Source organism: Melanotaenia boesemani, chromosome 2 (assembly GCF_017639745.1).
Source record: "Melanotaenia boesemani isolate fMelBoe1 chromosome 2, fMelBoe1.pri, whole genome shotgun sequence".
Classification (NCBI taxonomy): Eukaryota; Metazoa; Chordata; class Actinopteri; order Atheriniformes; family Melanotaeniidae; genus Melanotaenia; species Melanotaenia boesemani.
In genome coordinates this window covers 10,796,599-10,868,687 of record NC_055683.1, presented here as the reverse complement: position 1 = coordinate 10,868,687, position 72,089 = coordinate 10,796,599, and the positions used below count along the sequence as shown (strand labels likewise).

The following is a 72,089-nucleotide window of genomic DNA, read 5'->3' as shown; positions in this document are numbered from 1 at the left end:
GCTCTGACACCGGTCGTACAGGGACCGGACAGCTCGTACAAGCGAGTCCGACACTCCATACTCCCGGAGTACCCCCCACAGGAGTCCCCGGGGAACATGGTTGAATGCCTTCTCCAAATCCACAAAACTCATGTAGATTGGTTGGGCAAACTCCCATGCCCCCTCAAAGACCCCAAAGAGGGTGTAGAGCTGGTCCACTGTTCCACGACCGGGATGAAAACCACACTGCTCCTCCTCAATCCGAGGTTCGACTATTCGAAGGACCCTCCTCTCAAGCACCCCTGAATAGGCCTTACCAGGGAGGCTGAGGAGTGTGATCCCCCTATAGTTGGAGCACACCCTCCGGTCCCCCTTTTTAAAGAGGGGGACCACCACCCCAGTCTGCCAGTTCAGGGGGACTGTCCCCGATGTCCATGCGATGCTGCAGAGGCGTGTCAACCAAGACAGCCCTACAGCATCCAGAGATTTAAGGAACTCTGGGCGGACCTCATCCACCCCGGGGCCTTGCCACCAAGGAGTTTTTTAACCACCTCAGCAACCTCAGCCCCAGATAGGCAAGCCAGCACCAGCTACCCCAGACTCTGCTTCCTCATCAGAAGACGTGTTGGTGGGATTGAGGAGGTCTTCGAAGTATTCCCTCCACCGCCTCACAACGTCCCAAGTCGAGGTCAGCAGCCCCCCATTCCCACTGTACACAGTGTTGACGGAGCACTGCTTTCACCTCCTGAGCCGCCGGATGGTGGACCAGAATCTCCTCGAAGCCATCCGGAAGTCATTCTCCATGGCCTCTCCAAACTCCTCCCATGCCCGAGCTTTTGCCTTAGCGACCGCCGAAGCTGCGATCCGCTTAGCTCGCTAATACCCATCAGCTGCCTCTGGAGTCCCACAGGCCAAAAAGACCCGATAGGACTCCTCCTTCAGCTTGACGGCATCCCTTACTGCCGTGTCCACCAACGAGTTCGGTGGTTACCGCTACGACAGGCACCGATGACCTTACGGCCACAGCTGCGGCTGGCCGCCTCGACAATAGAGGCACAGAACACAGCCCATTCGGACTCAATGTCCCCCGTCTCACCTGGGACATGCTTGAAGCTCAGCCGGAGATGGGAGTTGACACTTTTTCTGACAGGGGACTCTGCCAGACGTTCCGAGCAGACCCTCACAACACGCTTGGGTCTGCCAGGCCTGACCGGCATCCTCCCCCACCATCTGAGCCAACTCACCACCTGGTGGGGATCAGTTGACAGCTCCACCCCTCTCTTCACCCGAGTGTCCAGGACATGCGGCCGCAAGTCAGGCGACACGACTACAAAGTCGATCATCGAACTGCGGCCTAGAGTGTCCTGGTGGCCACATGTGGACACTCTTATGTCTGAACAAAGTGTTCGTTATGGACAATCCATGACGAGCACAGAAGTCCAACAACAAAACACCACTCAGATTTAGATTAGGGGGGCCGTTCCTCCCAATCACGCCCCTCCAGGTCTCGCTGACATTGCCCACTTGAGCATTGAAGTCCCCCAGCAGAACGAGGGAGTCCCCGGAAGGAGTGCTCTCCAACACCCCCCCCCCCAAGGACTCCAAAAAGGGTGGGTACTCTGAATTGCTATTTGGTGCATAACCACAAACAACAGTCAGGACCTGTCCCCCCACCCCAAGGCGGAGGGAGGCTACCCTTTCGTCCACCGGGGTAAACCCCAACGTACAGGCGCCAAGTTCGGGGGCAATGAGCATGCCCACACCTGCTCGGCGCCTCTCACCGGGAGCAACTCCAGAATGAAAGAGGGTCCAGCCCCTCTCGAGGGCAGTGGTTCCAGAGCCCAAGCCATGCGTCAAGGTGAGTCCAACTATGTCTAGCCGGAACCGCTCAACCTCGCACACCAGCTCAGGCTCCTTCCCCGCCAGAGAGGTGACATTGCAAGTCCCTAGAGCTAGCTTTTGCAGCCGAGGATCAGACTGCCAGGTTCCCTGCCTCTGGCAGCTGTCCAGCTCACAATGCACCCGACCCCTATGGCCTCTGCTGCAGGTGGTGAGCCCATGGGAGGGGAGGCCCATGTCTCCCTTTCGGGCTGAGCCCGACCGGGCCCCATGGGCAAAGGCCCGGCCACCATGCACTCGCCTCCAGGCCTGGCTCCAGAGGGGGGCCTCGGTGACCCACGTCCGGGCAAGGTAAACCTTGGTCCTTGTTTGAGCCATATGTCAGGTTATTTATTTTTCCCATAAAATGTGTGTGTGCACATGCGTGGTGACATCACTGGTGATTGTGGGTGTGTTATCGTCATTAATGGGTACGCTCACCTGTGTCTGGTTTGGGCCCGGAGCATGGGGGCACGATGAGCTTAGGGAGATATTTTCTATTAACTGTCATATAAATGAACCGTTTGATATATCCTTGCACAACTTGAAGCTCATCAGTTGAAGTAAGTGCTTGTTTCTTACTATTGTAACATGGATAAAGAAAAATAAAACATCATGGCAAGTGCACTGGTTTAGCGTGACGCGTCTTTGATTCACATCCTCTTGTCTTATCCTGCCGCGGTGATTGGGTTCAAATTTAAGCTGGTGTGCTGCAATATTTTCTCAATAGAAAGTAATTATTTGTCAACAGAAAATAATTTTGTCAAGAGAAAAATGTCAACTACTAACTTATCCGTCAACGGAGATTATTCTGTTATTTTGTTAACAAAAAGCATCTTGTTAACAGAAGACATTAGCCTACTTGTTGAAGCTCAGATTTATTGGTATTATCGGTACAACCCTGGATGTTTGAGTTTGCTTTTAAAGTTGTGAGAGGTAGACGTGAACGTGCATTGAAGTCTCGTAAAGCCCATTCATTCACAATTTGCTGCTGTTTGTTTGTTGTCGTAGCCGTTGCTATAACACAACACACACACAGTGTGTTTGAGAACATTTATGGTTGTTTTTTAATTAAGGATGTATTTGTTTCCCCTGTTAGGCTCAGCGGTATTTTCACATAAGTTGATTGTACTGGTTTGTTTATTTTGGGATTATTTTTTGAGTGTTTTTGTTTGTGTGCCAAGCGGCTGAAGCGTTGCGCTTGGGAATGTTGCCATAGTTCTGGTTCTAAGACGGTCAGTCTGGTTCGAGGCTATCAGTATTTGTGTACATAAATACCCACCGCTAGTACACACAGAAGACTAGGGTTGAGTTTAGTATAGTCCCGGAGAATAGGTAGAGGGGAATTAAACAAAAATAACGCACTGTATATGTGGAAACATAAGTGATAAATAAATAGATAAATAAATAAAGTCTGTGTATAGTCGCAGCTATTTTTGTGGTTACTGGATATTTTGTGAATGAAAAGTACAGTTAAATTAAATACTTGGGAAGAGAGAAACAAAACTTACAGCTAAAGCTTTTGAAAATAAAGTTGAAAGGTTCCAAGGAAAACGTCAAGCAAAGGTAAAAAGGATCAAAAGGTGCAATAAGAGAAATTACAGATCTTATGCAAAGTGCTGATAATGTTGGAAAAATACAGTCATGTCTTGAAAATATATCAAGCCTGTATCATGAGGCAGATCATCTTCATGCTATGGAAGTTCCTATGCTTCCTCTTGAAGAACAAGAAAAGTAAAATACGTGGTTTGATAGTGTTAAATAACATAAAATAGCTTTTGTGGCTGAAACAAAGACATGGTTGTTGGAGGTGACAAAAGAACCTGTTGCAGTGGGTGCTGTTGGTTCATCATGTCAAAGATCCAATATTTCCAATGATAAAGAGGAATGATGTTGAGTAATATTGAAAATGTAATAGATGACATTAGACCAGATGACAGCGTTTTGTAATGTGTGTAGTAGAACAAAGAGACGTAGTACAGTGGTAAGCAAGTCCACTTCCTCCACAACATCATCAGCTCGATTAAAGACTGACAGCCGCTCTTTAGGCTCATCAGAGACTGCTGAAAGAAAAGCATGTTTTAGAGGAGCAGCAGGAGTTGCTGCGGAGAAAGAAGGAGGAGCTAGATTTAGACATGGAACTGGCTGCTTCTATGGCTAAAGTGAGTGTGTTAAAGGCGTATGAAGGTTCTTGTGTGTCATGTTTCTGCAGACGGGATGAACAGCTAACTGAAAAGAAGAAAGAGAACACAGTTGAATGCTAATGCTTCAACATTTTGTGCCTGAGTTTAACACACAACCATTGGCTGCAGAGGCTGTAGATGATGTCCTTTCTCTCAGTTATGCTGCTGTGAAACCAAAGATAAATAATAATGTTGGGCTTCCCGCTGCTGTGACTGGGGCCGGTCTACCTATAACATCAAATGGTGCTTTACATCAAACAGCTACACATAGTTCTCCTGACTCATCTGTATCTGCATTAGAGAGCAACACAGATCAACGTTTCCTCACAGTTCTGGAAAAGCAGAATGAAATAACATCTTTATTGGTTGAACAGCAGTCTCTTTTTCTTTTACCTAAACGAGATCTACAGGTTTTTGATGGTGATCCACTGCAATACCAAACATTCATAAGAGCTTTTGAACATAACATCTTTTTTGGAGATGTCCAAGATGAACCTGGAATGAGGAGAAAAGAACTGAAAATGGTAAAGTCTCAAATTGGTTCAAAAAATAGAAGCAGTAGTTTTGCCACAACTGTAACATCTGTTCAGAAGAGAGTGGAACCTGTAAATAAAGGAGAGAAGAACTCGTTAGTTTGTTTTGTGGAGATGGTCATTCTTTGGATATTTGCCTTCTTTTGGATAAAAGGACACAAGAAGAGAAGATGTCTTTTTTGAAGGAGAATGGGACGTGTTTTGGTTGTCTGTGTACAGGAGTAAAGATTACAGAAAATGTCTGACGCATGTTCTCCATCTCTGCGTGGGTTTTCTCCAGCCAGTGTTGTTTTTGGCAGGCAGTCTTAGAAAAACATGAGCGTGACCTCTCTCAGCTTCCGTAGGATTATTCTGTATTTTATTTCTCTTGATAGAAACCACAGACTTACAGATATACATGTGTTTATACGTAGAATGTGACTCAGCAACAATAAAGCGTGGCATAAGGAGAGTGTGTTGGACTGGTGCTGTATACCTCATCTCTTCTGACTGGACCATCTGTGGAGGCTGCACATATATAAATCAGTGTCTAATACTCATCTCTGAGGTCACAGGTTGGTCCTTCCGAACTGAAATTATTTTACCAACACCTCTTTTACCAGTTAAACACATGTAAAATGAAACAGTCAACAAACAGTAAGAACACTATGAAACAGGTAAAACACTGTGGAGTTACACCTGATTTTCTCTACAGGGGTTCTTTGAGTCGACGTTCAACATGAGTGCTGATTCAGTCTTTTCATGTCTTACATTTTCTCTGTAACTTTCTCTCCAGACTGAGTGCGTGTGGTCTCTCAGAGACAAGCTATGGACCTCTGTCCTCAGTCCTCAGCTCCCAGTCCTCCAGTCTGACAGAACTGGACCTGAGTAACAACGACCTGCAGGACTCAGGACTGAAGAAGCTGTGTGGTGGACTGAAGAGTCCAGACTGCAAACTGGAAACTCTCAGGTCAGGATTCATCAAACTAAAAGTTTACAAGAGTTTTTATTCATGAGTAACAAACTTGTGGAAGCTGTTGTATGAATGCTGTATGAATATCATATGTTTGTGTGTCTCTGATTTAGGTCTCTTACACCACAACTTTTTTCTTCAAAGTCCATGTGTGTACAGGTTGCTGCTAAACTAGTAGAACATGCAACAGTGCACATGACAGTTAAAGCTAAACCCATCTTCAGTCTCGTTTTTATTTCCATTTTTATGTTTTAAAATAAAGAAAAACATTCAACTTGTATAAAAAGAGAATAGACAGACTTTCTTCTAAGGGATGTAGATATTTGTGGGAAATGATGTAAAGTAAAAAGAAAAAAGTCCATAGTTTCCAACCTAATGACAAGAATATTTTAGCCACGTATTTAGAGGCATTGTGGAAGGTCCAGAGAGCCACTTGCAGCTCCAGAGTCGCAGGTTGGACACCCCTGATGTCGTGTTAGTAAACCAAAATTTACTGCATTTTCTTTTTATCAAATCAAAATGTATTTATTTGGTAGGGACAAGTATGTTTCATGAGTCATGTCACACACGACAGCATTTTAGCCAAGGCTAATTCTCAATGCCCGTCCCTAGTTAGGCTTTTACACAAAACACAGACAACAGTGACTATACACACTACAATACAAAACAATAAAACATCACAAATACAACATGGGGCGTTCACCCCTCAATAAAAGACTATAAAAAAATAAAACAATGTCTTCAGTTATCAGCACATACAACAATCCCACCCATTTAACACCCACACAGGAAATTACAGTATTTAAAAATTAGTACAGTCCTGGTTTGTCTTTAGCCAGTTCTTAAGCCTGGAAGTAAATCTTTTAGCGTCAGGTTTGGTCTTAATGTCAGATGGTAGTGAGTTCCAGAGCTTAGAGCTCTTAACAGAGAACGCTGTCTGTCCAAAGCTAGTCCTGCAGTACGGGATTTTACAGTTGTGATTTGTGGCACTTCTGGTGAATCTGTTGCTGTTTTGTCTCTCAATAAATGTACTTAAGGTGCGAAACAATTAATACATTTGTGAATTAATTTAATGAAAGAATTATTGCTAAAGCTATCAAAGCTCATTAGATTATATTATTATACAATGATGATGGTGGATTGGATTTTTGTCCATAATTTTTAGTGGGCTGCACGGTGGTATGGAGGTTAGCACCACAGCCTCACAGCAAGAAGGTTGCCGGTTCGAACCTTGAGGACGGTGGCCTTTCTGTGTGGAGTTTGCATGTTCTCCCCGTGTATGCATGGGTTCTCTCCGGGTTTTCCGGCTTCCTCCCACCGTCCAAAGACATGTATGATAGGTTAATTGGTTATTCTAAATTCTCCCTAGGAGAGAGTGTGCGTGTGAATGGTTGTTTGTCTATCTGTGTTGGCCCTGCGACAGACTGGTGACCTGTCCATGGTGTACCCTGCCTCTCACCTGTTAAAATGCTGGGATAGGCTCCAGCTCACCCATGACCTGTAATGGAATAAGCAGTCAAGATAATGAATGAATGGTTTTCAGTGCTCGATTGTATAGCGAGCTTATACGTTTGGTTGCAGTAGGAGCGGCTGGTGCCCATGCTAACACGCATGTACAGCAGGGCAGCCTGGTTTGGTATGTAGTTTTTGATTAGTTTAAAACCCTTTAGATTACTTTGTATTGTTTTGAGATTTTCTTTATATGCTTATCGAATTTACGTTGCGGATCAAGGACCAATCCAAGATATTTAAATTTCGTTACAGTATTTATTATTTCATTTTTTAGGTAAATTAAAATGTTTCTTTTAAATCTAGTTTCTTAATAGACAAATATATAGACACTGTTTTTGAAAGATTTAGAGCTAACTGATTTTGGATGAGCAACTGCTGGATGTCAGACATACAGATGGACAGTTTGTCTGCCGCCTGCTCAGGTGACTTAGCGGGAGCATAAAGAACTGCATCGTCTGCACAGAGCTGACAGCTGGCACCTGAGCAGTGCAGAGGTAAGTTATTTATAAAAAAAACTAAACAGCAGAGGGCTGAGCATCGAGCCTTGTGGAATACCCATTTTTATGTGTGAAAGTGTAGATTTGCCCTGATCTACTTTAACACACTGTGCTCTAGACTGAAGATAAGGTGTAAACCAGATTACTGCCTCGGCTGAGAAACTAAAACCTGACATTTTAAATAAAAGCAAAGTATGGTGGCCATTGCGGGTATACGTCCACGGCAGCATGTGCCCCTCACGCTCTCCCGTCATGAACATGGCACCGTGTCTCCTTTCCTCCTAATAAAACCCTCACCTGCACCGTGGAAGAACACGGATATCTAGGCAGACTTATGGAAGTGTCTGCTGACTAACACCCATACATCCACCTAACAGAGACTCCGCCCTGTTACGGGAAAATGTCTGAGCTTAACTTCGTTCGTATCAGATAGAACTGAGCCAACAGGAAATCCTCACTTTCCTCATCGACTTAACACTCAGGATAATGAACCAGTTGACATAAACCTCTGTAGGAAAAATATGTGTAAGTTTGCACAGATTAATGTGCACCTCAAGTGACGTACATACACCATGTAGGATAACGGACCAGCTTGATCTTTTGCGTTGGTTTGGAAACATTTTAGTAAGACAGACTATTGATAACAATAAATGTGTCATTTTTTTTAACACATAAAAATATAGTATATATATATATATATATATATATATATATATATATATATATATATATATATATATATATATATATATATATAGTAACTTTCCAGATCTGTTCCATTTTGATATTAAGTAATCAATGCAATAACCGTCATGTAGGCTGAGGATCAAGCCCCTTCATTGTACTTCTTTCTGCGACCTTCATATGCCATAGGAGGGCGCAACCTTGGAAGATTAGGTCCTTTTTGTATTTGGGACATCATTTAGCTGTTTTGTGTCATTAAAACATGAATGGTCTGGATGAATACTCAATTCCTACTTGGCTGTAGGGTGTCCATAATTGACACCTATAAAAGAAGTTCCGGTCAAATAGCTGTCACAGGGCGCTTAGCCCTGATATACCAGCTGTAGGTCCCAGAGGGAGTACTCTATAGGAAAGAACATGCAACAGATACCCCACCAATAAATGTTTATTATAGTTCTTTATAAAAACAAGGTAAAAGAGAAATAAAACAAATGTAGAAGCCAGGCCTCAGCCAAGTCCAAGTAATGGGGTGGCCCTCCACTGGCAGCTCATATACATGACCGGGTCCCTCTGATCCTGTACCAAGGGGGGAGGGAAGGAATCCGTGAGTCGAATGAGTAATATTTTAACCGATCTTCTATCGTATGGCAGAGAGGCCACCAGAGGGAAATAGAAAGGAGCACTTAGCTGAGAGGAGGGGGGTCGTCGGATTCTCCCCCTCCACGGCTCCACCTGCGCGTCTCTCTCAGTCTCTCCGCTGCTCCTCCACTCTGGGGACGCCAAAAGTTGGAGCACCTGTGTAGGGGACAGGCTGTGACTCAGCAGGCCGGCGGCAGGAATTACTCTGCAGGTTTCACTGTCTGGTCAAAGTAGGGCTACTGCTGTCACACAACAATTCACTTCAAGCCCAACAAAGAAGGAAAACATCTAGTCCATGCAAAGCGGAGCCCACGCAAACAAAATAAACACTTAGCTCAGAGGAGGGAGGTTGCCGCACATTCCTCCCTCCACAATTCCCACAGCGCGTCCTGTCGCACAGGCAATTCTCCGGCGTCTGTGCCCACGGCCGTCCCGTCACTCAGTCAGTCCTCACTGTCCACACTCTTGACCCCGCCAGACGTCTCCAATGCGTCCTCGACCTGGTACACGACTCCCCCTGGACCATCGGACCTGCTCCTTCCCACACACCGCTCGCGTCTGAAGCCCTGCCACACTCTTTTCTCTCTGCTCATCACACACAGCTGTGACTAATTATCTCTAATGGCAGGGCTGCAGACACACACACTCACACAAGCAATCTTGTCACCCCTGGGACATAGCCTTATTGTTGTAAATTATTGATTAAACGCTAGTTGGTAACCGTGGCAACAGAAACTTGCCGGGGTGCAGACACGCCAGATCACGTCTGTGATGGCGCATCGCTGTGAAAGCAGCTTGCAGGCTTATTGGGCTCCGTCAGTCCAGGACAGACGAGAATGGAGCAACATTCTGTCATCCCGCAACGTCCCAACCAGCAGTGGTCAGGGTCCACAAACGTTAAATCTCCGTCCTTCAAACACCACTATGGACATGCCAGAATCTTTATGAAATGTCACAATCAACGGCAACGTTGCATTTAATTTTAAATAGGTCGTCGCCTGTCTTTCTGTCTTAATGACCTTGCTTTCTAAGACAGAAAGATAGCAAGCCTGCAAGCTGCTTTCACAACAATGCGCCGTCACAGACGTGATCTGGCGTGTCTGTAGCCTGGCGAGTTACTATTAAAATGTTTACAAACCAATGCAAAAGATCAAGCTGGTCCGTTATAGCCTACATGGTGTATGTACGTCACTTGATGTGCAGATTAATCTGTGTAAACTTACACATATTTTTCTTGTATTAGGAGTTACCACTAATGTGAAAAGTCTGCAACCAGCCCACAGTGGCAAACCACTGAGACTGTTGAGGAAACGGTAACTACCGCTACAGAAACGGCAAGTGCCATTGTAGCAAGAGTGGCTGGCCTGGATCTTGGCGTCTCTCTCTCTCTCCCCGACCACACCCTCCCCTCGCCCTCCCTCTGCTTGTAGCCCTTAAGAACAACTGCACAAAACTGACGTTACTCCATCTGCGATCAACTAGTTTTACCTCACGTCAGGTCCCGGATGTATGGCACAAAAGTTTGAATTTCAGATCAGAATTTGAATGGAGAGAACTGAAACTGAACTATGAAAATGAATTAGGGAATGAATTTTTTCAAATATAAAAGTTTCAAATTTACCAATATACACATTCAAAAAACAAAGATTCAATATCAAATATGGTCATTTGGATTCAGTTTTTAAAGCAATTATTCAAACAGGCATATTCAGATTCAAATTGAATGATTCAAATTCAATTATAAAGAATTCAGATTCACTCCCCAGTGGCACAAAGTTTATCCCATAAATCTGGTCTATCACCCACCTAATGGACAATACAGGTGAACTATTAAATGATCCAGATTCCTGTAATTAACTGAAATTTCACTGCACAATTCAAGAGTATAATAAAGTTAAAAGCAGTTCCCATTACTGTGAGAAGAATGATCCAACAAACCAGGGTGCGTTCTGATATTCCAGTAGAACTGAAGCAGCTCTGGATCAGCGGCGACACTTGAACAGTTTGCACTTCAATAACATGTAATGGGGCGGCGCGGTTTCCACAACTAATCACACAGTCAGGAACCACGCCTCCCCCTCTCTGTTAAGTTCTTACTACGAATACCACAGGCCAGAGACGTGTCAAATAAAACAATACGGCTTTATTAAACAATACACTAATAACTAAAGATTAAAACAATCCAATGAAGCGGTAGCACTGTGGAAAAGAAAAGGAATCTACTGTCAGGGCTAACCCAGCCAGCGGCAGCTCCAACCCGCAACAGAAGGAAAGAGGGGTCCACGTTCTAAATCACCCGTGTAAACACTCACACTCACACTGCACTGCACGAAAAGAAACGTGGACCACCACCAGGGATGGGGCAGCCGCTGCAGGACCTGACAAAAGAAAAGGGGGAGGAACAATTAAAACACAAAAACCACAGTGCTACACTTTAACAAAACAAAAACACTCAAAACACAATTAAAGAATGCACAAAGATTAAAACTCAAAAAACCCATGCAACATAATTAGACACCAACATAGCATAAACACACAAAATAAACACGACTATTAAGATGGCCCGAGTCTGGTCCGCTGGTGAGTCCAGGTCCCGCAACCAGGCAGCGTCACGCCAGGTCGCAACGCTGTCTGTCCGCTCCACACCGGAGACAATCCGAGCAGGAAGACAGCCAGACGGATGGATGAAAACCCGGCAGAGCCAGAACAGCAGCAGCGCTCCCTCAGAGAGTGACGGCGGCGCACAGCCCAAGCCTGCCGCCTCTAAAAGGGAGCAGCAGAAATTACCCGGGAACTCCAACCCATCCATTGAGTTTGCAACAGCTGATACATACCGCTAAGTTGACACACACAGGAACCGAGACAAGCGTCAACGCCTCAGATCCCACGATTCGGCTGTCCAGTGATCTACAACGTGTACAAGAGTCAGCTGGCGGCCAAACGAGCAGGCAAGCAGAAAATTAAATGACCTACCGGAGCAGACATCCAGCCGAGCACACCGCATTCAGCAGAGCAGTCAGCTCTCCACACCCCAGCAGCCACTCACGCTGTGTGGAAGCCCGACCCTCCGTAAACAGCGTGCCACGACTACAGCTCCGCCACGCCAGCCACAACCACCACGGGAGATTGAAGGAAAAGAAGGCCGGCAGAGCAAACACATCCGCTGTTAAAAAGGCCTGTAACGCCGCCCACTAATCACGGTGGTAACCCAGGTTGTTGTAGCCAGACTGGCACTGCCACATAGAGGCCAGGAGGAAAACACCCTCCTGCCACAAACAGATTCATTGGAAACGGCTTAACAGCCACTATTACCCTTTCCACTTAAAAAGAAAGGACATTCTTAAGGACGATGATACAGAAACATCAGGAAAAGAAGGAAAAGATATTTGTCTCATCCACTTCTACCTACAACTAAAGAAGTGTCTTTTAAAATCCTAAATGGAATATTCCCATCACACAACTTCCTACATGAGAAATTTAACTTGGAGAACAACTCATGTGGATTCTGTGAGACAGAAATGGAAACAACAGAACTTATTTTTCTACTGCAAACAAGCGTATGAATCTCGGACGTCTTTCAAAGTGGCTTCACTCAGAAAATATCCCAGCGCCCCTCTGAATATGTGCTGAGTCACTGCTGGAACATTAAAGGAGAAGAACTTGGAATTTCTTGGGAATAACTTGATCTGCTGGCCAAACATTTTATTCATAGATGTAAATCTGCCAGAACTAAACCCACTTTAATGGTTGGAAGAATGAAGTGAAAATCTTCTCAGAATGTCTTTGTAGAAAATGAAAAGAAGCCAAAGACTTCTTTCCTGGATGGACTTGTTCATGTTACTAGACTGAGACCCACCTGCTGTTTGTTCTTAATCCCCTTTCTGTTCTCCTTTATGTTATTCCTCTGAGTTCAAGAGCCGCCTTAACACATAGAACACGGATAACATGGATATAGTGGCTTTTCCCACATGTTTGTAGACATGTTGTAAAGCAATAAAGCTTTATTAAAAGCAGCTTGTTTTCTGGTTCCAGACAGTAAAGCATGTTGGAAAGAAGGTGAGAACGATGTTCTGTGCAGAACAACTCATGAAATGAACATAGAAGGAAGAACATCGTTACTTAGTTTGAACCAAAGAAAAAAATGATGCACTTTTGTCAATCTTTATATTTTAGGAGGAAAATTCCACATTCATAAAAGTACATTTCACAATCCAACAGCAGCATTTAAGCTGTTTCTGATTGAAGCTGATTTTTACTTTAAGTCTCTAAAACTGATTTCTAATCAGAAATGCAGATCAATAATTAATATTCATTCACAGCTTTTCAGCCAATAAACTCTCACAAATACTATTATTATATATAGAATATTATGAAGTCTGTCACGCCAGTTTTTCTTTCATTTCTATTTCTACTTCTTTACTTTCTATACTTTATGTTATTTTCTACTTTATTTTTCCTCTTCATTCAGTTTCTTTCTTCATGTGCATCTTGTACAAACTGGACTGGATTTACTTTCACTGTCTGTTTATTGTTTGTCAGGTTTGAATAAAGCATAAAAACAATGAAGACACAAAGCCAATAATGTGAGACAGGTCCAGTTTCTCTGAACATCTGATGACGTTCAGCTTTAGTTTCACAGCAGTTCTCTCAGAGTTTCTGTCATACGTGTTGTTTTCTGCAGCCTGTCAGGATGTCTGATCACAGAGGAAGGCTGTGCTTCTCTGGTCTCAGCTCTGACCTCCAACCCCTCCCATCTGAGAGAGCTGGACCTGAGATACAACCATCCAGGAGACTCAGGAGTGAAGCTGCTGATGGCTGCACTGAAGGATCCACACAGACTCAGGTATGGAGAGGCTGCTGCAGCCACACAATGTCTGATAGAGGAGGAAGATCTGCAGACATTTTCTCTGTCCTTCACTCAGTCCTGCTTCATGCTGGATATGAGTGTTATATGAACCATCACACATGTAGGAGCCTTTTTCCTTTGCTCACAGCAGATATGTGAGTAGGAGAGTCTCCAAGGAGAACATCTGCAGGAACAACAGTGATAACTGTCTGTTACTCAGAGTTTCTTCAGTCTGGAAACATCTCTGCAGGTTAAAGGGACATTCTGTCATAGAAACATCTTTTCTGTCCTCTGACCCTGGATCAGACACAGAGATGCTCCAGGAAATGTTAGCTTAGCTTAGCTTAGCACAGATATTTATAAAAGCGTGTGAACAGTCATGTTCTTGTAAAGTTCTCTTTAGAAATCAGTCCATGTGGAAATGTGCACGTGTTGATCAGACCTGTATTCCTACCTCTGTATAGACACATTTAAACACATGATGGATGAAAAGCTTCCCATGAATGATGATGCTCAGTGATTCTCCCACTTACTGGAGGCTCCTGATGCTGAATCACAGCAACAGACCCACAACATGAATTTAGATGAGACACATATAGAGCAGGAAGTATTCTGGTCCCTGAAGACTCGTTCCCTCTAGATTCTTTCATTCATGTCGTCTTCTGTTGGTGCCGGTGCTCCGTGCAACGTCACACATGAGTGTTATTGCAGTTTTTATCAGTTTCCTTCAATTAGCTGCACACAGCTGATCACAATGATGGAGACAGTCAGTGGAGCCCCTCCCCCTGATCTGATCTGAAAAGAGGAGTTAGACAGGAAAACACAAGTTCTTTACTTCTTCATGCTCCTGAAGTCTGGCTTAGTGTTTGATGATCTGGACTCATAATGAGGACATGAATGAAAATGACTGAGAGAGTCACTGGATTTCTGTCCAGACTTTGTCACTTTACACTCAATATTCACTGAGCAGTCACATGACTTAAATGTAGGTTGTTTTACCAGAAAATGCAGCGTCATGCTAAAGATTTCAGACCTGCCGGTGGACTGGATTCCTTTGGGACTGGATCAGGAGTCTTCCTGTATCAGTGCTGCTGATCAGTGGTGTAAATAGATGATAAGGACCTACTGGAGCCACTAGGAGGCGGAGTAGAGCCCTACTGTCCCGTAGGAATGGACTGATAACCACTGATAATGCTGCTTCAGTCATGTGATAACGGCTGGATCGGGTGCTGGAGGAGGCGATGGAGATGGCAGTGTGTCTGTGTTGTGATGAAGATGATGATGTTACATCAGGTTTCCTGGTTAACGTGAAAGGACTCAGTATGTTCACAGCTGATGTTGAGGAAAGATGAGACAGACTTTCCCGAATCCTGTCACATCCTGTATTTCAGCAGCTGCAGCTCCATGTCTGACCACCAGAGGCAGTCTAACCTCTCCTCTTCACTCAGGACTTTAGAGCTTTGATGATCCCATGCTGCTGATTCAGTAATTACTAATTCAATCATCCATCAGATGATCAATCAGCTTCAATAACAGTGTAGATGTTGGAGTCAGTAGAAGCTGGTGATGTGGCTGCACTTCAAACTGGAAATGAATCAGCAGACTGGATCAGATGTGGAAGAAGTGTGGTGAGTTGATGCTGCTGATCCCTCTGATTTGTTCCTGCTTTAGAAAGAAATGTGTTTGTGTCCACACAGCAGCAGGATCTGCAGGAATAATGTGAGGGAACAAATCCTCAGTGTGATGATGAAGCAGCTGTTAGTGGTCAGTAGGAAACAAGCCGTCACAGCTCCAAACACACACATCATGGCCTCAAACAGAGTCTCTGACAGTCATTTAGCTTCATGTGCAGGAAAAGAACCACTTTAACATTTCCCAGCTGAGTCACAACAAAGAATCTGAGCCAATCTGCTCTGCAGAGGAGATTATTGTCAGAAGCTGATCAATAAGACTTCAGGGCAGAGAGAAGATGCAGCTCTTGGTTAGATCAGGAGTTTCTGCAGAGTTCTTCATCTGTGAAGAGATGAAAAGGAGAAGATGGTTGAAAGAAGAAACTGGGACTTCCACAAAGCAGTTTTCTTGGTGTGGGTGTGGACCAATCAGCTTCCTGATTCTGCTCCTTCTAGTCTGGAGATGCTCCAATCAGGTGGACGTGTCCAGATGTTGGACTGTTCCTTTGTCAGTGTAGAACAAAGTGTGTATGAGAGCCATGTAATGTCCATGTTAGCATGCTCTGACCCCCTCCTCCTTTCAGGGTGGAGCCTGCTGGAGAACCATGGTTGAGACCAGGAGGTCTGAGGAAGTGTAAGTGTGTTTTTCATTGGATTCATCACATTCAACCATCTTCACGCTGTCCCATCACTCATTCATCAGTCAGCATCAAAGTGTCAATAGATCAATAACTGCAGCTGGATTGTGTTTGTTCTCTCCATCAGATTCCTGTCCACTCACCATCCACATGAACACAGTGAGCAGAAACCTCAAACTGTCTGACAACAACAAGAAGGCGACATTTGTGGAGGAGCTTCAGTCATATCCTGATCATCCAGACAGATTTAACTGGTGGCCTCAGCTGCTGTGTGAAAATGTTCTGACTGGTCGCTGCTACTGGGAGGTCGAGTGGAGCGGAAACGTTTATATATCAGTAAGTTACAGAGAAATCAGAAGGAGAGGAGACATCGGAGACTGTTTGTTTGGATTAAATGATCAGTCCTGTAGTCTGAGATGCTCTGAGGATGAAGGTTACTCTGTCTGGCACAATTACATAAAAACACCCATCTCCTCCTCCTCCTCCTCCTCTGTCTCTAACAGAGTAGCAGTGTATGTGGACTGTCCTGCTGGCTCTCTGTCCTTCTACAGAGTCTCCTCTGACTCACTGATACACCTCCACACCTTCATCACCACATTCACTCATCCTCTCTATGCTGGATTTGGGGTCTGGCCCAGTTCTGGTTCCTGGGTGTGTGTGTGTTGAGTGTAAAGAGTGTGATGGTAGCAGAGAAACTCTGACTGGTGAACAGATAGTTCAGTCTGTACATGTCTGTCTCTTTCACTCAGAAACATCTTTTCAGATTCATGGATTCAATCAGTTTGTGTGTGAAACTCTTCTAAATGATTCCTTGGAAACTTCTTCCTCTTCCAGTCTTTTAAAGATGGAAGCTGTGCTTCTTCCAGGATCCACATGTTGTTTCCAGTCAAAGCTTCACACTGAATATCAGGATGTTGTGTTCACTTCATGTCAGCTGCAGTTAGTTCCACTTCATGATGCTGGAAATGAAAATCCTCCCAGTGTTTCACTCTTAGTTTGTTTGCTTCATTCTGTCTTTATTTGGACTTTCTCACATTTTCACATGTTGAATTAAAGATTCATTTTTACATCACAAATTTCATGTTTTGCTTCATTTTTCACCACAAATGTTTGACTTTCTACTTGAAACGTAGAATTTAAAGAATTTTTATTCAAACTTTCACATATAAATTTTATCTTTATTTTCATTCAGATTATTTTAGACTTTTTGTGAAAATATTTGATGTTTAATGAAAAATAAATATGATGTAATTTCTCTTTTATTTCAAGTCATGTGGTTTTGATATTTTATCTCAAATTTCATTTTATTTTTTATTTCAATCCAGTAACTCATTGGAATATTTAGATTTTTTCATGTTTTCCATCATGTTTAATTCTTTGTTTTGTTTAATAAACATTTAACTTTTATTCTGAGGTTGTTTTCATGAGAAGAAACGTCTTGTTGTACCTCGATGTTCTACCGAACGCTTCAGAAGGTCTTTGGTTCCTGCAGCTGTCAGATTTTTTAATGAACCTGCAGCTTTTTGTTTTTTTTGTTGTTTGTGTTGAACCATGTTTTTAGTATATTTACATATTTAAGTTTTAATCATGTTTTTCCTCTTTGTAAACATTTGAGATGTTTAGTGGCAAATAAATTTCCTTTAAAAAAGCTGATCTTAAATAAAATTTTCTTTCTGTTTTGACTTTTCCTGAATCTATTTCTTTATGATTGTTACAACCCAAATCCGGGGTGTGACTGGGTGCAACAAAGTTACGTCGGGACAAAGATGTAAAAGATGAATACAGCACATTTTATTTACACAAAACACGAAACATAGAATAAAACCTGGAACAAAGGAAAAACATGTGTTGGGGTTAGTGAAACTGCTGAAATAAATACACAAAGGAATTAACAAAACCCTATATAAAACCCACTGAGTGAAACCAAATGAAAATACAGAACTCGGTGTGAAAACCAAACCAAACAAAAGAGCAGCAGTTCCATAAACTAATGTGACATCTGTCACTAACAAAACCCTAACCTAGCCCAACACAACTTAAAACAAACAATAATGAAGGCAGAGTACACACTAGGAAGTGGCATAGCTAAAACTGAAACTGGATGTAAAACAAAAGGTAAGTCTAAACTACACGGTCTGTTCTACCGTCCCCCACTGGGAACACACAAACAGCCAGGACATGTCCTGCTGCACACTCGAACAGACCAACACCAAACAGACTACCAAAATAGCACAGCGGACACACAGTAAACCATGCCACCAATTATCTGCCATACTCAGAGACGAGGCCACCTGCGCTAATCAGCCTCGCTCCTACAACACGAACACAGTGCACAAGGTGAGGGGAAGCGGCCTGCGCCATTCCAGCTTCCCCTTCCGACTGGCCTCAGCTGCAGCCTTTTTAGCCTCAGCTCTTAACAAACTGCAGCCTGATAGGTCCAGACATGGCCAATCAGAGGAGCGGACACGGAGGTGTGCCGGCTCCAGCCAATCCGGGCAGCGCTCTAAGATCAACAATCAGCGTCAAAATGAGCTGCAGCTGCCAGCAATCGGCAGTGGCCGTAACACACCCCCCCTTAAGTTTCAAACTCCTCTCAAGGATTTTGAAAAAAAAAACACACAAAACGGCCAGCTCATTCCCCACACACAATCCAAAAGGCAGGGCATCACCCAGCCACCACCACACATACAAAGAGAGGCCAGCTCGTTCCCACCACCAAACTAAGAGGGCATAAGACACACACAAATCCCCCTACACACAACAGAAAGTGCGGAAACACAACTGCCTCACAAAATGGAAGGGAAACACAGCCACTACCACGTGCACAAAACACACAAACTAACAAAGCAGCAGTCCCCACACAAATAATGAACAAAACAAACCATCCGGCCACCATAAAACACCAAAAGGCCGATTGCGAGTCCACCTCCACATCTCAGAAAACGGGCACCAAGGACTAATATGCGGCTCCTCCCAGGAGGTGATCGAACACTGCCAGCCAGCAGCCACAAAGGGGAGAGGTGTCTATACACAAGCAGCTCATCAACGGAGTCCACCACTTTCTTCACCCACACTGCTTTCACGGGTGTCGACACACACAGAAAGCAGTGTGAAACGGAGGAGACCTGCAGGCACTCTTCCTGCGTTGCACTCCCGACAATCGGAAGGATTCCTTCCACATAATGGGTCACCCCTAGGCCAGAGCACCCTTTCAAAAAGCTGCAAATCCAACGTTCAGCCACCACCATATTTTCTCCCACACACACTCTCCGTGGAGCCATATCAGCCTCCAGGCGCCAACCTCCAAATCACAGAGATTGAAACTCACCACTCGGCATGAGACCCGCTTGGCGGTCTCCACAGGAAGCAGCCGGAAGGAGCCCTATCAAAATAATAGATTCTACCCACGTCCACATCCGTGACAAAAATGTCTGACTTATCCACAACGTAATAATAATCCCAGGAATCCTTCTAGGCAATATACAATACCTGAAAGAAGATCCCGGACGAGCCCCCACTTGTTACAACCCAAATCCGGGGTGTGACTGGGTGCAACAAAGTTACGTCGGGACAAAGATGTAAAAGATGAATACAGCACATTTTATTTACACAAAACACGAAACATAGAATAAAACCTGGAACAAAGGAAAAACATGTGTTGGGGTTAGTGAAACTGCTGAAATAAATACACAAAGGAATTAACAAAACCCTATATAAAACCCACTGAGTGAAACCAAATGAAAATACAGAACTCGGTGTGAAAACCAAACCAAACAAAAGAGCAGCAGTTCCATAAACTAATGTGACATCTGTCACTAACAAAACCTTAACCTAGCCCAACACAACTTAACAATGATGATGATGATGATGATCCTCCAGTGAACCAGTAGATGAGAGAGATTCTGTACTTTTCCCCCCAAGACATGAAGAAAATAAAACTACCAGCAGCATAATTTCAGGATGAATGTTATTGTGTGAGTTACATCAGCGGCTAATTTCCAATGAACAGGAGATGAATGAAAGTGGCCTCCAGTCAGGGCGACTATATTTCTAATCACATCATCAGGGTTTGCTGCCTGTTGACAGGCTGATCTGATCTGCAGTGATTTAATAACTCAACTGTTCAGGAAAAAGGGAGATGATATTAATAAGAACCTCAACCACTAAAACATGTTCATTCATGGTGAAGCAAAACTTCCATGTTTAAAATAGGGGAGACCAGGGATGGTTGTAACACTTTTTGCTACAACACCTGTAACTCATTGTATTTTTTAAATATAGTTCTCAAACTTTTATATGAAAAACCCACATTTGTTCACTAAAAAAGGCACCAATTCAAAACTCTGCAAGAATATGACAGACGTGGCATGTTAATGTCAAACACACGGTCGTCCTTTGTTACAACCTACCCCACTACCGGGTGTGGTTGTAACACATACTGGGGAGAGTCGTAACAATTACACAAAAGAAGCGTAAACAGATGCCACAACATATAATATGCTTCAAAAATGGATTTATTGAAAAGCAAAATCCAAACAAAATCTTTCTCTTTTACTGACTGCAGCTCAAACATTCAATGTTTAACTCAGGAGTGTGTGAATGTGTGTGTAAATAAGCCTACTTGAACAAACTTTAATAACAGTGTGGCAGCTTAATGAACAATCTGCACTTGTGTAAAAAGATACGTGTGTGATATCTAGTTTATATACTTTTTACATATAAAAACAAAGAAAAAAAACAGGGCCAGTGTGTCCATGTTTTCTTTGACTATGTTCTTATTCTGAATCACAATATTGACAAATGAAAGTTGGAAGCCCTGAAGGACGAGCTTGGTGGGTCCAAAGACTACATTGGGGACATTTTACACACACTTCCTTTGGCCTTGAGTTGCAAGACGGCTCCATGCAGATAAAACAAATGTTCTCAACATCTGAGGTCTCAGAATCTTCAGCATTACCTTTCAACACTTTTATTTTTTATTTATTTAGTTATTGGTGGTGGGGGGACACAAACACTGCTGCTTCTTCTTCTGCTTTTCTTTATTCTATTGTAGCTTACTCTGGGAGGATCACTGGATCCCTGGTCTCTCAGCTTCTGCAGTGATTTGCAGGATCTGTTCAGTGTTACATGAGAGATTCCATGTTCCTTTAAACACATGTGTTTATTTCCACAAGATTTTTAATGTAATTAAAATTTAAAGTAATTTTCATTATTAAACTGACACTGGTTATTTATGTGTTTAAGAGGCAACAAATAGTCAAAATACTTCAAAAATGTCTTTGACACACTTTATTATTCATGTTTAAATCATGTGAAACAAACAAACTGCACATTTTTGCTGCACAAATAACAAAAAAAAACTTGTAACTGTCTGACTGTACACACACATCATCTTCATCATGTGTCTCATCCTCTGATCAGCTGATCACCATCTTCTCCAGCCTTATGTGTCCTCTGGTCTGTAGCTGAAGCTTTCCTCTCCAGCATCAGGTGTCCTCTTCATGGTCTGTAGCTCTCCAGGGTCTGCATCCTGGTGGACTCCATCTCTGCTGCTTGCAGCGTCTCTTTCCTCAGCTGATCCGTCTTCTTCGTCTTGCAGACGTGCAGCGTTTGTGGGTGTAACTGATGTGTGTCCTAGAAGCAGGAATGGTGAACAATCTGAGCCTCCATCATTTCTTAAGCTGGGTGACCTGCAACCACATGTTTGGTGTTATTAAAAAACTAGTTAACGTTGGATGCTTCATTACATTTCACAATTTTAACCACTTAATCCAACCAGTTAACATCCCATCAGATCTCACAGAGCACTCTTGGTATTTACCTGCATCTCTAAAATCATTCACTCTGTGATGTTTTGATATAAGATGATTAAATAAAATAAACACTGATGAAACACAAACAGATGAACTCGTTTCTATTTCCCTCCCTCTTTGCCTCTAGTTTACCAGTGAAGTTATTCAATGTGAATATAGTGACTTTTAAAAGCCAAATAAAGTTTATTCATTAACATTACTTACACAATAAAAACAACAGCAACAACAAAAACTCTCCTTCTTCCTTTATGAAAATGCTGAGAGCAAACACACATGAAGGGAGATGGTGGTGAAAGTGATGTCCTTCCCTCACCGCTGTGACAGGGACCATCCAACGCCTCAGTTACATCCTCAACCTGCTGTCCAAAGCCTCTTTAAAAGTGGGAAACTCAACAAATCTAACATTGTGGCGACTTTTCTACCTTTTATGTAGTGTGACTTAGTTTGGCATTCTTTCACACAACACGAGACTCCCATTTTATCAAAGATTATAACGCAGCAAAGACATGAACAGTCATTTACAAGGAGGATGCAACCAACTAGAGATGTGACGTTCATGAACGAATCGATTCTTTTAAACTCTTTTAAATGAACGATGGGAACCGATTCACAGCTGTGAGCCGGTTATTTGTGAGACATTCTTTTTATATACAAATTTTTGACACTGCCTTCATCAAATCAAATCAAACTTTATTTATAAAGCGCTTTTCATGCCATAGGCAACACAAAGTTCTTTACATGATTATAAACATAAGAATAAAAACACTCAATGAAATCTTTCACACAGTCACACACACACACACACACGTATACACACACACACCAAGCCCAATCACCTCACCCCCCTTCCAGCTAAAAATGACTGAATGAACGAATAAATGAATAAATAAGTAAATAAGTAGTAGTTTGAGTAAAATTAAAATAAAATAAATAACATGTGTGACATAGAAGTCTGATGTCCAACACGCTCCATTCATGTGAAGAATCTATGGACAGAGAGTATTGTTTGGAAATAAATACTGTGATTTCTATCCAAAACATTTACTAGAATTTACACTGACTGCTCAGGTTTATCCTTTTTTATCTATATTTTCCTGTAATTATTTAATCCTATATAGTAGATTTTATATAGGTACATATTTTGATTGTTTGTCATTCTTATATATTGTGACATTTTGTAAGATATTGTGAGAACGAGCCAGACTTTTGAATGGCTCTTTGAAAGGAACGTCTCCTCAAGATCCGGCTCCCTTCAAAGAGCCATAAATCCCATCTCTACAACCAACATGGCGCTGGACTGCGGCTATCCCGAGTGTGACGTCAGCTGACACAGACGGTTGTATCGTTCATGGATTTTATTCTGGAACTTCCTGTAAACCCGGAAATGTCTTGTTTTGAAAGGGTTGTAGCTCAAACGGTTTAAAGTGTATTTCACGGAGCTAAAATGCGTCATAAGACGCAATAAAAAGCACAGAACCAGCCTTAGCACCAGTCGAAACAGGCATCAAGGTAAATGCGATGACTACATTAAGACATGTAAAAAAATCTGAATTTTTATGGATGTAAACATGGCTAAATTGTGATGCTGTAAGCTAACTGAGGTATCAGAAGTAACGCCATGCAGAAATGTAACGCACATTTTTGTGTTTATTTCTTGTTTGGCTCATACGTTGGTTTAGGTTTGGTTCAAGAATGTTTACATGGAATAAAAACCTCTACAGACCATCAGTTAAGAGTGTTTATTCCACTGGGACGCTACATACCTCATTTTAAAATGAGAATAAATGTTTTATAGCAGAAATTCAGTGTAATTATGGCAGGTTCCTGATGCCTTTAGAAAAGGTTTTATTTCAGCTTTTACAGTTAATTGTAAGATCGTTTTCTTTCTGTCTTTTTCTGCTTGTTCTGTTAATGTCAGAGGCTGAAGAGATTTATTACGGAGGAAAGCTGGATTTTTGTTCTGCAGAAGTAAAAATGCAGGTTTTTATTTTCTTCCAGAAAGCCGTGCACGTGCAGCAGATGAGACTTTGTGGAAAAATGAGTGGAGCAGTGAGACGTGGTTCTCCAGTGGAAGTCATGGATCAGCAGGAGCAGCCATCTTAAAAGCTCCATTTAAAGGTCAGACACTACAGAGTGAGGAAGAAGCTTCAGGAAGAATCATTATTTTAGTGTGTGAAATAGATCAGAAACTATTTCTAATGCTTCATATTTATGCTCCAATGATAAAGTTAGAAATCAGACTCTGTTCCAAACTGCTGAGATGAGACGAAGCAACTTCATTTAAAATCCTCTCAAGATAAAATTCTGTGTGGAGGCGACTTCAGTACTGATGATGATGATGATGATGATGATGATGATGTGGATCGATGGCCTCTAAAAACCACAAATACAGACTCCAAGCTTAAAATAAATGTGTGTGACTGGGACTTGTGGGTCTGTGGTGAGACAGGAAGGAAGAACAGAGGAGGTGTACTTGGTGCAACAGGAGCCTTTCCTTTCAATCACCAACAGATTTCTGGCTCATCTCCAACCATCTTGTGGATGTGGTCAAAGACGTGATGATAGAAGCCTCCATCTTAACAGCTCATCAGGGAATATTCAGTAGAACTGCTCTTAATGATTGTTGTACTCAGAACATTGTTTCAGGATATTGGAAATTGATCAATACTTAATAATTTGGATGTAAAAAGGGACGTTGACGCCATCATTGGTAGATTCTGGAAACAAACATGTGACTCTGGTAAACATGGTTGTTATTGGGAATGAATGAAATATGAAATTCACATGACGGCTATTAAAAAAGGTAAATTATTGGCAAAAAAAGAGAAAATGAATCAAACATTATTGAAGCAAAAGTAAATTATGAAAAGAAAACTAATGGAAGCTTAATGAGCAGGAGACAGAACATCTGAGTTTATTAAAAGCCAGTTAGACAACATGTATGTGGACAAAACCAAAGCCGCCTTTATCACAACCAGACGCAGACGGATGGAGCAGGGAGAGAAAATACTAAATATTTTCTTGGATTAGAAAAGTGGAATGCTGAATATGCTCCAGTAAGTAACGTGATGGTAAACGGGAACGTTCCCAGTGATCAGGATGTAATCTCCAAACATGTGGCCAGCTGTTATCAGAAGTTCTGCTCTTCAGCCACAACTTCTGACTCAGAAACTTTTTAAACAACATTTCTACTCATGTTAAAACCTAAATGAGGAATTTAGAGATATTTGTGATGGACAGATTTCCTTACCAGAACGTGTGGAATGTGTGGAACATCTGGAAGAAAATGAAGCTCCCGGGAATGACGGCCTGACTGGGAGTTTTATAAAGATTCACTGATAAACTTCCTCCTTCTTACTAGCTGGATTCCAAGAAGCCACTGGAAAAGGTGACCCCCCCCACCTTAAAACAGGGATAATCCCACTACTTCCCAAAGCAAACAAGGATAAATTCCAGAGTGAAACCTGGAGAGCCGTCAGTTTACTGAACAATGATGAAAGTTATTTGCTCTGATTGTTGCTGGAAGACTTAAACACGGCTGGAGTCAGAAAACAGACGAAGAGCATCTGGTTTCATGGAGAAAAGGCTCATTAGCAACAACATCCGTTTAATATCAGACATGATAGATTACAATCACCTGTTACCTGATGGAAGCTTCATTCTGCTCATCGCTTCTTACAAAGCCTTTCACACCACGGAGCAGAACTTTATTGTAAAATCTTTTCCTTCTCTGGATGTGGGAATTGTTTTCATAATGCAGTTGGGACTTTATATAATGTTTGTTCTGGTTCTGTTAAACTGGAATCTGGCTCATCAACCAGATTCATTATTCCACGTAGACAAGGCTGCCCTGGATCTCCTTTTCTTTCTCTGGTAGTAGCACAAATAATGGCACCCACATCAAAACGTCCCCTTTTCTGGGAATTCCTGCTGTAGGTAAGGAGTTTAAAACCTGTCAGCTCGCTGATGATACGGCAGTTTTTTAAGGGATCATCATCACATAGTAAGCGCAGTGAGTTGTATAAATTCATTTAGTGATGTATCAGGGTTCAAATGGATGTAGACACATCTGTTTAGTTTCCTCTGGAAAACTGGAACTGGTCCCATTACGCTGGAATACCAGTTAATGAGTCCAAGAAGTGACACTTCTTGGAATTATAATTTGTAAAGATAAACAGGAACGTTACAACTTAAATTTTAATCCAATTATTGAAAAAACAGGATCTAAACTGAGTTCTTGGTTAATTTTCTTAATTCTAAAGGTCATTTTTCTGTTGGTAAAATTCCTTTAAATCCGGCTGACTTCCACAAACAAGCTCTTTTATCTGGTTATTGGTTTCTAAACATAACTTCAGCCCCGTAGATGTTATATCTGGAACAACAAGGACTTCTTTATCAGAATAAATCTGTTTTATCCGACATGGTGTGGAAAAGGAATTCTGTTTGTAGGTCAGTTGTTGGATAAAAACGGGACTTCTGACATTCAGAATTCCTTAAAAAAGTCATTGACCTGGAACAGCTGAAGAGTTGGCTGTTGTCTTAAATGCAGCTCCTGCAGGCTCGTCACATGTTGAAGAACACGTCATTCCCAGAGAGACAATTTTCCAGATATTTTCCAACGTGTTCCCACCAAACAGTTCTGGTCCGACATGGAAAGCTTCGTCTGGGCTCAGTTAAACATCAACATCCACATTAATGTTTTCATCTTATATTTTATATTGAAAGGATCGTCAGTGATGTAAACTCTGTTATTCAGCTATTAATCATTCTTGGCAGGTTTCATGTCCACAAGTGTAAATGTTCTGGATCTAAACCTTTTTAATCTTTTTATTGTGGATCTGAAATCTTAAACCAGCTCAGCTGAAAATGTGAAGAACCAGAAAGCAACAAGAACTCTTGATATTTTGAAGAAACTGCACATTATTTCATTTTTCTATGTAAAATAAAATAAATAAAAACTCCACGTTTGTATCTGTTGTCTTCGGCCTTGTTCAGTTGAAGCTGTTTAAGTTGCATCTTATATGTAAAATGTTTTCTGTTATAAAATCTAAAACGTGTTCAGAGCCTGAATTGGGACGCAGGTCTATACTGTTCCTTGTGGTTCCAGGTGAGATCTGTACTCGGACGTCTACATATGTTTATGTTCCAGTTAATCTGGAGCTGGTTTAGAGAGGATAGCTGCGCTGCTTTCCACCAGTAGGTGGCAGTAGCGCTCTACTAATGGGGGTGACCGGTCCGGAGCTGGAATTTCTTAGAGGAAGTAGCCGGTCAGGCAGAACAGCTGACAGCATCCACCGCTGATCTATACTGTTCCTCGTCCTTCCAGGGATCAGCATGAATAAAGCCTTTCGTGAAGCGGAGCATGGCTGAATTTCTCCCGTGTGTAACACATGGAGTTCAAAGCTTCACACACCTGGAAACAGCAGCAGGGTTATGTCACTGGTATGGATCATATCATTTAATATGCACCTGTTAACTCCTGTTCATGTGTTTTTGCATGTTGTGTGCAGAGTGTCCCACATGCAGTCTGTCCCTTGAACACAACACAGTCTTGTCTTGCTGGTTGATGAGAGATATAGCACACAGTCTGGCTGAAGCTGGTCTTTAACAGCTCGTCCTGGGAAAGACAAAGAACGCTGTAGTCTAGGCCCAGAATCCATCTGGGATAAATTCAGAGAATATAAACCTAGCGGAGCTCTGAGATCCGTAGACTCTGGTCCACTAGTCCAGACCAGAGTCCAGACTAAACCTGGAGAAGCAGCATTTAGCTGTTATACTGCAAACAAGTGGAACAAACTGCCAGTGGAGATTAAACTTTCACCAAACTGTAGTAACTTGACACGTTTTGAAGTACTACATGACTTTATTCCATAACAGGAATCTCCACAACGTACAGCTAACGTGCTGTTCAGAACACACATTTTCTCTGGAGAACTTCTTCTCTGTACCTCCCAGCGTTATACAGTGACAGCGCTACTAGCGGCCAAACTTATACAACATCACATCACTACATCCCCTCTCCTTAGCTAAAAAACAAATTAAACTACACCATCCAACATAAGGAACAGAACATGTACCACTATTACATTTATTTTACTTTTTGTTTTTACTTTAACTGGAAATCCTCCAACTAACGTGGTAACTTCCCTTTCTGATTTCCTCCTTTGTCTGGGTCTGAGTGACGTCTCTCCATTTTTCCCTCTTTGAGTACCCATCGGTTCCTCAGCTGCTTCCTTCTCCACCGTCTCTGGCTGTAAAACAACCTCCTCGAAATCGCCTGCAGTTTCCTCCACTGCTGGAACCGGCTCTGATTCCACCGTCTCCGTGTGACTTGCTTCTGTTTCCACCACTGAAAGATGTCCAACACGAATCTGGTCCACATGTCTCCTGACAACTCTTCCTTCTCCGAGTACCTCTGTGTATGATACCGGACCTGTTTCAGACTCCTGATTCCTGGAACCCATTTAGGCCCAAAACTAAAGTTTAAAGTCCAAACTGCGTCTCCTGCCCTGAAACACCGACTTTTAGCCGTTTTGTCATGTTGTTTGATTTGACTCTCTTGGTGTTCCTTTACCCTTGAGTTCAGCTCTGGATGCATCACATCCATGTACACCTCAGTTTCCTCCCCAGAAGCAGTTCTGCTGGAGAAAGACCTGCAGTAGTCTGAGGAGTCACCCTGTAACTGAACAACACTCTGGCTGCTCTTGTTTCTACAGAACCTTCAGAACATCATCTTTTTAAATATCTGCACCCCCCTCTCTGCTAACCCGTTGCTTGAAGCGTGGTAAGGTGCAGAAGTGACACGTCTGATCCCATTTATTTAAAAAAATCTTTGAACTTTGTGCTTAAAAAACAAAAGACCATTATCAGACACCAACAATTCAGGTAACCCGTGATTACTGAAACTTGTAGGTAAACACTCATCAGTGGAGGCTGACGTTGCCTTAGTTACAGGATAAACATCCATCCATTTTAAATGTGCATCAACCAGAACAAAATACAAAAACATTTTTCCTTGGAAGGGACCTGCATAGTCTATGTGAAGACGTCTCCAGGGTTTTGCAGGCCAGGGAGGCAAAGGTGCTGCTGCAGGCGTGTTCCTGTGCTCCTGACACACCGTACATAACCCGATCACGTCCTCGATCTGTTGTCCAGTTTAGGCCACCAAACATAATTTCTGGCCAGCGCTTTCATTCTGGACACTTCCAGATGACACTGGTGACGTTGTTCCAAAACTTCCCATCACCCTGGTTCCCCACAACACACACCCATCCTGTGTACTAAGCTCATGTTTTTTTAGTGTGTAAGGAACAAACTCCGTCTTTTTTGGTTCTGGTTTCCAACCTTCTGAACCTTCTCCCTCACTTGTGAGAGCACTGATTCTTGGTCTGTCCATGTTTTTACTTGGTCGGCAGTTACCAGTGTTATATCCGACCTCCCAGCATGAAACTCTCTCCTGTGGTTCTTCTGTTTGGCTTGTTTCTGGTAATGGCAACCGACTGAGAGCATCTGCATTTCCGTGATGTTTTCCCTCTTTGTACACAGTGGTGTATTCGTAGGCTCGCAGCGTCTCCGCCCATCTCTGAATCCTCGGTGATGCCATCTGTGGTACTGCCCGCAGTACCGAGTTTTTTCTATTTTTTTTTTAATACTTCGTGTCTTCCCCTCCTTCTTTGGCAGAAATTCCCAACCGCATGGTCAGCCTTCAAAGTCCAACTTTTCTTCTTGAGGCATCTACGGCGTTTTCCCGTTTCACCTCATCGTCAATTATGTAGTAACTTGACACGTTTTGAAGTACTACATGACTTTATTCCATAACAGGAATCTCCACAACGTACAGCTAACGTGCTGTTCAGAACACACATTTTCTCTGGAGAACTTCTTCTCTGTACCTCCCAGCGTTATACAGTGACAGCGCCACTAAATTTATACATCACATCACTACACAAACGTAGACACTTTAAATCAGGTTAAAAACTTTTCTTTTCTCCTGCACCTATGCATGAAATCTGCAGCTAACTTTTAACTTATCTGGCTTTTAATCATTTTAACATAATTTATCATTTTATTGTGATTTTTGCTGTTTGTTTCTGTCTTTTCTGCTTTCTTGCAGCATTTGTAATGATTTTAATGTTTTATTTTCACTTTGAATTGTCTCGTATGTGAAATGTGTTTTAGTACAAATAAACTTCCCTTGTAGTTTAATTCAGATTGATTCATATTTTAATGGAGATTTCATCATTTCTTTTGAGAAAAGCAAAATTATTTTCCAATAGCTTCTAAACCATGTTTAATAAAACTTCATAAACTTCAACACTTTTTATTTTATTAATCTTATTTAATATTCTATTTATTCTTTTTAAGGTTTGAATATCTGTGAACACTTATTGGAACAGAATCTAGATTCTGATGTTGTTGAAAGGATGTAAAGAATAATGTTGGAGATGAGGACTCATGTTGAAATAAATCTACATTGTGAAGCAACCCTTTCTTACACTGGATTAGAAATATTGTAGAAAATTATACTGAATTACCAGGTTTTACAGAACATTGTGCTCTTGTAGACGTAACATGTAAGGTTATCACTGACTTCATATCCTTCATGGAATAAATAAGCAAGCCAATCCCATAAAACTGACATGCCTCAAGCCTTCTGGACTCCACTGACACAGTCTCCTCATCTGCAGACTTGCATTCTGCAGCTGCAGATGTGCCTTCCCCCTGCCGTATACATGTAGCGAGAGGACTCGGATTAAGATTTCACAGAACATACCAAGCCTGTGATTTGGAGACACTGTACTAACCGGATCATCTTCTGGTGGCTCCAAAAGTGTAATTGTGTTCCCAGACACTGCAAGGTTATCCAAAGTCAGACACTATATTATATTTGATTGTGTTCCATGTGCAGTAGAATTGCAGTACGTGATGTACCTTGTATGAAGCGGACAGTTTCTGTGGCTGGGACAGAGTCAGTTATTGTCCCACCCTGGATCCCCTCCATCACTGGCCTCCCTTTATTTAAATGGAGTGCCAGTTCCTCTGCTGGAGTCACATCCTGGCTTGGTGGGCCGCCCCCTGTGCCAGTTCTATAGGCCTTTTTTTAACTGCTACAATCAGACATTAAACATGTCAGCAGACACCTCATCTTTCACCTCATTTGTGCACTGTTATCTACTTTGGAGTCACTTACCAGCCTGCAAAATGTTCTTATATTTAATTTTTTCTTGCTGCCAGGTCCTTTTATGGCCAGACAGGTTTGTCCTTTATGAAGGACAGAAAGATAAAATAGATAAAAACGTTACATGAGGAAAATAGATTAAATGACACATTGTGGATAATTGTTTGCACCTAATCATACTCTACATTTCCTGAGTAACATGCACCTGCTTGTCACTCTTAAAGTATACAACAGTTAGTGGATTTGAAAAGTAACTCCTTTAATTGTAGCCTAATTATGACAGTTCCAGTGGAGCACTGTTTATTAATTGTACAGTTTTTGACCACTTACGCATTGAGCCGGTCGGCTATTGTCTGCCAGGCTCTCTCGCGTTCTTTACTTATGGCATTGGTATTGCCTTTTTTCCTTATAATATCCTTAACTTCGTCAGAGAACTCCGTCAGGAGCTGTTGTTCAGCGGCCGTGACGTAGGACACGCGACTTTTATCCATTTCCCCATCGGTGATTCTGTGAGCGATCGCGAGGTCTGCTTCAGTATGCCGTGCACACGCACTTATCCCAACTATCTTCACCTGGCTTAACCTAGCCGCACCTTCTCATCCTGGCTCAGCAAACGTGCAACCAATTAAGCCAGGATAGGCCGCGCAAGCTAGGTCAAGCTGGGCTTGCTTAATTATCCTGGATTTCTTTATTCTGGTTTCGTGCAATACCCCTCTGGTCTTCTATGGTCTGGCTTCTGTGGACATAGGAGACAGGTGTTAGAAGGCAGGGAGCGGCAGGTGACAGTGCGCAATAGTGTGGCTGACGTACCAGCAGCGTAAGATCCAGCGGGTGAAGGAGGATTATCTCAAGATCTGAGCTGAGGGAATCCAGGGGGGGAATCCGCTGCGTGATGTGGGAGAAGCTGCTGAGCAAAGAGAGGTTAGAAGCTGGATAATAACCCACAGGTCGGACTGCCGACCAGGATGACAACGTGGGTCAGAGAATCCTCGTGGGGGTGAGGGGAGTAGTCCGTGATCCGTTATCTAACGCCAATAATCAATTCCAGAGGTCCGAGAGCCAGGAGATCCAAACAAAGACAAGCAGAGTACCAGACAGGGGCAGGCAGAGGGAGAATCCAAATCCAGGCGACAGGGTCAACAACAGACAGGCAGAGAAATCAGGGCTGGAAACGTACAGGGATAAACCAAGAAGATCTATCTATCTATCTATCTATCTATCTATCTATCTATCTATCTATCTATCTGTCTATCTGTCTATCTATCTATCTATCTATCTGTCTATCTGTCTATCTGTCTATCTGTCTGTCTGTCTGTCTGTCTGTCTGTCTGTCTGTCTGTCCGTCCGTCCGTCCGTCCGTCCGTCCTCCCCTCGCCCTCCCTCTGCTTGTAGCCATTGAAAACAAGTGCACAAAACTGACGTTACTCCATCTGCAATCGACTAGTTTTGCCTCACGTCAGGTCCCGGATGTGTGGCACAAAAGTTTGAATTTCAGATCTGAATTTGAATTTCAGATCTGAATTTGAATTTCAGATCTGAATTTAAATTTCAGAACCTGCCAGAAACCTCAGGTCATCTGGATCCAGTTTCTTATCAGTTCCCAGAGTCAGAACCAGACATGGAGAAGCTGCATTCTGCTTCTATGCTCTACATGTCTGGAACAAACTCCCAAAATGCCTCAGATCAGCTGAAACACTCAGTTTATTTAAATCAAGGTCAAAGACCCACCTGTTCTCATGCATGGAACTAGTTTTTATTTAGAAGTCAAAATCTACATTTGGTTCTTCTACGCTGAAATCTTAACTTTGTTTCTTTATCTGAGCTTTTTCCTGCTGTTTTTATGTAATCAATTTTATCTTTTTTGATCTTTGTTTTTCTAATGCACTTCTATTTATTTTCTTGCCCTGCACCTTGCTGTAATGTTTTTATGTTGTATGTAAAGCACTTTGAATTGTCTTGTACATGAAATGTGCTATACAAATAAATTTCTCTTGCCTTGCCTTCTGCATTTCAAGTGTTCGCTCATATTTGCAACACCATGATACCCTTGATCCCAGATGTTTTACAACTTCATATCATTTTCTTCCAGTGGAGCTATCACTACTATTTCAAGAGCATCTCCACTTGTGGCATGCACTTTACACACCTGAAGAAAACGCTCCTTGATTAGCATGTTATGCATGAACCTGATAACAAAAGAAAGCTGTTAAGTGTGTGCAGCATCTGTGGTTTCATCCATGAGAATCAAAAAGGTTTTTGCTCTCTAAGATTTCCTTTTGGATTAGTGGTTTGCCTGACGTGGCCAAAACTTTAATCTTCTGTTGGAGAGGAGTGAGACAAGAGGCTGTGTAACAGGTCCACAAAAGAAAGCCCTGTCTTGCCAGGTAAAGACTGATGGCCAGTAAGTGGGACAAAATTTCCCTGTTTTTTTCTCTTTCCTTGTCTTTTGCAGCTTGTAATGCATGCTCACCTATTTCCAAAGCTGCTTCCAACGAATTCAGACACACACACACTGGATGCTCACTTCTTTTCTTCCATCATGTTGCAAGAATACACCGTGTACAAGCAAATACTGCTGCAATACCTACTCACCGGACCAGCAGCTATTTACTCCCTCCGAATACCAGCTCAGTTTGCTTCACTGCAGGAGGGCACGTCTGAGCACATCTGGGCATATCAAGTATGCAGAATGGAGTGCAAAACTATGTGGCTCATGAGACCCACCGAAGGGGGATCTAAATTATTATTCTGTTTTATTTGTTATTGTGGGTCACACCGACAGAATTTTACACTACACATATTCAAATAATAATAATAATTAAAAGTTGGATAAAATGGCACTTTTGTCATAATAATGACAAATAATAATCTGATCATCATGTAGATTTGTCTTCAAACAGCCGAGATCAAAGTTGGAGCTGAAATCAGAAGTGAACACGTTCTCCAAACATTCCAGAAACAAAGAGGAAAGTTCACACTTACAGTTTGTTCAGAGAAGAAGAAGAAGAAGAATCTCCACTGATACACAGGTCAGCTGCTTCCTGGAATGAGTCACATTTCTACCTGTGATGGAGGGAGGACAGGTAGGAGGAGGACAGGTAGGAGGAGGACAGGCAGGAGGGAGGACAGGTAGGAGGAGAACAGGTAGGAGGACGACAGGTAGGAGGAGGAACATCAGACCTTTCCTCCTCCTCTTTAAAGTTTACAGTCTTATAGAAACATGATGCAGATTTAATGTCTGAGCTGGTGACTCATACCTGCAGCTGCATCATAAACATGTGGAACTTACTAGTGAATAAATCTGTGGTTTCACAGTTTGATCCAGAGATCCAGACACCTGTACAGCCACATTGGCTCTACTCCACCACTTCTTCCTTCTGGATCAGTTCCAGCAGGAAGTGATGTAATCAGCAGATTGGGTACATCTGGTGGATGTGTGGTTCGGTTCAGGCAGCCATGTTCTCCTGCCTCTTCTTCTGGATGATGGATCAGCTGACTGGGAAATGTGGAAAACATCCTTCTATGTGAGTGTGTTCAGAGGATGAAGAGGGAAACGGAGTTACAGTTTTTACCAACATTCCCTGAAACCTCCACCATTTTCTCACAAACACAAACCCAATAAATTCAAACTACGTTCACAAAAGCCCGACTTTACCATGAAAACACACAATCACCTGGAAACCAGTTCAGAGCCAAACAATGATGATGGAGATGTTCCACCTGTACGCTCTGAACCAACAGCTGGTCTGATCACATCATCACATATGTGTGTGTTTAGTTGTGAGTTGTGTCTAGAAAAAATCGTCACATTTTATTTATAAAGCACTTTTCATCCCATAGAGCAACACAATGTACTTTACATACTGTAACAGTGATGGGTAAATATTCAGTTAACATTAAATTAAAAGGTTAAAATTAAGCTTTCACATATACAAGAATTTAACCTAACCAAACTAAAAACACACACCTATCATTCATTATCTCACACACACTCATACAGATAAAACACACCAAACGACAAGGAAAAAATTTCCTCATCATTCATTAATCATCTTTTTATTTACTCCATTCATCTTTATCACACTTAAACTTTTTATATCATATTAATTTAATAAATTTTTATATCACTCTTTATATATTTCTCTGAGTACAAATGACGACCTGAGAGACTTTGACCCTGGACTGGGACCAGTGTGGTTCTAGTGGGAGACACTGGGTTGTATGTAGACAGGACATCTGTAAGATAAGACAGATTGTTATAAGAAAGGACAGAGAGAAGGAAACGATCTTATCTGGTCATAGTGAACAACACAAAGGTAGAAAAATTCTTGCTTTTTTGTCCAAGATCCTGAGCCAAGACAGATGGTCCCACTTTGGTTCCATGTAAACAACTACTGTGTTGCTATAGACAATCTCTGCCAGGCAGTCCCAACTGCTTTCCCTACTGGCATCAACTTCACGCATTTGGTTTTTCCTGGTTTTGTTTTCAACTGGCTCATTTTGAGTTATACCGTAGCGGTTTTATTGTGTTTTTACTTTGAGCAGCTTTGCTAACCCCAACACTTTTCATTACCACCATTTGTTTGTTCTCCATTTCCCCTTATAACAATAAATCTACATGTTAACTTTATTAACATCCATCCGCAGTGCTCGTCTTTTGTTACGCCGTTTCATGAATTCTGCCATATCTGATGCTGGAAAAGACAGAGGTGTGGGACAAACTGAAGGGAGAGGATGTGGACACAGACAGAAGGAGGGGAGAAACAGATGGGATACAGAACCATGTTATCTTTGTAGAAAGACTGGACATTGGAAGACTGTCCTCAGCTCAGCTGCAGTGTCAGATCCCACCATCACTGACAGGAGAAGATAGAAATGGAGGGACCGGTGTGATGTTTCCCTCCAGAGGGTGACGTAGACGCTCACACATCTTTCTGAATCTTTCTGCTCACTTCAACAGAGACGTTTGCTGAACCTGATGATGATGATGATACAATCACTCATGCTGGTATGAGGGACGAGAAATGACAAAACAAGAAATAAATATAAAAATAAATATATACACATATAAATAAATAAATGCACAAATAAATGTATAAATGCATATATAAATAAATATAAATATAAATAAATACATAAATACATAAATATTTTTATTCCTTTTTGTGTATTTATACATTTATGTATTTATTCATTTATTTATTTCTACATTTTTTTATTTCTACATTTATCTATTTCTACATTCATTTATTTCTACTTTTATTTATTTATTGCTACATTTATTTATGTATTTCTGCATTTCTACATTTATTTATTTCTTCATTTCTGTCTCCGTATGTTAATAAGGTGGGCGGTTCTAACATTTCTCTGCAGCGCGATTGGTTAACTGTGACAATCAGACAGAAGCAAACGATTCATACACGGATTCACATGAATGCATTCGCCTGTTCACGCTTTCATCCACGGTGTGGCAGTGAAGCCTATTTTTCGCTGCTTGCTGCCAGATTTAACCGCGAAACTTAGCAGAGGAATGCCAGAAGAATGGCTTCGAGCGGGACACCATTAGCAGAGGTCTTGAGGAATGTGGCTGACCAACTAGAAAACGGTAAGTTAACAACCTGTCATGTTAAAAAAAATGTCCTCCTATATTGACCACAAAACCAGGGCAACAATAAAAGTATTAGACAAATGTTCCTCCTTTTGCTCTCTTTAGCATTGCGGCCGCACAACCAAAGTTTACAATTTACAGCAAAACAGTTCACATGTTTAAAAATTAAGCAATAAGTATGTCGTGCAGAAACAGAATCTTCAACATTAGTTGCATAGTCTTGTAGATCCGAATTTTGTTCCAAGCAAGTATAGGCTCCTAGACAGAAAAATGACTGCTCGGTGAAAACGGGCAGTTGAGCTAGATTCTGCTCCGATCTGAAACACTGACTCACATACAGAATATGTGAGTATCATCATCATCGTAGAAAAGCTGAACGGAGTGATGGAGCCTCCGCTGCTCCGTTACCGGATAAAATTTCAATGCCATGTCATGTTTGCATCTCTGTCTGCTGCAGTGATCGCGTGAGATTATTTTTTTTTATTTTTAACATCACCTGATCTGTAGGGTAGGCTACTGTAGCCTTTGTTCCTACACTTGCCCGAATGTTAAAACTAAATCCACGCTATTTAATTAGGCTACATAAAAAATAGAGGTATAATAGAACAACAGCAGTACTACATTAGAATAGCATACAACTTTGTTACACGTAAAAGCCGATGAATTATCTTCACCATACCTGTGTAGTTTTGGATTTGAAAATACATTTTCTGGCACCCACCATGAGCCATTCTACCATCTCAACAAAAGTTCAGTCTCCCTTACATTGTGAGACAAGTGTTACCTACAAGAAATCTAAATAAACTTCTGATCATCTATCTTTGTTGGCACTGAGATGCTGTCAACATTCTTACTGTACCTTACTACCAAACTAAATGCACAAAAAGTTATATGAAGCACATCTATTTGTTTGGCCTAATTTAAGTTTATTTAAATATGTTCTTTTTATTTCACATTAGGCTACTTGTCTGTAAGTCGAACACATTTTATTTTCATCACTTTTCTTCTTGTGTTTTCCCTACCTTGATTCAGTCATGGTGATCCGCTTATTTTTTTTTTTATTGGCCGCTAATGATATAACCAAGGCAGACAACAGAGGACAACACAAGCCAGAACACAAGCAGCTTGAGATGAGCAAGTGCCTTTTCAACTCCACTGCTCACTTTGCGTGCTTGATTGCTGAAATGAATAGTGACCACATTTATTTTTGTCATTAGCTGTTCACACTTTACTATGAAAAAATACTGTTATGCCTACAGTACAACAGAAGTTAAAGTCAATTGAGCATTAGCCTAATGATACCAGAGGTATTAAGAAAATTACGAGATAAATTGAGCATCAAATGGTGAACATGGCAAGTATGTCCTTGATGATTACTACGGTTACGCATTTGGTGGGAGAAGTAATAATAGTAATTGCTATTGTCACTAAAAAGGAGCATTTCATATTGCTAAATTATCAGGCTATCACTACTCTTACATTCGTCCTAGAGTGCACAGTTTTTGGAATCACGAACATAATGTTGTCTTGTTAATAAACTGTCATTAATATATGAGAGTTCACGATTATATGCATTAGTAATTAAAGGAATATAGTATTACAACAGCATTTCTGACAAACCAACTTGTTTAAAAAAATTAGAAGTTGTACATGGCCGTAGACAATAATGTTCTGAGGGAGCTAACTGACTAATGCAAGATGGTGGCTGTGTGGCAATGCTGTATAATAAAGCTTCAGCCTACTAGATCAACTTTATTTGAATTTATCAATCATGTGGCATTTACTATATTTTTTTGTTCCTTTTTTTTTTTTTTTTTTGCAGTACCAAGTGTGAACTCAGTCATTTCACCTCCAAACCCACCCCCACCACAGACACCAAGACACCCAGTGGATGGTACAGTATGTTTGTGCAATGAACATGTTACAACTTCCACAGGACAAAGTTCCTCATGTTGATTTTTTTTTTTTTGGTTTTGTCTCTTGATCCTAGCTGAGGTTGGAAGACTCTTTGCCCCCTATGCTCGTGGTAGAGGGCCATCGAGGAGGAGATCTATCATTCTGCCTCCACAGCTGCACTCATACACTCACATGTTTTGCTGTCTGGAGGACAAACACACAGAGTTAGTCCCAAATCGGTCTGCGAAGCAAATGCTTGAAGCAGCAGGGTTGGGAGAAAAGCGTATCACCTTTCGAGGTATGTAAAGCATCATGATGACAAGATGTGGTTTTAGTGGATGTGTTATGGTGATGTAGATTCATGACTCAAAAAAATGGATCTTAAAAACCAACAACACAGATAGAAGATCCTTTGCTGGAGCAGTTTTTACCGTATTGTTTTCAAATATTTTTCACATCAAAGTTTAAAAAGCGGCTCTATCTTTGGTCCTTATTTATGTGTCCTGGAGGCAGGGACTAAGATTTTCAAATTATGTATCTTCAAAATATAACTTGCTTTAACTTTTTCCAGGACCTCTTACCCTAAATTAAAGGATAAGTTCAGTATTTTGCAACCTTTTCTTTTTTAGAGCCACTGGCGATTAGCGTACATCCAATATAATGAGAGTGAACGGGGCCAGCTTGCACATGCTCTAAATACGGCAATTTCTGCCACAAAACTCCTTCATTTCACCAATATGTTGTTATGAATCACTGGTCCGATCCCTCTGTGAGCCCCAAGGAGCTTGGAGTTGCTTTGCTCCTGGCTGGGGCTGTCCCCCCGCGGCGTGGGGTGGCGGGAGGATGGTGGTGGGGGGATGGTGTTTGTGTGTGTGTGTGTTGGGGGGGGGGGGTGGTGTGTGGGTGGGAGAGTGGTGTGGGTGTGGGGGGATGGGTGGTGGAGGGATGGTGTGTGGGAGGGTGGGGTGTGTGGAGGTGGATGCGTGGTGTGTGGGAGGGGGGGTGGTGTGGGTGTGGGAGGATGAATGGTGGAGGGATGATGTATGTGTGGGAGGATGGGGTATGTGTGGGAGAATGTATGGTGCAGGGATGGGGGAGTGTGTGGGAGGATGGATGGTGGAAGGATGGTGTGTGTGCTGGAGGATGGATGGTGTATGGGAGGGAGGATGGTGTGTGTGTGGGGGAGTGGTGTATGTTTGGGAGAGTGGGTGATGGAGGGGTGGTGTGTGTGTGTGGGAGGATGGGGTACGTGAAGGTGGATGTTTGGTGTAGGAAAGGGAGGACGGTGTATGTGTAGGAGAATGATGTATGTAAGGATGGTGTGTGTGTGTGTGTGTGGGAGGTGTGAAGGTGGAGGAATGGTGTATGAGAGGGAGGATGGTGTATGTGTGGGAGGATGAGTGGTGGAGGGATGATGTGTGTGTGGGAGGATGGGGTAGGTGTGGGAGAGTGTATGGTGGAAGGATGGTGAGTGTGTGGGAGGAAGGATGGTGTGTGTGTGGAAGGATGGATGGTGGAAGGATGGTGTGTGTGTGTGGGAGGACAGAGTATGTGAGGGTTGAATGGTGTATGCGTGGGAGGATGAATGGAGGAGTGGAAGGTGAGTGTGTGTGTTTGTGTGTGTGTGTGTTGGTCTGGGGGGGGGCAGGACTGGTTCTCGGGGTGTGCGGCTGGGCGCTGGGGTGTGGGGCTGGCCTCTGGTGGTGGCTGTCTGGGCGGGCCGGGTCCCCCCGGGTGGCGTGCTGGCCCTCGGCCTGTGGGGGAGGGGGGTGTCCCTGCGCTCCTGGGCCCGGGCCCTCTGCCCCGTCTGTCCCGGGCGGCCGGTGCCCGGGGGGGTCGGGGACCGCTGGCCTCGGCCCGCCGGGGCCGGTGCCCTGTGTCCGCGGGGTGGCTCCTGCTGGGGTCTCCTGCTGCTGCCTTCCTGGGCGGGCGAGAGGTCGTCTCTGTGGACCGGTCGGGATCTGTTGCCTGCGGGGGGGCTGGTGGCCTGGGTCTCGGGACCGCTGGCCTGACTCTGGCCTCTGTTCAAGTGAGGTGGCATCTGCATGATCACTCTGCATGGTCACTCCTTCCTGAACGTCTCCACACAGTCTTTGCGTCGCCGTGTGGCCGAGTTCTCCAACACATCCACACAGGTCTCTCTCCCCTCCCTCTTCTCTCTACTTTCTTCTCTCTCTCTCTCTCTCTGTCCCCTCCGGTCGAGTCCAGCATTAAGAGTCTGATTTAATAAAGTTTTTCATGTCATCAAGAGGGACTTTATACATGTAGTATAAATCCCTGCTTGATAGAGTAAAATTGCCCAGCACCAGACGGCAGCCAGACAATCATTCTGTTTGCAACGATGCTGGACAAGACAGGTTAAAAAAAAAAAAAAAAAAAAAAAAGATTGGGCATGCTACCATTTTCATCAGACCACTGCAGAGGAACCTTAATCCTGATCCTGTAAGTTCTTCATCTTTAAACTGCTTTTCTCTTCTTACAAATGCAGACTACAACAATATATTTGTGTATAATATGAAACCGATGTCTTATACAGTTACCTCAAACAGAGAGCAACAGTGAACTACTTGGGCCACCGGAGAAATGTGTGCACTGTGGGGAGGAGTTTCCTTTCGCTACTATAAAAAATCACAGCGATGAATGCACAAGGTATAGCACAACAAAGAACGTGAGGCAGTGATTCCACCATCAGCCAACAGTTTTAGAGAATCTTGACAGTGTGTTAAATAAACGAAATGTGAAATTTTACATATTTAGATAGGGACAATGCACAGGTCTCAGCTGTTCCAGACATAGCTAGGGATAATTTCTTCTCTGTAGTCCCTGAGCTGGAAACTGAGATCATAAAAACACAAATTATCTTTCACAGCAACAGTAATAACATTCCATAATATTAAAACCATTGCGACTACGGCAACAAACTTTCAGAATCTTAATTACTTTATTGCCATTTCTGTGAACATGTTCACAGATTGGAATTTCTTTTGTTTTAGAGGTGCAAACAACACAGGTCAATAGAAGCAATAATACAAAAGAATAAACGAATAAGAATTAAGCGCATGCAGAATCAAGACGAGAGGTTAAAAACAACTACAAATATATTTACAATTGTACAATGTGCAAGAACATAAGTCTGCAAATGTGGTGTGTAAAGAGTTTGTGTTGAGTCTGAATCTGTCATTTAGCTGGTGTACATAAGTAATGGCTGAGAGGAAGAAACTGTTCTTGTTATAAATATGAATCCACATGTTCTCTTGTGACCACAAGTCCAAGTGTGAAGGTTTGCATATCCTGGATGAATGTTAGAAATGAACTTGCAAGTGAAATGTTTTATTTCAATATTGCCTTTCGTTTACACTTTTGATACACTACGTAGTTGTCAGTTATAAGTTTTATTATGTCAAATGCACTAACAAAATCACCTTTATTTATACAAAGACTGTTTCAGAGCAGTGGCGAGGTATCAATGGATATAAACGAAGAAGATTCCCATCCAGAGGAAGTCAGATAGCAAGGCCCAACAGCTCTAGAAACCCCTCATGTGTCACGGTTTCTGGGTGTTGGTGTGTGTTATGTTCATGTTCTTGGTTTTCTGGTTATATTCAGTTAGTTTTTTCCCTGATGTTCTGTGGTTTTCTGTTCCTGCCTCGTTAGTTCACCTGGTCTGATTAGTCATCCACTTCACCTGTGTCTTGTTATTCCCTCTGTGTATAAGTACTCCTGGTTTTCTGTTATTTCTTGTCAGATCCTTACATGTGGTTTATTCCCCTGTTGTGTGTGGTTCCCTGTCTTGTGTCCTGAGAATTAAACCTTGTCACCAGCACAGTTCTGTCTCCTGCCTGACTGCCTGCATTTGGGTCCTCCGCCGCCTGCCATTCATGACATCATGGACATGTTGCTACTCCGGAGATTGTTGATCTAGTTTCCATTGAAGAGAGAGGCTTTGCTGGTCTGTTCCATTAAAATTACACATTACATGCTTTATTTCAGCAAGTTGTTGCTCCCTACAGTACATGTAAGTAATAAGTATTTTTTAATATTTTGAACTGTTTATAGGTTGGAAAATCGAGCCAGATCCTTCAGAGGCATCAAAGAGATTCAAAGAAGGGCTGTTGGTTCAACATGAAACTGAAAAGCCTTTAAGTATCGTCATGGATCTTGGAAACCGTGCAGAGGACAGGGAAAGGGCAATCCTTTCTTTTTACAAGATGGCTCATGTCAATTGGGCTTCTCCTTTGACATGCACGCTTAAGGGTAAATGTGATCCATAAAAAAAATGTGATAGTTCAACATTTTACGGTCATTTTCCTATGATCATATGAGCAGATACATAACTTTTAATTATAAGTGTCTGTTGTTCGAGATCTGTGCTGCAGAGATGTGAGCTGGTCTGTGAATACTTTCAAGTTGGAGTATTATTGGGATTGTGGCAAAATGTTGAACTATTGCTTTAAGATGGAAAAAAAAAAGCATAATTTTTCAATGATTCTCAACATTTTTTAAATGTTTAAAATGGAAAAGTATTTTCGGATGTGCAGTTCACTGAAACAATAACAAGCAGGTCTTGTTGAGAACAACCCATCTATTTTGAATGTTTCTAAGTTATTGAAAGGTAGAGGTGTTTTTACTTTACTATACATTATAGATCATCATGTAAGGACACAGACACGTTCACAACCACATTTGCTGTTTACTGATGTATGCAGTGTGTGTTTCTTGCTTAGGAGATCCTGCAATTGGTGATGGTGTGACTCGCCACTTCTTCTCAACGATCATGTCCAAACTGCAGTATGGTTTTGACATTCAATTTGGTAAGTAAAATTGTATTTAATGTTATTAAATTTTACACATTTTAAAAATAGATTTCTTTTAAATAACTGTGGATTTGACAGTACTTGGCCATTTTCAGACTGAAAGCAAATCTTTTCCCAGACCTGTATATTAATCCTGCTTCATTCCTGAGACTTAAAAGTGAATATTGCTGTTTTTAAAGCCTGTTGCCTCCGCAGTAGACTGCTATGTAGAATCAATGAATGATATTTACTTTAAAAAGTTTGTATGGCAGGAGAATATCTGTCCTTTGCATAACCCTCTATGTAATTAGTCTTTTCTTTAATTTTAAGCACCAGGGGGAACACTTCTATTTGAGGGTGAAAAAGATCATTTGATTCCCTCCACTTCCCATTTTCTTCTGGAAAGCGACTTCTTTCTTGTTGCTGGCCAAATGATTGGTCACTCGTTCCTACACGGTGGGCCGTGCCTAGGCGGACTTAGCCCAGCAATACTGCATGTTCTCTTTGGTGGATCCCCAGAAGAAGCCATAATTGATCTGAAGGACTGTGCAGACCTTGATATCCGTGAGACAATTAAGTTGGTATGATCACCTTCTTTTTTTTTTTTTTTTTTTTTTTTTGCCTGCATGGTGGTGTGGTGGTTAGCACCGCAACCTCATAGTAAGAGGGTAGCCGGTTGAAGCCCAGGCTTGGGAGGAGTTGAAACCTTTCCAACACTGGCCTTCCTGTGTGGAGTTTTCATGTTCTCCCCATGTACATGTGGATTCTCTCCAGGTTCTCCAGCTTCCTCCCACCGTCCAAAGGCATGATGTTAGGTTAACTGGGTACTCTGAATTCTCCGTAGGAGTGTGTGTGAATGGTTGTCTGTCTCTCTGTGTGGCCCTGCGACAGACTGGCGACCTGTCCAGGGTGTACCGTGCCTCTCGCCTGATAATAGCTGAGATAGGCTCCAGCAACTCCTGCAACCCTAAATTGGATAAGCGGTCCAAAAAATGGATGAATGAATGATCACATTTATGTTTGGAATCATATTTATCTTTCAGATCAACTTTAAGATATTCCACATCACATCAAGTAGTTGTGATTTTCACTTGCTGGAGTACCAGTATATCAATAAACAAAATAAGCTTTTATTCTATTAAACACTTATTTACAGTAACATTAATCAACTAAAATGTGTTAGATTGAGGAAATAACTATGTAGTCTTCATGAATAATTATAAATTTAAAATTTCATTATTAGCTGGATGGTGAGGCAGAATTATCTTCTGAGTAAAAAGACACCATCAATGCGCTGGCGATGTCCTGGGATTTTCCTCGGGTCACCTCTGAGAACAGGAGATGGCTGTTTGACAAATTGCTCTTCCATGCTTAAGTATTCTATACTTAACAGCTCATACACATCCCATTGACTGATCAAAGTTGGCATTTTGATTAACTAAATAGCTGTCATGTTTTGGCCTTTTTTGCAATTGTATCATTCAAATATTTTTCAGGTTCTTGGAAGAACCTGCAGACAAGTCCACCAGTTACGACGGGGTTTAAAGGACACACAGATCTGGCCTTTTCTGAAAGAGAGAACAGACACAGTTCCTCTTCTATTTCCAAGAATATCTGATATACAGTTCACAGCACAGGTACTGAGACTGTCCTAACAAACCCTTGCAGTGTCAGTAGCTAAGTTTACATGCATCAAATTCCCCCTATCCGATTCAAACCTTGGTTTATCGGAAATTGCAAATCTCTGTTTACATGGACACTAAATGAAATGATCTGATTATGGCGTGAGCACATGTGCACCAATCATTCAGTCTGACTAAATAATTTGAACAGGTGCAGAGTTGTTGAATTTCCCGAAAGAGGAACTGTAAGCAAAGCCATGCTGTCCGCACGTCCTGTCCCTTGCATTGTATTTTCCTATACTTACATTTTTTCCCATCATGGACCTTCATGGCATGTTTACCTGTAGCTATATTTTGTTTTTATTGGTGGGGTTAACCAAATTACAGGCTGAGCAGTATTTAATGTTACTGCTCCTTCGCTACAGGAGAGAAGAGCAGACTTGCACATCATCACTCGCTCACTACAGTTAGGGTGTCCTGTTTTCCACTTGTCCAGAGCAGATGCTAAGCATCTGTCAAGGTGGAAAGACGTCATGCTGATGTTGCACACATGCTCAGTGGGCATTATTTTACCTCTATGATCCAAAAGGATGTGTACATGGATGTCAATTGGAATGATGATTGGACAAAACCCACCTCTCTCTTTCGGAATGAAATTTCTTTCCGATCGAGCCGTATCAGATCAGACTCTTCCAATTCACATGTTTACATTAAGTATTTTTGATTTCATAGGGGCCCCTTTCCAATTACATGTGCCCGTGGAAACACAGCTATTGTATGTTTATTTTAATAAACATAAACAGACCAGCCCTAGAACTACTGGTATGTTTCTCTAAACTCTTTAAAACATGACCATACCCTAATCTCACTACAACTTTTAAGTGGACCGTTACTTACACTATGAATTTCCCCTTAGGCATCAGTAGTCTTACTTCATATAGATGTACCAATTTGTATTTAATAATTTTCCAGTCATTCTTGGGATTATTGTGTTTGTTCACTTATTTTAGTCTGGATGGTTTTAAAAAGCAGACGTTAACTTCTAAAATATTTTGTCAGATAATCTTGGACAAGATCAACTGGCCCACACACGATGATGAGGAAGACATGGAAGTCTCCTTGGAGGATACTTGTAGGGTCTCCGGATTTCTCAGAACATTTATTGAGAATGGTTAGTAAATGTGTAAAAGTCCCTCAGGTTAATTGTGATGGTGACAAAGCAATTTACTCTATGCAACACAAGTGTGTTATTCCTCTATTTAAAAAAAGGAAAACTTATAAAGAGTGGGTTCTCACATGCAGCAACAACCAAACGCACATATTATTGTGCTGAAATGAAAAAAAAAAAACAAAAAAAAAACTAACAGATGCATTTTCTTTTCTCCTTTTGTAGCCTCTTCCAAGCTGCTGGAGAAACTTGTGCAGTTCTGGGTGGGCTGGAATGTACTTCCCAGATACTTCGATGTTGAAGTGATTGAGAGTAGCTACCCCAAGTCTTCCACCTGCTTCCACACGCTAAAACTACCAAGACATTACACTGAATACAGTATCTTCAAAACAGAAATCACTGCTGCCATTTCAACTGTTGATACTGGTTTTGGAATGATCTAAGCCTCATTTAAAAGAAAACAAATCACCACCTAGTATTTTAATTTGCCAACTTGGGATGTGTTAAGGCTCACTTTCAATTTATGTGAAGCATGTTTCTCTCTTAGGTTCAGTCCCACTGTTCAGTTGGTGTTTATTTAGTGGAACAGTTTTATCAGTCAAACAGTTTTGCTTTGACTGTGTGGTCAAAATGTCTACCATGACAAGAGTTTGATGTTAAAAGGGAGACCAATTATGGTGTGTAAAGAATTTTTATTCTTTTGACTTACCAAGGGCACCATAACAAATTGTTTTAGGATTCACAAAATGTCTGCCTCTATTAATATAAACATAATGTGTCAAAACAACTCTTAAAACAAAAGGAAAGATTTTGTACAAGGCTCTATGACATAACCAAAAGTTATTGAAGTAAAAAAAAAAAAGTTCTGCCTTTTTCATTCTCAAAGACTTTTCATTGCTAGGTCAACAAGTAAACGAGCAACTTCAAATATAGTATAATGTATGATTAAATCTTTCTGTACTTGAAACCGTATTTCACTGGAGCATCTCAGATAAAAGATTTACTGTCTCTATGTAAGAATCCAAGACATCAGACAGAGGACCATCAGGTTTTGGGAGGCTTTCCACTTCCTGTTCGGTCAGCGGGCGCTGCAGCTGAACCTCAGGGACCACGACACCATACTCTACGTCAACCTATAGAATATGGTAATGAGGTTAGGGGGTCTGCTCAGACAAAATCCATTATGAAGTCACTGGAGTCACATGGATCAACTGTAAAAACAGCTCCAGTCAAAAACAAAACAGAAAAAATTCAAACCTGGACAGGTTCTTGCTGTGCATCACGCTCATGGTGAGTCCACAGTTGAAGTGGTGACAGATTTCCCTCAGTGCTCAGTCGATGGCAGTTCCAGCCATACTTGAAAACATCAAGGTGCTTCTGGATGTGAGGGACAAAGCACAGGTGTAGAGCATAGAGATGAACTTCATTGTCTGGGTTTAGAAAACCTTCAGTCTCAAGGCTGTTGAAGATTGTTTAGAAGAGATCAAGTACTCCCACATAGACATCTCTCCAGAGCCGCTCTATTCTGATTGGAAAAAGGAAAAATGAATGTTTTTGTGTAATTTGGTAAACTTTTTTTGTCGGTAAGTATGTGGCATAAAACAGTGTATGTAAACTACCCATAAAAGAAAACAGGAGGTAGCTACCTTCAAATATGGACCATCAGTTAAATGAGATATAGATCTATCTATACACCACACACACTCTCAGTGTGATACTTATTTAGATAGATGTTTGATACAAAGATTCTTACCTTTGATTATGGACACTTCTGCCAGAAATATGTGAATTCCTATTAAGTCCTCTGTTGGCCACCATGAAGCGTGCAACATCCACATTTTCCCCTCCTTTGTCTGACCTCAAACGGGATGGTACACCATAGACATCAACAGCTTTGAGAAAGCTGCTCAGGACTGTCGTTGTTGGTGGTTGCATCCAGGTACACGATGAGGCGACTAAAGCCATCAATACCACCATGCACAACAATACGCCATCTGAAATATATATATAGAAATGGTTTAAGAGCAATGGCCCAACCAGCTCTGTCTGTGTGCAAGCTTTGTGTTATGTGACACAGAGCTCTGATAAAATTAGGCTTAAGGTACTGTATCTCTAATATCTTTAAAGGGCATTGGCAGAACACATTGACTCAGTAATCCCATTTTAATTTCACAAATAAAGTCTTGATGAAAAGAAATTCAGATCAACACAAAATTCTAGTTTACATATTTAATATTTGTTGCAATGCAATGTTCATTAAATGCCTCACAACTGAACAGGTGGATTCATTCAATTTATGGCTCGAGTTTTTGGATCAAATTTGTGTTCTGATCCATCCACCATGGATCGATACAAATCTCAGATGAAAACCAAGTAAAAAGGGAATTTCTAAGGCAAGGATTAATCCCTGTATTGAGGTTTCTATGATTTTGTGCAAATAGTTAAGATCATTAATGCTATTCAGATACCTTATTAGTTTGTGATTGCCATCGATGTGCCACAAACTGTTGGATGCTGGCACAGAGTACCTCCTCCGTCTCTGTGGGTTCAACTGAAGGGTTCGCAATAAAACTCCATGAGGATCCACACGCCGCATGGAATCCTGCACACGTTGTCCTACAACAGACAAAAATGGCACAAAATTACATGTACTGAAAGAAACTAGTTGATTCTTCCCCAATATCACGATAAATTCTAAATTAGCTTAATTCTTAAAATTACCCCAATACAATGAATGGCTCACTTACTCTGTATGTGGATGCCCTGAGCATTCAGGTGACCAAGCATCATTTTGTAGCCACAGTTGGGCTGGTGTTGAAGAATCTGGGTCACTTTTTCATCAAGATCTTTGTCATCCAGCGGTGTTAACAGATCATGGACTCTGGTCAACAAAAACACACACAAAACAAATATAACCATAGCAGAAACAAAACAGTGATCGCAACGAGGGACCGTTGTAATCACCTCTGTACTTTGTTTTACTCCATCAAACAAAAAATGACTTCACTTGAAAAAAAAATGTCTTTGAGTCAGACCCCCACTCTGGGTGTGAGAGACTGTTGGTCTTTAAGGAAAGAAAATCCTCACAACATGTTTAATACAGTCACAATTAAACAAAAGTTCCAATCTTTATTTTGACGATGCCGGAGTGTGCTACATATGAAAGCAATAATTGATGTCTAAAGACTAATATCTCAATGGAATAGTATGGAATTTCACACAGTACTGTAATATATGCTACTATTAGCCTTGTGACTTGTTTTTGTGCAATTTTCTTTAAATTTTATATAAGAAAAATACACGGCAAAGGGTAGAATATGTGATGTAGCTCATTGCAGACAGAAACTGCTTCCAAGAATGGCATCAGAAACAGTGAGCAAATGGGAGTTTTTTGCACTTATGGGACAATTTTGACATTTGTTTTAAAGTTACAGGTCCAATTTTTTAAACCCAGTATCCCCAAGACCCTAAATAACATTTCTATAGTGTCTAGACAGTTGTTCATTGCAGTTCACTGGGCCTTTTCAGTAGATGTTTGTGAAATTAATTTTCTGTTTAGTTTTTTCCTCTGTTTATGATTCTATAACTTTTATGTCATTTACGTGACACCAGTGCATTATGAATATTATGAAAGCCCAGATTGACCTGAAAAGAAAATGTATAATACTTGATTGTGCATCATAAGATGGCTGTTTTATCAGCAATAATACACAAGATGTACCAGGCGAGAAAAACCCCCCAAAATGCCCCCTGGACTCCAAAGGATGGTCGGTTTATACACGTGAATATCATCTCAGCAAAGACTTATCCTGACCTATGGATTTTAGTACAGACAGTCGATAACAGATGTTATATATTACAACATGAAACAATATCAGGTATTTCTTCCTAATGGTCGGCTGCTGGCATGGCAATAATACATTTATTAATGCATTTTCTGGTTTTATCGCTCAGGGACTTTTGGGCTAACTGGACCATGTTTATTGAAAATTAGCCTACCTTATCCCGTACTGTGCCATCCTCCGTCTGATTGTTCGCTCAGACACCCTGAACAAATATGCGATGTCTGCAGCGGTGTGGCCCAAATGGAGGTGCGCTTCGATGACTTCTGGAGGTAAAATAAAGGATGGTCGTCCAGTCCTTGTTCCCTCTGACTCTGAGCGGATGGCTAGTTGGCGGGCAACTTCCTCCAGACTGTCCAATGCAGCCGAGTCAACCTCCACATCCATCTCAGCTTGGAGCTGAACTAAATCCTCCATGATCCGTGCCAAACGAAACTGGAGGTAGTCGTTTGCTTCATTTTGTTCGATATCGGCTGCAAAACAACTTTCCATTCGTAGGCCTAGCAAATTGACCAACCAAAAGAACAACTCATACACTCGAATCTAGGCAGTAGCAGTAGATGGGAGCATACGCACCACTTCAACCAATCGCGCTGCAGAGAAATGTTAGAACCGCCCACCTTATTAACATACGGAGACAGAAATGAAAAAATAAATAAATGTAGAAATGCAGAAATACATAAATAAATGTAGCAATAAATAAATGAAAGTAGAAATAAATGAATGTAGAAATAGATAAATGTAGAAATAAATAAATGTAGAAATAAATAAATGAATAAATACATAAATGTATAAATACACAAAAATGAATAAAAATATTTATGTATTTATGTATTTATTTATATTTATATTTATTTATATATGCATTTACACATTTATTTGTGCATTTATTTATTTATATGTATATTTGTATTTTATATTTATTTATATATGCATTTATACATTTATTTGTGCATTTATTTATTTATATGTGTATATATTTATTTTTATATTTATTTCTTGTTTTGTCATTTCTCGTCCCTCATATGCTGGAAGCTACAACTACAAGGAAAACTGAGGGGACATGTTCGTTTGACTTCAACCTACAAATGGTTTCCAGTCCGGATTCTGACACTTTGTGAAAGCAGGTTTCTTACGGTGGATTCGACCCGGTCGATTTTAAAATCCTCTGATTTTGTTGAAAAGCCCAAGATGAGGCAACGTAATGGATTGGGTTTCTGCTTCAGGTCAAGTCGTAAAAGAAAAACTGAGCAAACCCATCAGATGCGCTACAAATCTACAGGTTCATTATGACATGTATAAAGAGAAACTTCACTCTTATAATCTACAAATGAAGAATGCAAGAAAGTTCTATTTCTCTGACATTATTAGCAAAAACTATCATAATGCTCGGGTCTTATTCACTATTGTTGACAGGTTAACAAACTCTCCTTTGTCAATAGCACCTGAACTTTATTCCACCAAGGTCTGCAATGAGTTTGCCAAATTTTTCATGGAAAAAATCCAAAATATCAGACAAGTAGTTGGTTTATCAACAGCAGGTTCAACAGACATACTGTGTGAAAACCAGTTTAAGCACCATGACACAGTTGGTACCTCTTGATAATAATCACACCTCTTGATAATGTGATTAATTTATTTATTTATTTACTTTGAATCACGGAATCTATAATTTTGCTGGACCTGACCGGAGGGGACAGAAAAAGATGGAAAATAGCAAAAAGAGCAAAAGGGAAAGAAGAAAGGAGACAAAAAGATCACAGACAGAAGGAAACGACCCTTCAATCCACACCATCACCAGACAACAAACTGTTACACCTGTACATGAACACACCAGGAAATTTCCTACAACTTTTACAAAAGCAGAAACACACACACAGAAAAAAAAAAAAAAAAAAAAACAAGGCTGCCAGTCATTAAGAGTTTTTAAATAAAAACCAAATCAAAAAGACATAACAGCGACCAGATACTAATTCACAGGAAAAATACAAAAAATTTTTTTTATAATTATCGCTTAGTATTAAAAACCCACTAGACAACTCAGTGAGTGTGTCAGCATGCAGAGCATGAGAATCAAGGAGTGATCAGTGATGAAGAGTGGTGAGTGAGATCATGCAAATGCGACCTCGCCTCCACGGAGGCCAGAGGCAGACCAGGGCCTGGGCCGGGCCCTCAGCAGCAGACCCGGAGCACTAACCCATGCCACCCCACCACGAAGACGACTCCAGCCCCACCCGAAGGGCGGCAGAGGAGAGCCCCAGCAAGAGCCCCCCACGGTCCCGGGGCACAGGCCCCAGTGGGCCAAGATCAGCAGCCACTGGCCCCGCCAGGGACCGGCCACCCAGGGCAGCCCAAGCGAAGGGCCCAGGGCCCCAGGAGCCCAGAGGCGGCCGCCCCACCCCCCAAAGGCAGAGGGCCCACAACATGCCTAGGAGGACCAGGCCCCCCCAGACAGCCACCCGGCGTAGGCCAGCACACACCCCGATGTTCCAGCCGCACACCCCGGGAACCAGGGTGCTATCGGCCCCCTCCCCCAACTCCCCACCTACTTCAACCTGCACCCCATATAACCCCACACTCACACCCTCCCCCGTGCCGCACCCACAATCACTCACCACCACACAGTCACGCCACACAACCCACCCACCATGCCCCGTGGGGGACACCCCAGGCGGACCAGCGGACAGCGAGCCCCAAGCACCCCCCTTTGACCCAACCCCCACAGAGCCAGCAGCCCACCAGTGCAGCCACCCCGGGACCTGGCCCTGGGGCAACCCCCCCCACCCCACCTAAGTGGCCCCGCCCGCCATGCACCGCATGCCATGCCCCCCAGGTGTTGTTTGTGTGTTGTGTTTCTTGTGTTTTGGTGTCTTGTGCAATTAAAACTGAGAGGCGAGTAGCCACAGGGTGCATCCAAGGAGACCACTGAATGGTCTCCTCCGTTCCACCCCGCATGGCTCCACGCCTCCCAACTCTCTACGTGTGTGTGTGTGTGAGACAGAGAGAGCGGGAAGTAAGAGGGGTCCGGGGATGTATGTCCAGAGGGAAGCAAACTTCCCTCTGGATGATGAGCCTTTAGTGGCATTAGGCACCCCCGCACCCCAGGAGGCCCCCCAGGGCAAGACAGGCCAGGAGAGGCCGCCCCCCACGACCGGGCCATTCAGGGACCGCAGCCAGTGAGCCGCCACCCACTCCAGAAAATACCCACCCTCCCACACCCCTAACGGGGAATGAGAGGATGGGTACAGGGGCAGACACACGGCCCACCACCCCCAGGCCCACCCAGGCCCCCCCCACAAGTGCACTTAACCCCGCCCCAACCACACACAGAAACACATGCACACACCTATTTCCTTGCACACTCCCACTCATCCTAACTCACATATGCCCTCTCAGCCCCACCCAAAAAATATAAACACTCGCACAGCATCCAACCCTCCCACTCTCACTCCCCAGACACACCCCCACTCATCCTAACACATGCATACGCACGCACACAAACATGCCCCCCCATTCACACAAATATGTTTTTATTCTTATGTTTATAATCATGTAAAGAACTTTGTATTACCTATGTCATGAAAAGCGCTTCACAAATAAAGTTTGATTTGATTTGATGAAGGCAGTGTCAAAAATTTGTATATAAAAAGAATGGCTCACAGCTGTGAATCGGTTCCCATCGTTCATTTAAAAGAGTTCAAAAGAATCGATTCGTTCATGAACGTCACATCTCTAGTTGGTTGCATCCTCCTTGTAAATGACTGTTCATGTCTTTGCTGCGTTATAATCTTTGATAAAATGGGAGTCTCGTGTTGTGTGAAAGACTGCCAAACTAAGTCACACTACATAAAAGGTAGAAAAGTAGCCACAACGTTAGATTTGTTGGGTTTCCCACTTTTAAAGAGGCTTTGGACAGCAGGTTGAAAATGTAACTGAGGCGTTGGATGGCCCCTGTCACAGCGGTGAGGGAAGGACATCACTTTCACCACCATCTCCCTTCATGTGTGTTTGCTCTCGGAATTTTCATAAAGGAAAGAAGGAGAGTTTTTGTTGTTGCTGTTGTTTTTATTGTGTAAGTAATGTTAATGAATATACTTTATTTGGCTTTTTAAAGTCACTATATTCACATCAGCTTCACTTGTAAACTAGAGGCAAAGAGGGAGGGAAATAGAAACGAGTTCATCTGTTTGTGTTTGATCAGTGTTTATTTTATTTAATCATCTTATATCAAAACATCACAGAGTGAATGATTTTAGAGATGCAGGTAAATACCAAGAGTGCTCTGTGAGATCTGATGGGATGTTAACTGGTTGGATTAAGTGGCTAAAATTGTGAAATGTAATGAAGCATCCGATGTTAACTAGTTTTTAATAACACCAAACATGTGGCTGCAGGTCACCCAGCTTAAGAAATGGAGGCTCAGATTGTTCACCATTCCTGCTTCTAGGACACACATCAGTTACACCCACAAACGCTGCACGTCTGCAAGACGAAGAAGACGGATCAGCTGAGGAAAGAGACGCTGCAAGCAGCAGAGATGGAGTCCACCAGGATGCAGACCCTGGAGAGCTACAGACCATGAAGAGGACACCTGATGCTGGAGAGGAAAGCTTCAGCTACAGACCAGAGGACACATAAGGCTGGAGAAGATGGTGATCAGCTGATCAGAGGATGAGACACATGATGAAGATGATGTGTGTGTACAGTCAGACAGTTAGAAGTTTTTTTTATATTATTTGTGCAACAAAAATGTGCAGTTTTTTTGTTTTACATGATTTAAACATGAATAATAAAGTGTGTCAAAGGCATTTTTGAAGTATTTTGACTTTTTGTTGCCTCTTAAACACATAAATAACCAGTGTCAGTTTAATAATGAAAATTACTTTAAATTTTAATTACATTAAAAATCTTGTGGAGATAAACACTGAATAGAAACATGATTGTTAACCAGATGAGAAGCTTGACAGTTTTACTTTTTCATAAAAGTTTTTATTGTAATTCTCAGTCAGAATAAACAGTAGCAGCACAACGTTAAACAGATCAAATTTCAATAAAAGAAAATACAGAATATGCACACGATATAATAAAAACACTGAAGTTGTGGCAAAATATCTTCAAGTCATGTAGAGAGAGAATTCCACATCTTTGATGGCAACACTGAAACAATAAAATGTGCAATTGTGTTAAAATCAGTGCAAAAAATGTGCAAATTAGTCACCAAGAGGACCAATGAGAGCAGATCCAGAAGTCTTCTTTATCTGCTGCAGGCTGTAGACCTCCATGATGACCAGAGCTTCAGTGGAGAGTCGGTCAGGTGCTGGGAGTGCAGGACCTGTAGACACACACTGCAGACACACAACAAGCGTTTCCAACAGTGTTCAACCGTTTGCTTTATTTAGCTTCATTTATAAGGACGTTTATATTATTACAGTTTCTGTTTACAGGCTGATGCCAGACTGACGTGTTAGCTGAGTAATTATGTTGTATGAACATGTGGTAGGATTATTAGATCATTTAAAACTTTTTCTGAGTTATGTAATATAAATATGAAGTTGTTTCTTTTACAACATTGTAATGCACATGAATCAAGTAAAGAAATCAGACAAAACAAGTAAAGTAACCCTAACCAGCATCATAACTTCACTAACAGCAGGTGAGCTTACCTTTGCAGTGAGACGCTGTTGTTCAGTCCTGCGGTGGAAATGTGAACAGATCCTGCACCCAGACATTCCTGAAATGTCCGTGAGCTTCCAGAGATTTGTAGTTTCTCAACTGTTCATACGTGTAAACACTGATACCATAAACGAGGTAGCTTGTTATGTCCAGCGATGAGGTTGGAGGTAGTAACGTAGCATCGGAGCTCCATTCCTTAGCTGTGGGGTTTTAAGGATCTAAGTTATTTAATGTTGACAGTTGGACAAATACGGATCCCGGTCTCCTTGATAAGCTTGTCCCTGTACGGTGTCCTCTCATCATTCTTCTTCTTCTCCATACTGGCGACTGAGGAAACGGCTTTAAAATGTACTACTAACTAAAATACTGCTCGTTGTGTTGCTTGTTTATGTCCAAGATGCAACCAACATGGCGCGGGGTGGTGTGTGTGTGTGTGTGTGTGTGTGTGTGTGTGTTAAGGATCAAAAATGTAAATAATCTAAATTCCAGCAGCTTTACCTTCTCATAGTAAAAGGTTGAGTCTGAACAATATAATAAAGCAGCAAACCGACGATATCAAAGCAACTTTATCAGTTTTCCATCTCATCAGGACGGATTTCTTCACTCCGCTGCAGTAAGCAGTCTGACCTTCTTTCCTTGCTTCTCCACCGCAGGACAAACACCATTTCTGGCTGTTTGTCTAAGCCGTCTACTATTCATAGTCATTTTACACCATTTCACACCAGTTTTAAAAAACTGCCGCTTTGCTGATAACTTGACTAAATTGTGACATTTGCTTTTGTTATGTAACCGAGCTTCCTGGGGTTCGCCTAACTGGATAATTCATAATAAAGTAATAAACGGAGACGAGACATCAAGAGTTCCTTTTCGCCGTCTTGCTGCTTCTTTATTCACCACCGGACTACAAATCCCAGCAACCTGGGCTACAGTCAGCCTGCCCTACGGTAACTCTGCAGGGACACACAACTTACTCAACCTTAACTTACAACAAACCCAGAAGGTAAGTTACAGTTATAATGAAGCGTGACTGAAATCCCAAGTGTTTAATAATCTGTAGAGCGGTGGAAGTCACCAATATCTCACATTCAGGTCTGCAAGCTCTGGTTTTCATGTCAGCTGGTTAAAAACCATTTTATGTCCACAAAACTTTCAATTAGCTGCTTTTACAGAGACATAAAATTACCTCCAGGATTAAATAAAAACTGTAAAGCCTTCAATTCTTGTCCCCCTGCCCGTCTCATCACTATGGGGAGCCGAGCATTCAGCCGCTCTGCTCCCCATCTCTGGAACTCTCTTCCCCCCGACACCCGAACCACAGACTCTCTTCCTCTCTTCAAATCACAACTCAAAATTTGTTCAGACAGTCCAGTTATCTAGTCACTCTCTGTCTTCATGTTGTCCTCCGTTCTGTTTTGTTTTCTACTTATTGTTTTTAACTGTTTTAATGTTTGTTTTGTACTTATTGTTTTTCTGACTGACTGGAGGCCACTTTCATTCATCTCCTGTTCATTGGAAATTAGCCGCTGATGTTTCACACACTCACACAATAACATTCATCCTGAAATTATGCTGCTGGTAGTTTTATTTTCTTCTTCATGTTTCGGGGGGAAAAGTACAAAATCTCTCTCATCTACTGGTTCACTGGAGCATCATCATCATTATTATCATCATAAAGAAAGAGATTCAAGAAGAGTCACAACAGAAAGAAAATTTTATTTAAGATCAACTTTTTTAAAGGAAATTTATTTATTTGCCACTAAACATCTCAAACATTCACAAAGAGGAAAAACATGATAAAAACTTAAATATGTAAATTTACTAAAAACATGGTTCAACACAAACAACAAAACAAACAAAAAGCTGCAGGTTCATTAAAAAATCTGACAGCTGCAGGAACCAAAGACCTTCTGAAGCGTTCGGTAGAACATGGAGGTACAACAAGACGTTTCTTCTCATGAAAACAACCTCAGAATAAAAGTTAAATGTTAATTAAACAAAACAAAGAATTAAACATGATGGAAAACATGAAAAATCTAAATATTCAAATGAGTCACTGGATTGAAATAAAAAATAAAATGACATTTAAGATAAAATATCAAAACAACATGAACAGAAATAAAAGAGAAATTACATCATATTTATTTTTCATTAAACATCAAATATTTTCACAAAAAGTCTAAAATAATCTGAATGAAAATAAAGATAAAATTTATATGTGAAAGTTTTAATGAAAATTCTTTAAATTCTACATTTTAAGTAGAAAGTCAAACATTTGTGGTGAAAAATGAAGCAAAACATGAAATTTGTGATGTGAAAATGAATCTTTAATTCAACATGTGAAAATGTCAGAAAGTCCAAATAAAGACAGAATGAAGCAAACAAACTAAGAGTGAAACACTGGGAGGATTTTCATTTCCAGCATCATGAAGTGGAACTAACTGCAGCTGACATGAAGTGAACACAACATCCTGATATTCAGTGTGAAGCTTTGACTGGAAACAACATGTGGATCCTGGAAGAAGCACAGCTTCCATCTTTAAAGGACTGGAAGAGGAAGAAGTTTCCAAGGAATCATTTAGAAGAGTTTCACACACAAACTGATTGAATCCATGAATCTGAAAAGATGTTTCTGAGTGAAAGAGACAGACATGTACAGACTGAACTATCTGTTCACCAGTCAGAGTTTCTCTGCTACCATCACACTCTTTACACTCAACACAGAGACACCCAGGAACCTGTAGCGCTGGACCAGAAACCAAATCCAGCATAGAGAGGATGAGTGAATGTGGTGATGAAGGTGTGGAGGTGGATCAGTGAGTCAGAGGAGACTCTGTAGAAGGACAGAGAGCCAGCAGGACAGTCCACATACACTGCTACTCTGTTAGAGACAGAGGAGTAGGAAGAAGAGGAGGAGGAGGGGGAGGAGGAGGAGGAGGAGGAGGAGATGCGTGTTTCTCCATTATTGTGCCAGACAGAGTAACCTTTATCATCAGAGCATCTCAGACTCCAGGACTGATCATTTAATCCAAACCAACATTCTCTGGTGCCTCCTCTCCTGCTGATTTCTCTGTAACTTGCTGATATAAAAACATCTCCTCTCCACTCGACCTCCCAGTAGCAGCGACCAGTCAGAACATTTTCACACAGCAGCTCAGGAAACCAGTCATCATCAAATCTGTCTGGATGATCAGGATATGACTGAAACTCCTTAACATATGTCACCTTCCTGTTGTTGTCAGACAGTTTGAGTTTTCTGTGCACTGTGTTCATGTGGATGGTGAGTGGACAGGAATCTGATGGAGAGAACAAACACAATCCAGCTGCAGTTATTGATCTATTGACACTTTGATGCTGACTGATGAATGAGTGATGGGACAGTGTGAAGATGGTTGAATGTGATGAATCCAATGAAAAACACACTTACACTTCCTTAGACCTCCTGGTCTCAACCATGGTTCTCCAGCAGGCTCCACCCTGAAAGGAGGAGGGGGGTCAGAGCATGCTAACATGGACATAATAATATTGAGAGAAGAAAATGAAAGAGGAGACAAAGATATAATAGACAGAAGACAACAACCCTTCAATCCAAACTAACCTCCGACAACCAACTATTACACTTGTACAGAAATACAACAAATAATTTCCTACAGGAAAACATCAGGACAACAATCATCAGGAATCCCTGATAATCCCCCCCCCCCCCCACCACCAAGAGAGGGCCCCAGGCACCAGAGCCCAGAAACCACATCCAGCCCAACCGAGAACAGTCCAGCCACCTCACCTAGGCTCAACAGCCACTGACTCAGGCACCACCAGCGGCCATGCCCCACTGCCATGAGGCGACCCCAACCACAGACCCCCCACAGTCCCCGACAGGGACGACCATAGAGTCTCCCCCACAGCAGAGCTGCTCAGATCCCCACCATGGGAAACCACCAAGGACCCGCAGCCATCAAGCACCCCCTGCCAATATCTAACCCCAAAAGGAACGAGATCACAGTCCTCCACCTACACTAAGTGATGGAGCTAATCACAGGGGACCAGAGGGAATGAAATTCAGCTAACTGATTTGTTGAGGAGGAAGATAATGTCTCACTACTGATGTGGTCTAGTAAGACCTGAACTTATGAATACAACGATTATTTTTGGTTTCCCAATTCACAAGGATCATTTTCTTTGCGATGTATACGACTGGAAGGATCGCATGTGCAGAGTTTATTACCATATTAATTTCACCCACCTAGTAGACAGTCTGGGTTTTGCAGGAATATTACACTTAAGCCATGCTGACATGTCTTCACATACCTGAAGCCAGAACCTGTGGACAGATGTGCAGGACACTAAGGTATAGAAGTAGTAGTCAATCATTTCATCTGTGCAGTCTGAGCAAATATTTGGTTGTGACAAACCCATCCTGAACATCCTTCGTCCTGTATAATGAGTTCTACGAAGAATTTTGAATTGTATTAGTTGCATATTTGAATTCTTAATTGAATGAAGTCATATTAAAGCTGTTTAAACATATTTGTGATCATTCATTTTGATTAAATTTACTGAAAAAGTCAGTCTCCAATTTTAGAGTTGGAACAGAGATTGAATCTTCCTATTAGATAATATTTTATATGGCTTTGATAATAGCTTTGGGGCATGGAGATTTAAGAATTTTGCTACCCTGATAGGTATCTGCAAGTTAAATTTGTATTTTTTTTTTTTAACATATAATAGATCTAAACTGGTGATATTCTAAAAATTTAGTACTACTGATTCCATATTGTGATATGAGTATATCAAATCACAAGATGATTCCTTTTTTATTATGTTTTAAATGTTTTATTCCTTTATTTTCCATTGAGTGAAGTTAATCTTTTTGATTTGCAAGTTGTCAGGGTTCCAGAAATTTTGATATGTGTGAATCCAGTGACTTAAACCAGCTGGAGGATTGTTTAGTGGGTATCTTTGAAAACAAGTAGTTGACTTTAGGTAGAACAATTATTTTAACTGTGGCAACCCTCTCCATGAGTGATATGGGTAAGCACCTCCACAATGAGAGATCATCCTCTATTGTTTTTAGTAGCTGGACATCTGTGAGTCCTGGAGAAAAAGTAATACATCATCAGCATTAAGACTTATCTTATGTTCTATATTTTGGCATGGATTCCTTTGATTTCTTAATTTCATCATTTTGCAGTTGGGAGAAAGCAGGAAGCCCTGCCTGGTACCTCTCTGCAAACAGAACATGGAGAAGTTTGATCATTGGTCTTCAAACATGCATTTAAGTTATTATATAATATTTTTATCCAGCCTATGGACGATGACCCCAAATTTGTATAATGCAAATAAAAATGTCCAGTTTCCTCAGTCAAATACTTTTTCTGGAACAAAATAACTAGAAATAACTTTTCATGTTAACCGGAAAAATTGATGTTATTATCATCATCATCACAATGCGCACATAGCCATCTCCAGTCCTCCAGCACCCAATCCAACTGTTATCACATGACTGAATCAACAATATCAGTGGTTCTCAGTAGATTCCCATGGGACAGTAGGGCTCTACTCAGCCTCTTAGTGGCTCCAAGTAGGTCGTACCACTGTTCAGGTGTTACTGTTCTGATACATGAAGACTCCTGATCCAGTCCAACTAGACTCCAGTCCAACAGCAGGTCTGAAATCTTTAGGATTACAGTTCATTTTCTGGGAAAACAACGTATAATTAGGGCATTAGAATGTTCACTGAATTTTGATCATGTCCACATCATAATACATTAAGCCAGACTTCAGGAGCATGAAGAAGTAAAGAACTTGTGTTTTTCTGTCTAACTCCTCTTTTCAGATCAGATCAGGGGGAGGGGTTTTATTGATTGTGTCCATCATTTTGATCAGCTCTATGCAGCTAATTGAAGGAAACTGATAAATACTACAACACTCATGTGTGACGTTGCATCGAGCACCGGCACAAACAGAAAGAATGAAAGAATCTAGAGGGAACGAGTCTTCAGGGACCAGAATACTTCCTGCTCTATATGTGTCTCATCTAAATTCATGTTGTGGGTCTGTTGCTGTGATTCAGCATCAGGAACCTCCAGTAAGTGGGAGAATCACTGAGCATCATCATTCATGGGAAGCTTTTCATCCATCATGTGTTTAAATGTATCTATACAGAGGTAGGAATACAGGTCTGATCAACACGTGCACATTTCCACATGGACTGATTTCTAAAGAGAACTTTACAAGAACACGACTGTTCACACGCTTTTATAAATATCTGTGCTAAGCTAAGCTAAGCTAACATTTCCTGGAGCATCTCTGTGTCTGATCCAGGGTCAGAAGGGTCATTTCAATCAGGCTTCAGAAAAAAGCTTAGTACTATCACTGCTACTAGGAAGGTGATAAATTATATTATTGTGGCATGAGAAACAGTACTGTGCTTCACTTTTTTATAGACCTGTCAAAAGGTTTTGACACTGTCGACCATACTATTTTAAAAAACAGACTACTTGGCCCTGGACTGTTAGCGCAGGCAGTTGCATGGTTATCAAATGACCTGATTTACAGGACTCAGTGCATTAAATATGAGGATCTTTGCTCTGAATTTGTTGTTGTCAAAAAGATGGTGTCGCAGGACTCAGTTTTGGGGCCCCTCCTATTTATTTTGTATATCAGTGACTTGGGTTTAAATATCTCTGATGCTAATATCGATTTTTATGCTGATAATACAGTTATTTATTGTTACGGTACATCTCCAACTCAGGCAAAATTAGACATCAGTGGTGACAAGACTAAGCTTGTAGAAGGTAGAAGGTGTAGAAGGTGCCCGACACTATTCTAGTAGTGCCCACTCTTGGAGGGAATGTCATAGAAGTGGTTCATGGATACAAGTACCTTGGAGTCTTGATTGATGACTCCTTCACTTTTAAACCACACATAGAAAAACTTGTGAAGAAATTTTCTTTTCTCTTGTCACTGCAACTTTTTTCATCTGTGCTAGATTATGGTGACCTCTGTTATATGAATGCTTCGTCTTCTTGTCTTCAAATGGTAGACACGATTTATCATGCTTCTCTGCCATTTATCACTAAATGTAGCGCTATGACGCATCACTGTGATTTGAACTCATGTGGGATGGCCCTCTCATGCCACTAGAACGCAGGGTCATTGGTACACATTTATTTACAACACTAGGTTGGACTACTGCCTCCCTACAGTTGTGCATTGATCACACAGAGAAGGGTTGATTAGTACTCTTTACCATCAAATGATCAGTTGTTGCTCTCTGTTACTTTTGCAGGGAAGAAAGCCTTTGTTCAGGCAGCTCCTTTCGCTTGGAACATGTTGCAGAAAGGCTGGAAATGAACTGAACTATTGCCCTTAAATGCCTTCAAATCCAAGCTAAGCAAGACCTGTTTTATTTCATTGTCGTTTGTTTTAATGTTGTAACTGTGTGTTGAATTTTTACTGCCTCTTGGGCAGGATGCCCTTGGAAAAGAGGTTTTTAATCTCAGTGGCACTTTCCTGGTTAAATAAAGGTTAAACAGAAAAATAAAGAGGACAGAAAAGATGTTTCTATGACAGAATGTCCCTTTAACCTGCAGAGATGTTTCCAGACTGAAGAAACTCTGAGCAACAGACAGTTATCACTGTTGTTCCTGCAGATGTTCTCCTTGGAGACTCTCCTACTCACATATGTGCTGTGAGCAAAGGAAAAAGGCTCCTACATGTGTGATGGTTCATATAACACTCATATCCAGCATGAAGCAGGACTGAGTGAAGGACAGAGAAAATGTCTGCAGATCTTCCTCCTCTATCAGACATTGTGTGGCTGCAGCAGCCTCTCCATACCTGAGTCTGTGTGGATGCTTCAGTGCAGCCATCAGCAGCTTCACTCCTGAGTCTCCTGGATGGTTGTATCTCAGGTCCAGCTCTCTCAGATGGGAGGGGTTGGAGGTCAGAGCTGAGGCCAGAGAAGCACAGCCTTCCTCTGTGATCAGACATCCTGACAGGCTGCAGAAAACAACACGTATGACAGAAACTCTGAGAGAACTGCTGTGAAACTAAAGCTGAACGTCATCAGATGTTCAGAGAAACTGGACCTGTCTCACATTATTGGCTTCAAGTGCTCCGATGACCACTGGTACAACTGTTGCCTTCACCTTCCAGGATTTATCCAGCTTTTCCTTGAGTCCTTGATATTTCTCTAGTTTCTCGTATTACTTTTTCCTGATATTTTCATTGTTGGGAATGGCTACATCCATCACTATGGATTTCTTTTGCTGCTTTTTTTTATTTTGTTGTCACATCTGGACCAGTGTCTGCCACATCCACACCCTTTCCAGCCAGTCAATCACAGTATACTAATCATCCACACCTGTTCGCATTCTTCTCACCCTGCCACATACACTCCAACTATTAACCACAGCAGTCAGTCTCCAGATTGCTAATCAGCCTCACCTACACCCATTCTCCTCTCCCCATCCATATAAACTCCAGCACCACACACATTCCCTGTTAGACCTTGTTGTTACTTTACTCATGGACTTATCCTCACTCCCAGCCTGGCTCCATGTGTCCTGATCTTCTGGCAGCTTCACCACGTTCCTACCAGTCGCAAGATTATTTCACCTGTCCTATGGTTGTTAATAAAGAGTGTTAATCCTTCTCCTGTCTCAAAGGGGTCCTTCCATGATATTTGTTAGTCTGTTTCTGTCATAGGATACAAAACACTGCCGCTTGAGTTTTTCAGTATGGTCAAGTAACCCCATATTAAATTATTTATATTGCTGTGCACTACAAAGCGATAGACATTATCAATTGTTACTATGTGCTATTATTGTGTGTTATGGGACTGTTGGACTGTTACCTGTAATCATGAACTGAAACAAAAGCACATGCAGCACACAGATGCACCTGAACCTCATCACATCTGTGATTGAACTCACGGTTGCTCCTCCCTATAACCAAGACACCAGATACCTGTTACAGGGGGGCGTGGACGGGTTACTGTTTTCTCTCTGGGATATGATCGGACTCACACCAACGACGCTGATCATCCCCTGGCTTGGTGGCGCTGACCTCCAGACTCCGTTGTATCAACACTCACTATTCCTCAAAGGAAGGAAAGTAATCACTTCAAACTTGGAGAGTGTGTGTGTGAGTCTCTCCATATGAGAAGTGTATGTGATGATTTAAATTTTTTTTTTCATGTTGAGGTCTGGGCAACAGCAGAGCGATGGTGGTGGCATGGCTCCCAATTTACCTTTTCCTTTTCAAGGTAAGTGACCAAATTTGGAGGCAAGGCTGGCTTTGAATTCGCTGGTAACAGGACTGGCTTGGCATTCATTCACGGATCGGGCTGCGGTGTAAACATAATTATTTTGTTCAGCGAGATTAGGAATATGGGACAGGTTGCTGGTTCTGGAAAGTTCATGTGGTGTAAAAGGCTTAAATCAGGCACAATCATATAAACACCTTCCACAGGTTTTCTCTTAGTGTACAATAAAAACTGATTTTAAACTTTAGTTTAATGAATCCTGACCTGAGAGTTTGCAGTCTGCAGTCTGGACTCTTCAGTCCACCACACAGCTTCTTCAGTCCTGAGTCCTGCAGGTCGTTGTTACTCAGGTCCAGTTCTGTCAGACTGGAGGACTGGGAGTTGAGGACTGAGGACAGATGTCCACAGCTTGTCTCTGAGAGACCACACGCACTCAGCCTGGAGAGAAAGTTACAGAGAAAAACAAATAATATATGTGACAAAATAATCAACCCTCATGGTGGAATCAGACTGAAAATCAGTGACAATCTGAACATTTGATTCATACAACAAAGTACATCATGTACCTCAAGAACGAATCTATCAGGGTGATGGTGGGGCTGACTTCAGATCAGATCAGTGAGGAATAGAGTTTAGCTTTTATCAGCACATCATGAGCTTCGTGATGGAGGAACTATGTCACACCATCAATGCGTCTGTTTACAAGCACACCAACAATCTGATCATATCAGAAGTGCATATAAATGTGTCAGACCTGATTATTACAATAGTCTGATTTCTCCCATTTGCTGAATTTTAATCGTCATGTATCTTGAAGTTGTTCTTGTCCACTGAAATACTGAAAACCACATAATGCAATCAGTTCAATGTCCAGATTCTCAGATGTAAATTCAAGAGATTGTGGAAGATCTAATTCAGAAGTCCCGCAACTTTTCACGTGAAGCTTTCCCCACAAAACTCTTCAAATCTGTTTCATTATTTAAAAAAAGAAACCAACTTTGTAGAACCCAATCAGATCTCACAGTAAAAAAAATAAGTACCAACAGTTCCAAATGTTTTAATGTCTGCAGGAGCAAACTTTAATCAGTTTTCTTTTTTAAGCTCCATCAGCGTTCCCGTCTGATGAAACATCTCTCAGGAAGATGGAGATCAGTGAAAATCAAACAACACGGTCTTTTAAGAGAGTTGGAAAGAGACTCTCTCAGTGTCTACACAAAGATATCTTTTTGAAACGTTCAAATTTCTATGAGGCTGACCATTCACCTGTGTTCATCTCTGATCTCAGAACCAAACCTGCTCTGCAGCAAATTGGAGCTGCAAAAATAAGACAAGTATTTCTTTGTTACATTCTCTCCTATAAAACAGCAGCAGTATATTTCTCCACATCCTGCTATATATGTACTTACAGAGCTTTGCTGGAGGCTTTGACCACTGGCAGCAGCCTCAGAAGAACCTCCTCTGAAGGAGAGTATTTCTGCAGGTCAAACACCTCCAGATCTTCTTCTGATGACAGTAAGATGAAGACCAGAGCTGACCACTGAGCAGGAGACAGTTTATCTGTGGAGAGACGTCCTGATCTCAGGAACTGATGGATCTCCTCCTCTAGAGAACGATCATTCAGTTCATTCAGACAGTGGAACAGATTGATGCTTCTCTCTGCAGACACATTCTCACTGATCTTCTTCTTGATGTACTGGACTGTTTTCTGATTGGTCTGTGAGCTACTTCCTGTCTGTGTCATCAGGCCTCGTAGGAGACTCTGATTGGTCTGCAGTGAAAGACCCAGGAGGAAGCGGAGGAACAAGTCCAGGTGTCCATTTGGACTCTGTAAGGCCTCGTCCACAGCTCTCTGATGGAGACGTTTCAGGTTTGGTTTTTTTAGGTTTGTAGACATCTTAGAAATTTCTTTTTGTTCTTCCATCAGGTTGACTCCAGACTTGATGAAGGTCAGACGGACATGAAGAGCAGCCAGAAACTCCTGAACACTCAGATGGACGAAGCTGAACACCTTCTCCTGGTACAGTCCTCTCTCCTCTTTAAAGATCTGTGTGAACACTCCTGAGTAAACTGAGGCTGCTGTGATATCGATGCCACACTCTGTCAGGTCTGATTCATAGAAGATCAGGTTTCCTTTCTGCAGCTGATCAAAAGCCAGTTTTCCCAGAGACTCAATCATCTTCCTGCTCTCTGGACTCCAGAGTGGATCTGTCTCAGCTCCTCCATCATACTTGACCTTCTTGACTTTGGTCTGGACCACCAGGAAGTGGATGTACATCTCAGTCAGGGTCTTGGGCAGCTCTCCTCCCTCTCTGGTTTCCAGCACATCCTCCAGAACTGTAGCAGTGATCCAGCAGAAGACTGGGATGTGGCACATGATGTGGAGGCTTCGTGATGTCTTCATGTGGGAGATGATCCTGCTGGCCTGCTCCTCATCTCTGAACCTCTTCCTGAAGTACTCCTCCTTCTGTGGGTCAGTGAACCCTCTGACCTCTGTCACCATGCCAACACAGTCAGGAGGAATCTGATTGGCTGCTGCAGGTCGTGTGGTTATCCAGAGGCGAGCAGAGGGAAGCAGTTTCCCCCTGATGAGGTTCGTCAGCAGCACATCCACTGAGGTGGACTCTGTAACATCAGTCAGGGTCTCATTGTTGTGGAAGTCCAGAGGAAGTCGACTCTCATCCAGACCGTCCAAGATGAAGACAACCAGGAACTCTTCAAAGCTGCAGATTCCTGCTTCTTTGGTTTCAGTAAAGAAGTGATGAACAAGTTCCACCAAGCTGAACTTTTTCTCTTTCAGCACATTCAGCTCTCTGAAAGTCAGTGGAAATGTCAACTGGATGTCCTGGTTGGCTTTGTCTTCAGCCCAGTCCAGAGTGAACTTCTGTGTTAAGACAGTTTTCCCAATGCCAGCCACTCCCTTTGTCATCACTGTTCTGATTGGTTCATCTCTTCCAGGTGGGAGTTTAAAGATGTCTTCTTGTCTGATGGTTGTTTCTGGTCTGTCTGGTTTCCTGGATGCTGTTTCAATCTGTCTGACTTCATGTTCATCATTGACCTCTGCAGTCCCTCCCTCTGTGATGTAGAGCTCTGTGTAGATCTGGTTCAGAAGGGTTGGGTTCCCTGCTTTAGAAATCCCCTCAAACACACACTGGAACTTCTTCTTCAGACCACATTTTAGTTTACGTTGACAAGCTGCAGCCAGAAGTTCTGAAAGAAAAGAAGAAATAAGAAGAGTCAGTAAAGATTTGAAGCCTCTGAGGAATGAGGATGTGAATATGTGATGTTCATGTGTTGAGACATCAGTAAATGTGTCATTTATCCAGCAGCTTCAATCTTTAGAGAAATCCTCTTACTGCTCTGCAGACGCTCAGCCAGCTCCTCCTGCTTCATCCTCCTCAGGAAGTCCACTGTGATCTTCACTAACGCCTCTCTGCTGCTCTTCCTCTGCTCCTCATCCTCACCCTCCAACACTGAGCATTCTGGGTAATCTGGACTCAGAAGCTTCTGGATCTTCTTCAGCTCCTTCTTCATGAAAGTGATCATGTTGTCCTCCAGCAGCTGGAAGAGAAACGATATGAAGGACACAATCAGACTGAAATCATGGAGCCAAACATCAGATCCATGTTGGACACACTGACAATCCACTGGTCTACAAAGGTCAGCATGGAGATGATGTGGACAGAAGAGATGGAGAAGTAGTTGTTGTACATGTACAGACCATAAATATGGAGTCCAGCTGTGTTTGATGCTGCTGGGCAGACTGACCACTGGGAAGCTCTGAGCTCTGCTGGTCCACTCTGTGGAGGAATCAGGAAGAATCACATCACATTCTGTCACATGGAGAAGCTGCTTTCAGCTTTTAGGAAGCTCTCACCAACACCTTCATGAAGCTCTGTGCTGAGGTGCCCTGGAGCAAGGCAGCCACAGCCAGTGTGTGCTTGGATCAGACTGACTGATGTCAGATGGAGAACCATGAGAGGAACTGTTAGAGTTTTAAACCAGAAATAGTTTTTGTTTGTGAGTCAAAGGGAGTTTTAGGGAATATTCTTTCCATGTGGAACATGCAGGAATTCTGTTTCCTGGAAGGTTTGGAAGTTTTCTAAAATAAAATAAAAACTTAAATCTGCCTCTGAATGTTCAAGTAAACCAACTCAACATCAACTTTAAACTATTACTTTCTCCATGTTTACAGAGCAGCTTTACTGTGTTTAGGAAATGGAAACAAAGGTTTTATTGGAAGCAGCAACACATTCAGCTAAAGTTGTTAAAGAGACAAAGTCAGCCAGAAAAAGAAGCTCTACATGGAGCAGCATGTTATTTCCTAACAGTGTCTGGACTGGATATCATATGTAACACACAGCATGAACAGTAAGGAGGAGCTCGTTCACACTGGAAACATGAAGCTTTCTGAGTTCTTACACAAATCCAGCTTTTGAAAGACCTGAATCAGCTCAATTCAACTTTATTTATAAAGCCCTTTATAAAAGAACCACCTTTGAAACAAAGTGATATAAATAAATGGAAAAAGCGTAGGAGTCAAGTAGCTCAGAGAGGTAAGGAGGGGCCAGACCATTTAAAAACTGAAGAAAATTATCTTAAAATTAAATCTGTAGTGCACTGCCAGCCAGTAAAGGGAGGCTGGGATGGGGATTATGTACTCCCTCTTACGTAATCCAACTAGGAGTCATGCAGCTGCAATTTGCACCAGCTGGAGACGTACAAGGGAGTACTTGCTAACCCCAAAATAAAGAGCATTACAGTAATCCAGCTGAGATATAATGAAGGCATGGATTACGGTTTCAAAGTGCCGTTGTGCAAGAAAAGGTTTGATCTTAGCTTGCTGCCTGATGTGGAAAAAGCTGGACTTCCTACAGAGTTGATTTGATTATCCAATTTAAAGTCACTATCCATCTTAAAACCCAAGTTTGTTACTGTTGGCTTAAAAAAAAAGCTGCCAAAGGGCCCAATTCAACAGATGGGGATCATAAAGCCACTGGGACCAAACACCAACACTTCAGTTTTTTTCCTCATTAAGATCTAAAAAGTTTAAGGCCAACCAGGCTTTGATGTCTTTGAGACATGCCAGAAAAGGTGCAAAGGAGAAAAAATTTTTCTTTTTGAGTGGCACATATATCTGACTATCATCAGCGTAGAAGTGATAGGAGATGCCTTCTCAGGATTGATCCCAGGGACAGTAAATACAAAGAGAAAAGTAAAGGCTGACCCCTGGGGAATCCCATAAGTGGAGCAGAGTTGGATTCAAAATTTCCAAAAGCTCACAGTCATACTTCTGTTGGAAAGATAGTACGTGAACCACTCCAATGCAGTATCACCAATGCCCACTAGGTGGCTGAGCCACTAAAGTGTTGTGGTCCACGGTGTCAAAAGCTGCTGTTAAGTCCAAGCTGACTTGGTGCTGTTTAAAACTCAACGGAACAACTCCAGATGACAAACTACTGTTGATAATGACAAGAACCACCTGCCCTGAACTAAGAAAAACTTTTTTTAGGAAACCAGGAAGGACAACGTCATGGGGAGAACCTGACGGCTTAATATGGCCAATCAGATCTTCCAAAACTGATAAAGACACCAGCTCAAACTCCTCAAGAGCTGCAGGACAAAAAAAACAGAGACAGAGGGGTCAGATGCAGGAGCAGAGATGAGAGTCCTTGCAGTTGCAACCATATCAATAAAAAGCTGCATGAAGCTACTGCATGTCTCAGACGATGCCTGCAAACTAACAGGCTGCGGGGCATTAAGAACAGTGTCAATGGTTTTGAATAACACATGTGGGTTATGACGATTAGACTCAATGAGGTTTGCCAGATATTTTCTTTTATCCTCCTTAACCGTGCAGCCTGAACAGTCCTTACGGATGAGGATGGAAATCTGCAGCTTCTCCAATTTCCACCTCTGCTTATCTTTGCGCTACTCCCGTCTAACTGCTTGAGTTTCCTCATTAAACCAGGGCTCAGATTTAGCCCTGGGATTCACAGTTTTTATTGGAGCCACAGAGTCCAACATAGTTTTGCAGAAGGAGTTGAACCAGGAGCTGAGCACCTCTGTATTAGCAAAGGCAGGGAGATCACAGAGCTTGTTAAAAGCCACAGAGAACTTACCAGCAGTAAAAACCTGACGACACTGAACAGGAGCGCTAGATTTGAAACCATCACAGGAAAAACTTAAAATACAACAATCAGAAATTGCATCCTTACAGATCTCCAAGTTAGAAACAGATAAACGATATGAGTGGACAAGGTCTAAAATGTGTCATGTGTGGGATCACACACACACTGCATCAGATTAAGAGAGTCAATAAGGCTTAAAAAGTCCTTCATCAACGGCCTATCACGACAACACACGTGAGTAATAAAATCCCCAAGGAACAATTGCATAGTCATACTTAGGTACAATTTCGGCCAGAAGAACAGAAAAGTCTTTCACAAAGTCCATTGTATTTGCATGGTCAGTATAGGACAGTGCACAGCACTGGGTTGGCGCGACCCACCTCAGATAAAGACTGATCTGACTGGGTTTAGGGATCAAACTGCAACTGTTTGCTGGTTGAATCCTGGCCCTTGCCAGCACGGGGGTGCTGATGCATGCCTTTATTTCAAGTAGATTAGATTAATGTAATGCCCTGCTCTCTGGTCTTCCCCAAAAAGTCCATCTTAAACCTACAGCTACTTCAGAACTCAGCGGCACGTGTTCTGACGAGGACCAGAGGGCGGGAACACATCACACCAGTTTTAAAATCGCTGCACTGGCTCCCTGTGCATTTCAGGATTGATTTTAAGGTTCTTTTAGTAGTTTATAAATGTCTTAATGGTCTTAGGCCATCTTATTTATCAGACTTCCTTTTAAGTCATGAACCCTCATGGACCCTGAGGTCCTCTGGTACTGGCCTTTTAGTTGTTCCAAGGGTGAGGACCAAGACATACGGCGAGGCCTCTTTCCATTGTTACGGCCCTGGCCCTCGTTTGTGGAACAGTCTGCCGGAGGGTCTCAGGGCTGCGGAGAACGTTGATGTTTTTAAGAAGAGGCTTAAGACCTACCTTTTTAGCTCAACTTTTAACTAAATTTATTTGATCCTTATTTATTTTACATTATTTTATTTTCATTTTATTCAATAGTACTACTTATTTATTTACTTATTTATTTATTCACTCTTAAGCTGTTCTTCTTGTTTCTTAAGGTTGTTTAATTTTAATTTTAAC

General features: G+C 41.9%; 2 protein-coding genes, 4 long non-coding RNA genes and 1 pseudogene across 6 annotated transcripts; 3 read left to right on the top strand and 4 right to left on the bottom strand.

Annotated features, from left to right (window-relative positions):
• The window catches only part of LOC121655200, a 12,023-nt pseudogene extending 6,447 nt beyond the window's left edge, over positions 1–5,576 (top strand).
• Positions 5,577–11,328: 5,752 nt separating this feature from the next.
• LOC121655285 lies at positions 11,329–12,000 on the bottom strand. Its single transcript, XR_006013131.1, has 3 exons — positions 11,831–12,000; positions 11,692–11,764; positions 11,329–11,620 (listed from the first exon to the last, which is right to left on the bottom strand). It is a non-coding gene; the product is annotated as an uncharacterized LOC121655285 (long non-coding RNA).
• An 11,170-nt stretch (positions 12,001–23,170) lies between these two features.
• LOC121655286 lies at positions 23,171–27,163 on the top strand. The gene is made up of 3 exons (XR_006013132.1): positions 23,171–23,333; positions 23,823–23,942; positions 27,151–27,163. It is a non-coding gene; the product is annotated as an uncharacterized LOC121655286 (long non-coding RNA).
• A 17,644-nt stretch (positions 27,164–44,807) lies between these two features.
• Positions 44,808–46,460, top strand: LOC121655676. Its single transcript, XR_006013269.1, has 3 exons — positions 44,808–44,936; positions 45,981–46,092; positions 46,315–46,460. It is a non-coding gene; the product is annotated as an uncharacterized LOC121655676 (long non-coding RNA).
• Positions 46,461–46,761: 301 nt separating this feature from the next.
• Positions 46,762–47,532, bottom strand: LOC121655628. Its single transcript, XR_006013256.1, has 2 exons — positions 47,347–47,532; positions 46,762–47,222 (listed from the first exon to the last, which is right to left on the bottom strand). It is a non-coding gene; the product is annotated as an uncharacterized LOC121655628 (long non-coding RNA).
• Positions 47,533–48,201: 669 nt separating this feature from the next.
• LOC121649050 lies at positions 48,202–50,560 on the bottom strand. The gene is made up of 4 exons (XM_041999581.1): positions 50,089–50,560; positions 48,837–48,970; positions 48,558–48,705; positions 48,202–48,208 (listed from the first exon to the last, which is right to left on the bottom strand). Exons 1-4 carry the CDS (start codon positions 50,421–50,423, stop codon positions 48,202–48,204), a joined length of 624 nt encoding a protein of 207 aa, XP_041855515.1. The 5' UTR covers positions 50,424–50,560.
• A 7,639-nt stretch (positions 50,561–58,199) lies between these two features.
• On the bottom strand, positions 58,200–61,648 carry LOC121654506 (stonustoxin subunit beta-like). The gene is made up of 3 exons (XM_042008680.1): positions 59,845–61,648; positions 59,029–59,078; positions 58,200–58,897 (listed from the first exon to the last, which is right to left on the bottom strand). The coding sequence occupies exons 1-3, from the start codon at positions 60,078–60,080 to the stop codon at positions 58,317–58,319; spliced, it is 867 nt and encodes a 288-aa protein (XP_041864614.1). The 5' UTR covers positions 60,081–61,648; the 3' UTR covers positions 58,200–58,316.
• Positions 61,649–72,089: the final 10,441 nt, after the last annotated feature.

Excerpts from the sequence above, each read along its gene's own strand:
- LOC121649050 (XM_041999581.1), bottom strand. The coding sequence starts at position 50,423 with ATGGAAAGTTGTTTTGCAGCCGATATCGAACAAAATGAAGCAAACGAC. Across the intron at positions 48,971-50,088 it reads ATGGCACAGTACGGGATAAG|AGTCCATGATCTGTTAACAC; the intron begins GTAGGCTAATTT and ends TTTGTTGACCAG. Across the intron at positions 48,706-48,836 it reads TCAGGGCATCCACATACAGA|GACAACGTGTGCAGGATTCC; the intron begins GTAAGTGAGCCA and ends TGTCTGTTGTAG.
- LOC121654506 (XM_042008680.1), bottom strand. The coding sequence starts at position 60,080 with ATGCAACTAATACAATTCAAAATTCTTCGTAGAACTCATTATACAGGA. Across the intron at positions 59,079-59,844 it reads AAACCCAGACTGTCTACTAG|GGTGGAGCCTGCTGGAGAAC; the intron begins GTGGGTGAAATT and ends TCCTCCTTTCAG. Across the intron at positions 58,898-59,028 it reads ACCAGGAGGTCTAAGGAAGT|ATTCCTGTCCACTCACCATC; the intron begins GTAAGTGTGTTT and ends TCTCTCCATCAG.